Source organism: Microtus pennsylvanicus, chromosome 17 (genome assembly GCF_037038515.1).
Source record: "Microtus pennsylvanicus isolate mMicPen1 chromosome 17, mMicPen1.hap1, whole genome shotgun sequence".
NCBI lineage: Eukaryota > Metazoa > Chordata > Mammalia > Rodentia > Cricetidae > Microtus > Microtus pennsylvanicus.
The window spans coordinates 20,950,311-21,022,399 of NC_134595.1; positions in this window are offsets into that span (position 1 = coordinate 20,950,311).

The following is a 72,089-nucleotide window of genomic DNA, read 5'->3' on the forward strand; positions in this document are numbered from 1 at the left end:
AAGGATTTAGAAATAAAACAGCTTAATATTAATTAAAATAACAGATGATACTCAACCTAACACACTGCCTTCTGATGGCACTAAACATTGTCAAGTATAGATGTGAAATAGGCTATTTCATGTTACATGATACCAAAATCAGGTCTCATAGTACAGAAATTAGGTCACCTGATACAGAAATCAAGTCACATGGTACAGAAATATAAGGCTTAAAGATATTTCATGTAAGTACATCTTTATATATTTATTTTATTTTAAATTTTTAATATTGTTGCTTATTAAGTAGGAATTACATCACTACAATCCCCCACAGAGCGGATGTCAAGGCGCTTGCAAAGGCACCATTCCCATACAAGGTGACATTTACAGGTTCAAGGCTTAGGCCCTAACATTTCTGAGAACTGTTATACAATCTACTTCATTGCAGTTATGTTAATCAGTGTCAAATAAAGGACACCAAACTCTGTCTAAAATGCTTCAGCACACACACACACACACACACACACACACACACACACACACACACTACTCTAGTTTCTCTGTTATCTGACACTGGAATTTGTGCTGTGACATTTTCCAGATTATTCCAAATTGTAAAAATCCTAAGGCTGCTTTCCTTTACACTCATACAATATAGCTCTGTGATTATTACTAAGAAATGGAAGTACAGAAATGACAAGAAGAGACATTGCTTTTTATCTTCAAGGAAAACCAAGCTCTTAAACATGAAGATACACACCAATTGTAACAAACTTACCATTGTAAGGCAGGAGGTGGGTGAGGTTGATGGGTTGTTCATGTGTGGGGACAGAATGTTTGCAAATTCTATCCTCTTCTCACTTGTGCTATAAGCTAAGAGCTTTAAAAAGTAGTACAACACATGAACCTGAAAAGAGAATATGTGGAGATGCAGGGCTGGTTCAACATACACAAATCTATCAATGTAATCCACCATATAAATAAACTGAAAGAAAAAAAACCATATGATCATTTCATTAGATGCTGAAAAAGCATTTGACAAAATTCAACACCCCTTTTTGATAAAGGTCTTGGAGAGATTAGGGATAGAAGGGTCATACCTATATATAATAAAAGCTATTTACAGCAAGCCAACAGCTAACATTAAAATAAACAGAGAAAAAATTAAAGCCATCCCACTAAAATCAGGAAAACGACAAGGATGTCCACTCTCTCCATACCTCTTCAATATAGTGCTTGAAGTTCTAGCAATAACAATAAGACAACATAAGGGGATCAAGGGGATTCGTACTGGAAAAAAAAGAAGTTAAGCTCTCGTTATTTTCAGATGATATGATCGTATACATAAGTGACCCCAAAAACTCTACCAAAGAACTCCTACATCTGATAAACACCTTTAGTAATGTGGCAGGATACAAGATCAACTCCAAAAAATCAGTTGCCTTCCTTTACACTAAGGACAAGGAAGCAAAGAGGGAAATCAGAGAATCATCACCTTTCACGATAGCCACAAATAGCATGAAATATCTTGGGGTAACTCTGACCAAGGAAGTGAAAGAACTATTTGACAAGAACTTTAAGTCTTTGAAGAAAGAAATTGAGGAGGATACCATAAAATGGAAGGATCTCCCTTGCTCTTGAATTGGGAGGATTAACATAGTAAAAATGGCAATTCTACCAAGGGCAATTTATAGATTCAATGCAATCCCCATTAAAATCCCATTGAAATTTTTCACAGATCTTGAGAGGACATTAATCAACTTTATATGGAAAAACAAATAACCCAGGATAGCCAAAACAATCTTATACAATAAAGGATTGTCTGGAGGCATTACCATCCCTGACTTTAAACTCTATTATAGAGCTACAGTACTGAAAACAGCTTGGTATTGGCATAAAAACACAGAAGTCGACCAATGGAATTGAATAGAAGATCTGGACTTTAACCCCCAAACCTATGAACACCTGATTTTCAATAAAGGAGCTAAAAATATACAATGGAAAAAAGAGAACATCTTCAACAAATTGTGCTTGCAAAACTGGATGTCAACCTGTAGAAGAATGAAAATAGATCCATATCTATCACCATGCACAAAACTCAAGTCCAAATGGATTAAAGATCTCAATATCAGTCCAAACACACTGAACCTGATAGAAGAGAAAGTAGGAAGTACTCTACAACACATGGGCACAGGAGATCACTTCCTACATATAACCCCACCAGCACAGACATTAAGGGCAACATTGAATAAATGTGACCTCCTGAAACTGAGAACCTTCTGTAAAGCAAAGGATACTGTCACTAAGACAAAAAGGCAACCTACTGATTGGGAGAAGATCTTCACCAATCCTGCAACTGACAAAGGTCTGATTTCCAAAGTATATAAAGAACTCAAGAAACTAGACTGTAAAACACTAATCAACCCAATTATAAAAGGGGGCACTGTACTGAACAGAGAATTCTCAACAGAAGAAGTTCAAATGGCCAAAAGACACTTAAGGTCATGCTCAACTTCCTTAGTGATCAGGGAAATGCAAATCAAGACAACTTTAAGATACGATCTTACACCTGCCAGAATGGCTAAAATCAAAAACAACAATGATAGCCTTTGCTGGAGAGGTTGTGGAGTAAGCACACTCATCCATTGCTGGTGGGAATGCAAACTTGTGCAACCATTCTGGAAAGCAGTGTGGTGGTTTCTCAGGAAATTCGGGATCAACCTATCCCTGGACCCAGCAATACCACTCTTGGGAATATACCCAAGAGATGCCCTATCATACAACAAAAGTATATGCTCAACTATGTTCATAGCAGCATTGTTTGTAATAGCCAGAACCTGGAAACAACCTAGATGCCCTTCAACGGAAGAATGGATGAAGAAAGTATGGAATATATACATATTAGAGTACTACTCAGCAGTAAAAAACAATGACTTCTTGAATTTTGCATGCAAATGGTCGGAAATAGAAAACACTATCCTTAGTGAGGTAAGCCAGACCCAAAAAGAGGAACATGGGATGTACTCACTCATATTTGGTTTCTAGCCATAAATAAAGGACATTGAGCCTATAACTCGCGATCCTAGAGAAGCTAAGTAAGAAGGTGAACCCAAAGAAAGACATAGAGTCATCCTCCTGGAGATTAACTTTCATTGGGCGATGCAAGGAGACAGAGACAGAGACCCAAATCGGAACACCGGACTGAAATCTCAAGGTCTAAATTAGGAGCAGAAGGAGAGAGAACACGAGCAAGAAACTCAGGACCGCGAGGGGTGCACCCACATACTGAGACATTGGGGATGATCTATCGGGAACTCAACAAGGCCAGCTGGAGTAGGTCTGAATAAGCATGGGATAAAACCGGACTCGCTGAACATAGCGGACAATAAGGACTACTGAGAAGTCAAGAACTTCTGGGTTTTGATCCTACTGCACGTACTGGCTTTGTGGGAACCTAGGCAGTTTTGATGCTCACCTTACTAGACCTGGAAGACCACAAGGCAGGGAACCCGGACTGCTCTTTGGGCTGATGAGAGAGGGGGACTTGGTTTGGGGGAGGGAAAGTTATGGGAGGCAGTGGAGGAGAGGAGGCAGAAATCTTTAATAAATAAAAAAAATAAAAAATAAAATAAGAAAAAGAGAATATGTGGTCAATAATCTGCAGTCCTTTGAATAAAACTTGTAAAAGATTGTTGTATTAATGAGGAAAGGTCAGTAGAAGAAGGCATTTTAGAAACTGCAATTAATATGGATTTTTAAGAAAGAACTTACAACAGAATGAATGTATACCCAGAATGCAATGACTAGAAAGCAATTAGGAATCTCATGAATATTAAAAGAAACACATTTATACTCTATAAAAATCTTAGGTTAGAAGATAGTCTGCAACACAATTTTCATGACCTAGACAGTGACTGACTACAGAACAAACAGTCATGTAAGGTATGGCTTGTCTGTAGGATGTTTCCAGGGCAGAGGTTAGGAAAACAGACACAGCCAAAGAAATATTCATAGAGGAAACATCCCCATAAAGGATGGGGGAATGCTGTGGCTGGGAGGGGCATCTCCAAAGTCCTTCAGAAAGAGTAGAATTTTATTTTCTTTTAAACCCTATTTCTTATTGTTGATGAAAAAGAAAGCAAGAGTTTTAAATTGAGATCAACTGAAGTCAGAAGAGGGGTCTTTAATTGGGTCTAAAAGTTTCTGAAGGACTATTTTATTTTTTGAAGTATATTTTGTTCATTGACCTTTGCCCAACACTCTTGGAAAAAAATTAACTCCTAGTATTCATGGTGTAAAGGGTGAAGTAGCCTCTTATCCCATTGGGTAGGTCACATTCTCTATCCCATTAGGTAAACCTCATTCTCTGAAAAAAACGAGACAAATACAGAGTCACTTGAACAGAATGATGATGAAGGCCCTGTGAGACACCTGAGGCCAAAGAAGCTTCTTAGGTACTTAGCCTTGCTTTGTTTAAAAGGTCTGTGGAGAGGATACCACCCAGGCTCAGAAATGAACTCCAATTTCAGAATTTTACTGAAACCTCCAGCTTGTTCCTGCAATGGTCTGAGAAGACTCTTCTCTCTCTCTCTCTCTCTCTCTCTCTCTCTCTCTCTCTCTCTCTCTCTCTCTCTTTCTCTCTCTCTCCAAAACCTGCCCTCTCACAGAATCTCCAATAAAGAATGGTGCAAAGAAGACCAGTTCTGTATTCCTAGCAGCTGTGGCAGCTCCTTCCCTGAAGTTTCCAACAGTCCAAGTCCCCACCTAACGTGTTCCGGTTTTGACCATACTTGGGTACAAAGTACAAACCCAGCTTGATGAGGAGAGGTCTTCACTCCTCATCTGCACACTATAAAACCTCCTTGCTTTAGTTTGGGCATGTGACTTTTCCAGCCTTCGTCTCTGGGACAAAAAAAAAAAAATTCACCTGGGTTTGTTTTGCTCAAATAAACCTATTCTTTTACTTTTTCAATTCAACTTGATCTGGAGTATTGCATTGGTGGAGAAACCTATTATCGGGCTACAGAAAACCTATTCCTGGGTTTTTGCTAAGAAGTTCTTCCAAAGCCCTTCATTTCCTGGGAGGCCTTGGATTATTCTGAAATTGTTTATGAGAATAGCTGTATATTTACTGACTGGAAATTGATAAATATTTACAAAATCCAGCTGTTTCCTTTTGAATGCAGACTTTTGCATTTCTTCTAGTTAAAGGGGTGGGAGAGCAAGAAATAGTTAACGACACTATTAATTCCACCAGTAAAGAGTAAGACCAGTACCAAAATTTAAAGTCATATTCGAAGCAAGCTTTAATAAAAAACCATATTCATCTCTGGTTTCCAGAAAGTATCCACAAGTCATATTTTGCAAAGGGCTTAAAATTGCAAAACCCATAGTTCACTGCATTTCCCATGGGGTCCAATCAGGGGCAAGCTTACATCCTGAGGTACTTCCTGCCTGCATGCCTCCTGCCTCCATCCAACCAGGGACAAGTGTACATCCTGACATAATTCCTGCCAAGTACCTCCTGCCCACATATGATCAAGCACATAGGGTGCAGATGTGTCAGGCAAACTTATTCAGGGGAATGGAAACACAGGTGCTTGTTATCTCCCATAAACAATAGCCTCCAGCATTTCAGGAACTATCTGTCCTTGAGCAAAGGGCTTGCGGATCAGAGGCATCTTTGTTTCAGGAATCTCTTAGGCATAGTAATTAAAACTTGAAATGTAACTTTGGCTCTCACACGCTACAAAAATTGCAGGATAGTTATGAGAATTTATGATTCAGGGAGTGCTCAAAAGTAGAGATAAAAGATAAAATTTTAAATTCTGTGGGAAGAAATATTTTTAAAGTCACCATGCAATTAACAAGTTTGTTCAATTAATATATGGTGTTAATTAGCAATATCAACTATTTTTAGTGAGTTACTCTAATAAGGAGATATAATCAGATGTCATCTCATTTATTTATGACAAATCTGTACCAGTCTTGATGACTTAAGAGTCCTTGGGCCAAATATTGTGCATTGCTGAACTTCCAAAAACTTCATAAGATTAAAAGTTACAAACACTGCTATGTCTCTTTTAAACCCCTAAGACTGATTCTAATGATCAATGATTTGCTGTTAGAAGAAAATGAAAGTAGAAGAGACAGGAACTCTATCAAGCACCAGAAAACTTAAAAAAGGTCCAAAGAAGAGATGTGGATACAGCTAAGGAAGGAGACTGACACAATCTGAGGGTGAATCGGGACAGCGGCCTGTGCATTGACTAAAAGCTTCACCTTTTATAGTCTGTAATTGCTCAAAAGATTAAATGGAGGTAGAGGGTGTGTGAGCTGGGGTGGGGCTGGTGACAAGGGATTAAGAAAGCTAGCACTGACCTTGATAAGTAAATAGGCACCACAGTCCTACCTTAATAAAAGGAGGACAAAGTTTTCTTTCCAGAGATAAGGAGAATGACTTCCTTTGTAGTAAGCAGGAACTTTCTTCAAGCCACTGGGGAAATGGGGGCTTTTTTGTTTAAATGCCTGACTTTGGGAAAATGACTTTCGTGGGGAAGCAGACCCTACCATTACAGAACTTTGTAGCTTTGGTGTGGCTTAGTTTACTCAAGTAGCTAAAGCTTAAAGTGGGCAAAGTCAAGCCTAGACAAATATTACTGTGAACCTTCGACCTTAGGAATTTATAATTCTTGATGATCAAATATACCTTGTTTATCAAGTATATGTTACTTATATAAATTTTCTATCAATTTGGTGCTAAATTGTATGGGAGTAAGAAGAATTATCCCACTATAAGGTTCGATGGTGTTGAGGATCTTTCCCAAAGAATTACTGCATTTAGAATGTCTGCCATTTTGTACAGCCTCATCTTCCACTGAAGTCTACACAGAGTTTCCCAAAGGAAAAGCCATAAGGGAACTGCCATAACACATAATGAGAAACATTAAAAATAAAAGGAAAAGAGTGCTGGAGAATTGCAACCCTCAAAGTTGAAATGCTGGAATTTTGTCAAGCAGAAATGGTTGCCAAGTGGTACACACCACTTATGTTTCAATAAGGACTTTATGTAACTAATGATGAACTTTTAGTTTGACACTAAAAATGAAGTATCATCCAAACAAAGTTATTGTTCTAAAGTAGAGTTACAAAAAAGGTCAGTGAGCAACCCATCCCTTAAATGTCCATCAAAAATTCTTACAAAGAAATTTCAAACATAAGGGGAAGAATCTGAGTTTGACACTAATTTGAAAAAAAAAAGATAAACAATTAGAAAAAAAACAATTGGAACAGGTGTTAGGTGGAAATTCTGCTTATCCCCCCCCCCAAATAAACCCCTGCCACTCAGAAAGCTTGCCAGGTGGCCTCTTCCTCTGAGATGCTCAAAACCAAGCCTACAGGGTATTTAAGAACCAGACCCTAGACCTGCCATGTGATTTCTTTCCTGTCCTTTCAAGAGTCCGGGGGAATTACTTGGCTCTTTTTATTAAAACCTGGTCTTATTAATTCTACTGAATTTGGCTTCCTGCATCAGCAGAGAAACCCTCATCCAACTGGGGATTCAAAAATACTTATCAACATGTATAATAACTTAAAATTAATACTATAGATACAAATTTTCTTCCTAATACTTAATAGTTGATTATGTTGCTATTTGCTTGCTAGATTTTGAAAATTTACCTTTTCTTACAATTTCATATTTCTTGTTATTTTATACAAATCAGGAATGAGTGTGAGAAAGCAACATAAATCTCCCATTTTATAAATAATAAAACACAAAGAGTTCAAGGCCACTCTAGGCAACAGGAAACCAAGCAAAATCCAGTCTCAAAACACCACCATCTGTCATAGAGGTCCTAGGAATCAAGTAAGTATGTATAGAAAAAAAGTACAAAACAAGACAGTAGAGACCCATTTTATTAAATATCTATCTATCTATCTATCTATCTATCTATCTATCTATCTATATGACTGACATATGGGGAAATTTATATTTTAATATTAATAGCATATATGATGGTGTATGTCTACAGTCCCAGATACTTGGAGGCTTGGAGAGGTTAATATGACTAACAAGACTCTGAATCAAATAAATAAATAAATAAATAAATAAATAAATAAATAAATAATTAAATGATTTCAACGACATATATATCTTTTGCCTTTACCACTTCCCTTTCAACAAGCTTATGTGTGAAAAATATAAATTGCATAGGATATTTTTGAGATTTAATTTTTTTTCCTGCTTCACACAAAATAATGCTTTTATGCTCAGCTTTTTGAGGAAAAAATAAATCAAAACTGAGCAAAATCTGTCAACCCAAATCACACCTCACTCTAGAAGGAATAAACGTCTGAGGCAGGAAATTGAGACTGTGGTCCATCGGCGAACAAGGGCCCAGGATTCCTGAAGTGACTTGCAGCATCCTGGATTGGTTATATGGACTTTGGTCATTGCAGAACATAAGACAGTAATAAATTAATGAGCGCCCAAAGACATTGGTGAGGACATTGGGTAGGTGGTTTACAAAATGGAGCCAATTTTAACTTCCAGGCTAGCGTAAATTGTGCTCTGTTGTGAGCTCCTTAGCTATCCCTTCAAGAGGTTTTACGTCATAGTCATAAGAATATTAACCAAGATACAGAAGCTACTGATTAATAATAGCTCAGATTTACTTTCTGAATTTGTAATATGCAAATTCATCATCAGGAAATTGTTTTTAATTCCCCTGTCTTTAGAAACTTGAACACAAATGTGCCACCCTTCCACAAAAAAAAAAAAAAAATTAAGTGCAAACACATGAACACACACCTAATCCTTTGAAAAAAAGGCCTTGACGCACTTTTCTTTTGCGTTAATACTAAGTACATGGTAAGGGCAGTCCGGTAGGGAAAATAATCTGTTATGAGTCTCAGCATGAGGAGTCCCTCGCAATATGAGGCTAAATAGGACTGCATTCCAAAATATTGGTGAGGCCCAAGGAAGGAATCCCATCTGTTCACAGTGGCCACTCGAGTCTTTGGTAACAGATTATGTAAGAGTGCTACTAAATCCCCTGTTAATTAGAACAACAAAAGACAGATTAACAAAAACTTAGTTCATTGACATGCCTGACATGTATAGATGGGAAAAATTCAATGTCACAAAGAAATGGTGAAACATGGTCTAATACAGCACATTTTTTTTAAAAAAAGATATACATTTGTAGAGCCAAGTGAAAAAATTTACTTCTGATATATATATATATATATATGAATGAAGAATTAATAGAGTGAGTACAGTTTTCTCTTCTGTTTCTCAGCTCATCATCCATCCTCCTTTTGGTCACATTGTATCATGGTTACAGGAAAGGAGACACTCTATAAGACACTGGTGTCCCTCATTTTGGCTTTCAGATAATTGAAAATGTAAACCACAAAAAATTTGCAATCTTCCAGGAAAACTTATGCAAGGAGAAGAAAGAGGCTAAAACTTGGGCCAGCAAGAGGCACGACTTGTCTTTGAAAGAGATTTTCTACTTCTCAGAAGTTCTTTCTAAGCAACTGGACCTGAGATAATGATGTATCAATAACAGTCAGGGCTACACCTTTACCTGGACTACTTAGTCGTGCATAACTCTTACCCTCTGCTTAAATATATAAACCCTATACTACATCTAAGAAGGTGGGTTTGAGCAAGGAGAGGTCTCAAATGTGACTAAATCTCTTTTTTCTCAGTGTTTTGTTCTTACGTTCTCTTTTCATTGGACACTTGAGAATTTAAAAGGCTGGTAGGCCAGCCTAGCTTATTAGGACTACTAGAACATAAGCTCCAAGTCTGATAACTGGGTAATTTCTTTGAAAGAGAAATTATGATAGTCCCCATGTCTCAGAGGTTTCTCCTCTAGTCTGATGAGCTCCATGCATCATCTGTTGGATCACAAACATTTCAGCTGAGAATTATCCTTCTGCCTAAGCATCATAGCTGGGTCACATGACTTAATGTCTGAGAGATGAAAAGGAGTGGTGTGACGAAAATTTAAAATAGTTCTAGATGAGCTTGAAGAAGCATAGGGGCAGAGATGAGCACTACTTGCAGAGATGAGCATTTCTCAATATTGCCTAATATTACCTCTGCCCACGCAATGGCTGCTGTGATTAACTACTATTGGTATCCATATCTATCTCTATAATATCAGCTTTACATGCTGGAAACACGATGTACAATTAATGTTGTAATCAATTCTAGTCTTCCTTAAAAAAACTTTTCTCCCTATCCTTTTAGTATAATAGTACTTAACAGCAAGTTTGGTTTTCTATTTTTGTATATTAGTAAAAATATACCTATGGCTGTTGTAAAATAATAGCAGACTTGAGTCACTTTTTGTTGCTATGGTCAAATGACATGACCAGAGAATTCATAGAACAGAGTTTGTTTGGACTTACAGTCAAGAGGGGATTCCATACTGGCAGGGGAAACATGGCAGCGCAACAAACCAAACAAATCATACCTTCTTCTACAAATACGAAGTAAAGAGAGTAAATTGTGAGGAGTGGCTTTGAATTCTCAAAACCAGTCCTTAGTGATGAAATTCCTCTAGCAAGGTTGCCCTGCCCCCTTCAAGAGAACCAACAGCTAGGATTAAGTGATAAAATACTTAAGACAGTGAGGGATATTTCTCAGTTAAACCATCACAGGAAGATTATGTTTTCTGTTATTGCTTTTATTTGAACTGACAAGTTTATCTTTTATAGAGTATTGTTAGGTTTGGTTTTGCCTGCAGGGTGAGGTATATAGCAGCCTGGCTCCTATTCCCTTTGTATTTCAGGTTCTCCTAAAGTTGCTACCTTACCAGTGGAAACATTACAAATAGAAGCTGTGATTCCTGGCTGTGACCCATTTCTGAAGTCTTGAAATTCAATGGTAACTATATTTGTAGAAAACTGGGCTAAATTATGATTATGGAATTCCATAAAATATTAATATCTATTAGCATAAAATGGAGTTCTTAGGAATATATTATGAAAAGAAGAGGGTGTAAAGTTTAATTTTCATGAGCTTCATCATAAAAATAACTCTATTTGCTGATTACTTTGTACCTTGGACAAAATGCATGTGTGTGGAATACATTTTATGATATCATTCATAACTCAGCACTTTTTACTGAACTGCAACACTCTTTTTTAAGATCGTAGATGAGAAAGGTGAGTTCTCAGTAGTCCTCATTGTCCCCTGTGTTCAGCCAGTCCGGTTTTATCCCAGGCTTTTTCAGACCCAGGCCAGCTGGCCTTGGTGAGTTCCAGATAGAACATCCCCATTGTCTCAGTGTGTGGGTGCACCCCTCACGGTCCTGAGTTCCTTGCTCGTGCTCTCTCTCCTTCTGCTCCTGATTTGGACCTTGAGATTTCGTGGGTGGTCCTTGGACTTCTCACAGGTCAGGGAACCCTGATTGCTCTTGGAGCTGATGAGGGAGGGGGAGTTGATGGGGGAGGGAAAGGGAAATGGGAGGCGGTGGAGGAGAGGAGGCAGAAATCTTTAATAAATAAAATTAAAAAAAAATTAAAAATAAATAAAATCCCAGGGAAATGGAAGCTTGAAAAAAAAACAGATCGTAGATGAGATTTGTGACTCAATAATTATTCTTTTAATAATCCCCAGTGATGTATCATGGGATCCATATTATCAGTGGTTCTCAACACCCCTTTGGATTCAATTGACCCTTTCACAGGGGTCACATATCAGATATCCTGCATGTTAGATATTGCAATATGATTCATGACAGTAACAAAATTTTAGTTATGAAGTAGCAATGGTTGAGGGTCACGACAGCATGAGAAATTGTGTTAACGGGTTGCAGCATTGAGAAGGTGGACAACTACTGGTCTAAATAAGTATAGGCATAATTACCATTTTTAGAAAATACTTAAAGTTGCAATTAATTGAAACAAACAAGCAAAAGCAAATTATTCTAATGGATGAGATTTGAGCTTTCACAAAGTACATATAATAAATCTAATAATTTTCTAATACATATTTCTGAACAAATTTTATAATAAGTAAGAATGTACAAATTCTCATATCTTATTACATGTGAAGACTTATCTCACAATTTTAAGCTGAGCAAAATTAAACATTTTGTGTGCATTTAAAATAAAACAGAATATATTATGCATTCATACTTCAGTTCAAAATAAATATTAACTTTTTCAAGATTACTAAAATGTAATACATACCAAAATAGATGAAAATTACTAATTAATTACCTTGAAATGCTGATTGTAAGTAACAAATTATTGTTCAGTCATAAGTATCATCTATATTACTTCAATAAGTTATCCTTCTAAAAAGGCATGGAAATTAAGCACTAGTATAGTAGGATTTCAATCACTTTAGCCAATGACTTTTGGGACAGAAGGCCTAAGAAATGGTCTTGTCTGTATATGTGACTGCTTAAAAACTGAGGGAGAGGGTAGTTCTCTCTCTGTCTCTCTATCTGTTTCTCTCTCTCTCTCTCTCTCTCTCTGTTAATCTCTCTCTCTCTCTCTCTCTCTCTCTCTCTCTCTCTCTCTCTCTCTCTCTCTCTCTGTCAGAGCCAGAGAACGAGCAGTTGTCCCTGGGCAGAATGGCAGGACACAATAACTGGATCGTGGAATTGTCTAACCTATTCTGTATCAGTGAGTGTTTATCCGTATCTTATACCTAAATAATTTTTGAGACTCCATTACAGATTCATGCTGGTTCACATAACATACTATGGGAAGATAAGTCTTATCTTGTACTAATAGAGATGTAGTTTAAAGTAATGACATCCTCTTATAATCAGGGTTGGCCACAAGTAACTCCATAATCTATCAGTGATTTTTATTAGATTGAATTGGGATTGTAAGGGCACATCAATATATCAAAATCATATCAGGAAAAACTAGGCCCAAGAACATATTGGACATAGCAGAACAAAGAAAGAGTGTAAAATCTTTATCTGAACCCCATACATAAATAACTAACATATTTCATGGTGATGACTCAGTTGATCATCTCTCTTACCACTAGGCTTTATTGACAAGAATAGTTTGGTAAGAAACTCTGAGTTCCCAAGAGCCTTCATTTTGACTGCATTCAATATAGAGGACGCCAGATCTCATTACAGATGGTTGTGAGCCACGACATGGTTGCTGGGAATTGAACTCAGGTACTCTGGAAGAACAGTCAATGCTTTTAACCACTGAGCCATCTCTCCAGCCCCTTGTCATGGTGTTTTATCACAGCAATCACAACCTTAACAAAGTTTCTGTCAAGTCCCCAGATGTATATCCATACCCACTACTTAGACTATTTTTAAATTATTATCATTTGTAGATTTAAGCACATTAAAATCTTTTCCAGGCAGTGAAAAGATATACATGTAATACCAGCTACTCAAAGTTAATTCTGAAGACTACCCCTTCCCCAAACATCCCTAATACAGAAAGGTGATTAAGTTAGTATTATTGTCTCAGTCAAGTTAGTGGCATTATTCCTGGACAAAGAACTCAGAGATGATGGTGGACACAGGCTGCTTTGTTTTAATGATTATATTGAGCAACTTAATTTAATGGAAAGATAAGCCTAAATATGATTTGGATAAACCATGCACTTATGAGGGTCATAATTAAACACAAAGATATCTTTTAGGATTTTCTTCTTATAAACTATCTGGTCATCTTCAAAGTTACTTGCAAACAATTCATCTCACAGAATTCAAACAGAAACGTTTATTTTCATCCACATATTATTAACCTTACATAGGCTCTGTCTCCCACAGCTCTCTCAGCATTCCTAGAGTAAATGTAGATCAAAGATAAAAGTGACTGAAGGTTATTCAATCACAAATATGCATAGAACTACAGCAGGGAGGGGTCAGGACCTCCAGGTTGGTCTGTGTATCGGGGCTCATGAGCGAGGACAGTGCTGAATACTTTTGACAGTTTTACCCTGGTGTGTTCTGTCCTATCCCAGACCTCAGACACCATTTCTTGGCTAGAGTGACTGCTTCCAGAAAGTAATTTTGGATTGAATTAGAGCTTTCTGAAAGAGACAAAACATACTTTACAGTAGGCAAATTGAATTTCTCTGGTTCAGTGCCTTGCTGTGCCACAGCACCTCTCAAGGAGATTTTCACATTATTGAGAGCTGGTAGATTTCCTTGTAAAATAGCCGCAGGCAGCACAGACACACTCTGTGCCCGATTCTTTGTCTGCCATTTCTCCAAGAAGTATTTGTATCTCTCTTTAACATACGCACAAAGCTATTTAAATGAAGAATACAAAGAGACGATGCCAATTATTGTCACCTTTAGCTGTGGATTCATAAGAGGTATCAGGGCAAAGGCTCACCTTTCATACACAGTATTGTAGAAATTCAAGGTGTGTCTGATGGAGTGTACTGAAAGACTATTTACTTGTCTCCCACACAACTTTTAGTGGCGGTCTACTAAAACTTCTTTTGATTAGCAATCCTGTGTGATACCAGGTACATTTGCAAAGAAATGATCCCTTCTTCAGTTTCCTTTGTGGAACACGATTAAGATGCATGATTTTAGTGATACATAAGTATAGCACATTCTAAATACTTTTTCTCAAATAGCCAGACAATTGTGCTTTGTGTTCATCACAGACAACTCTACCGAATAGCTTGCTGGCAGAATGAGAGGAACTTCAGTGATTACCACAATCAACAACACATATTCCAGTCTCACAGTTTATTCAATAATACGGTTATATTTAAAAAGGTTTCAAGAGTAGTGGGAAAAAGTAGTTTTGTTTAATTTACTAACAAAACCAGTGCCTTAAACATCTGTTCATTTTGGTATTATTTTCTTTTCTTTTTTATGTTATATTGATTTTCCTTTCTTTAATGCTCCATCTTGCTAGTAATTCTACAGTCATGCTAGACCAGAAGAAGCATGCTCACGTCTTTCTATTTCTTTTACATGTGAAAAAAGTTCCCTGCATTAGTTTATACCATTTTTTTTAAAACAAAGTTGGACTTTTTTTTTTAATAAAACATCACAGGTAAAAATTCATTCTAGGAGAGAAATAGTCAGGGTCATTAGGTACTAAAGAACATTCATTTTGACATATGGCAGACGATGGCATTTAACAGGAAATATGGAGTTCTCTGTGTGAGTCTTCGCTCCAAAGCTTCCTCAGGCTTGGAGCCTCAGGAACAGATGTGATCTCAAGCTCATCCTGAAAAGAACAGAGCCATAAATGTAAGTTCCCACTTCCATGAGTGGAGGAACTTCTGCCAGAAGCAGCTTTCTCACCATGAAGACCCCACAACCACTGCCAAATTAGAAGCTGCCTAGTGAGAAGTCAGTGGGCATGAAATCTCTAGTGATTTTGTTCTTGTTCACTGAGCAACCAGGAAGCATATGTGACATGCCCACGGAAGAAGCCATGTGGCTGTGCCATGGACCCATGGGGGTGTCCTGTTGGCCTCCCTGTTCAAATCAGTCTCGGAAGAAGCCATGTGGCTGTGCCATGGACCCATGGGGGTGTCCTGTTGGCCTCCCTGTTCAAATCAGTCTCTGGGGTTTTGACTTATTATCTGAAGTCAAATCTAGTGTATTTGGAATATGTGGAATAAGAAAATGGTTATGTTGTATTTCTGTTTTATTTGTTTTGTTTCAATAGCTTAGTTTAATTAGGTTTTACGGAGCAGGACAGCAATTGAACTATTTGGTTTTTATTTCCCTCTCGTTTCTTATCTGTAAACAGGGGCTTAACACAAAATGTTAGATAAACTAAATCAAATATATACTGTAAAATATCTTTATACATAGAAACTTCAAATAAAATTAGTATAGAAATGATTTTCTTCACATTCAGTTTAGAGACAATAGAAGCTTAAAGGGTTTGCCTTAAGTTCTAACAAACATTGTTTTCCAGGCATGCTCACCAGGCATGTTCGACAGTGACAGCTTCCATGACTGATTATGCATATTGCAATCGGTGAGCTTGCATTTCAGGTAATACTGCTCAAAAGAAAAGCCTGAGATTTGTTTTGCTTTGTTCAGCAGCCTGGAGATCTTAGGCCCAGGCCAAGTGAACAATACAAGTTTCTGTTTTACTGCTTTGAATATTCATCAGTTATTTGGAACACTCCTGCTGAGAATTATCATCATAACAACAACAGCACTATAATAGGGCAGTGCAAAGACACCCCTGAGAATCAATTACAGCAAAGGTCTAGGAGAAGCCAGTTTGCTTTTCCTTTCTTTTCCCTGGTTACAGGGACAGCTGATGAGCTAATGAGACCCAAAACATTTGCTAGGATTTTAAGAGAAAATAAAATAAAGTTCTGTTGGACTATAATATTACTAAAGAGATATTGCAAAGTTGGAGGCCTTGGTCTTGGTGTCTCTGAGACTGAGACATGGTCAGTGCAGTCTTGTGCCTTATTAAAGTGAAATACAGTTCAGTGAGTTTGCTTCCACCAAAAGAATTAGTAAGTAAAGTCGTGGGTAATGTCCTAGTGAAACTTTATTGGGAGTGGTCTCAATAGTATTGGCAGATATTAAGTAATTATTTTTTTCCTTTTGTTATAAGGAGAGAGGGGCCCTTTGTTTGTCCCGGCTGCCCAGCTAGCTTACACTCAAAATAATCACACAGAAACTTTATTTATTAAAACACTACTTGGCCCATTAGCTCTAGTTACTTATTTGCTAGTTCTTACATCTTAATTTAACCCATTTATATTAATCTGTGTATTGCCATGTGACTGTGGCTTACCTGCAAGATTCTAACCAGTGTCTGTCTCAGGCAGAAGATCTATGGCTTCTCCCATTATGCCCTTCTTCCCAGCATTCAGTTCTATCTTCTCCCCCTACCTAAGTTCTGCCCTATCAGGCCCAAAGCAGTTTCTTTATTCATTAGCCAATGAAAGCAACACATTAGCAGAAGAACCTCCTACACCATTCTTTTGTATTTTTTTTTGTTTACATGTTTTTATTTTTTTATTGATTTTATGGACCTATACAGTTTTCTCTGATATTCTCTGGCTTGCCCCATCCCTTCAACCCTCTCCCATGGCCCCCATGCTCCCAATTCACTCAGAATATCAGTATGGCTATTTCTCAGAAAATTAGGAAACAACCTGCCTCAAGACCCAGTAATACCTCTTTGGGGTATATACCCAAAGAATACTCAATCATGCCACAAAGACATGTTCTCAACTATGTCCATAGCAGCATTGTTTGTCATAGCCAGAAACTGGAAAAAACCTAAATGCTCCTCGACTGAAGAATGGATAAGGAAAACGTGGTACATTTACACAATGGAGCACTACACAGCAGAAAAAAAATAGTGACATCTTGAAATTTACAGGCAAATGGATGGAGCTAGAAAATATCATATTGAGTGAGATAACCCAGACCCAGAAATACAATTATAATATGGTTTTTATAAAGTGGTTTTATAAAGTGGTTTTTAAAAATAAAACAAAGTAAACCAGCCTACAAATTGCAACCCCAGAGAATCTACACAACAATGAGGACCCTAAGAGACACATACATGGATGGATCTAATCTACATGGGAAGTAAAACAAGATACTATATACTTTTAAAGTGATTTGTAGAACTAGAAGACACTAATCTCAGAAAAATATTCTAAATCTATAGGTACAAATCTTGCTTTCATATTCTATTGTTCTTTTTTTTTAAAGAAAACAAGCTAAATTTTTTTTTTATTTTACGTACCAATCCTAGTTCCTACTCCCTCCCCTCTGCCCATTCCCTCCACCTCCCCCCCCCCCCGTCCATCCCCCATCCACCCTTCAGAGACCAGTAAGGCACATTGCTTTGAGGAAGGTCCAAGACCCTCCCTACTATATCTAGGTTGAGCAGTAGGGATAAATTCTGGTGTCGCTGCCAGTGTTCCCTCAGTCTGCCCCAGCGATAAAACTTTTACCCACATTCAGAGGGTCTAGCTTAGTCCTATGCTGGTTCTTTCCCTGTCCAGCTAGAGTTGGTGGACTCCCATTAGCTCAGGTAAACTGTTTCAGTGGGTGTCCCCATCATGGTCTTGACCACTTTGCTCATATTCCCACTCCTCTAGCTCTTCAACTAGACTTTGGCAGCTCAGTCCAGTACTCCAGTGCAAGTCTCTGTTTCTATCAATTGCCGGATAAAGGTTCTATGGTGACTTTTAAGATAGCCATTAATTTGATTACAGGACAAGGCCAGTTCTGGCACCCTCTCTTCTGTTGTTTAGGGTCTTACTTGGGGTCATCCTTGTGGATTCCTGGGAATTTCTCTAGGGGCAGGTTTCTTGCTAGCCCCATAATGGCTCCCTCAATCAAAATATATTTTTCCTCACTTTACTTCTGTTCTTCCTACATTTGAACAGTCTCATTCCCTCAAGTTCCCTTCCTCCCTCCCCTTTTCTTATCATTCTCCCCTTCCACCTTCCTTTCTTCCCCTACTCCCAGGCTCCCAATTTTGTCAGGAGATCTTGTCTCTTTCCCCTTCTCAGCGGGATCTATATACGTTTTTCTTAGGGTTCACCTTGTTAATTATCTTATCTAGGGTCATGGAATAGGCTCAGTATCCTTTGCATTACAGATAATATTCACTTATGAGTGAGTACATACTATGTTTATCTTGCTGGGTCTTTGTTACCTCACTCAGGATGCTTTTTCTAGTTTCATCCATTTGCATGCAAATGTCAATATGTCATTTTTCTTTTACTGACTATTATTCCACTGTATAAATGTCCCACATTTTTTTTTATCTGATATGCAGTTGAGGAGCATCTAGGTTGTTTCCAGGTTCTGGCTATTACAAATAATGCTGTTATGAACATAGCTGAACAAATATTCTTGTAGTGTGATTGAGCATCCTTTGGGTATATGCCCAAGAGTGCTATTGCTGGGTCCTGAGGTAGGCTGATTCCAAGTTTTCTGAGAAAGTACTATACTGATTTCCTTGTTTTCATATACTTTAAAGATTAAATACTCAGTAGATATTTAGGAAAATGAAACACCAAAGAAAACAATAATTTGACTTTAGTTTGTTTTTCTACACAGGAACAGTTTATTTAGGTAACATAAAACAAGGGGATATTAAGATATTCTCACTTTTAAAGCATTTATGTAGTAGCTTTCACTACTGTTTTCTGAGGGTGTTTTTGTTCAACTTAGCAGAAACTGCCATACCTCTTACTCACTAAGCAGGTATGAATAATTTGTGCTTCTAATGCAAGTGTTTGATTTCTCTTGACTTGATTATTTTTCATTATCTAAAAATACATATGTACCTTTGTTTTCTTTTTAGATGCTGTGAGCCACTCAGCTTTTAAATTTAATCACACCTTTCTCTTAAACCATCCTCTAGTTCCCCCTACTTAAAATTATTGGCACAACAAATAGGTATGTTGTATTACCAATTTGTACAGTTCTCAAGATACTGACAAAATTTTGCTGATGTTATAGATTTGATCACCTCTTCCCAATTCCACTATACATTTATCTCTGGGAAGAGAATAAATACCATACTCTATGACTCATTTTATGAATAAGATCTTTTTATACTTACAAGATACTCGATGTATTAATTAACAAGTTAATGATGCATTGAAAATTTTATTAAATAAGTTTATTCACCTTGTACTTTTTAAGTATTTCTTCAGAAAATTCAGTGACTATAAAGAAACATTTTTTGTAGCTAAACAACTGTGGAAAATGATTAAATTACCAAAATAGTCTTACAAAATATACCTATTAGTTCCATACAAGTATATAACTATAATATATCAAATAACACATGCAATTTCCTTTGGCAAATAGAATTGACACATCATTATTATCATATTAATTGAATCACAAAGATTCTTTGCCATACTTTCAAGAAATTAAAGAAAAATTACATAGATTAAAAACAATCCCTAATTCAGAGATTTGAGAAGTCAAATTTGAGACCAAGTGATACATTCTCAAAAGAGTTATGTATCAGTCTTTGAAAAATGACTGACAGGTTCAGTAGTCAAAGGGGTGAAAGAAGAGAATATGCTTTTAGGCTTAAGGTAGTATAAAAGTGACAGTATAAAAGACAACAGAACAATGATTAGATTTTCTGTTATTTGCTTGATTTGCAGAATTCTGAGTGACATCATTGTTGTAGAAATTGCATGACATTTATTATACATTATTGAATTTGACATTTGGTTTGTGCATGAACATACCTCAGGAGGGTATGTTAGATGCTAGGCCTCTAAGAACTAAATATACAGAAACATTAATCCTGAGAGACTGATCCTCATTTTACTCTTCTGTCATCACTTAAGAATCTGTTTGCTACTGTAGGACTCACTTGAGCAACATAGGAATATACAAAAGCTTCAGAATATTCTAATGTCTATGAAGCAGTTCCCTACAACAAATCTGGCCTTCAAGTGGTGCAGGATTTATCAAATAATCTGAGTGGTGGTATCATGTACAATGGGCCATCTGTGTGACAACTTAATGGATAAGAGTCAATCTCTTCCATAAAGGACATTTGAGTATTTTGCCTCTTCATTTTATGAAATATATATAATTTTATTTTATGTTTACTTACACACATAAAGATGTATATGTGTGTATTACATGTGTACATACCAAAAATTTGCATTTGTATTAATATTTACCCACTGCATTTCTTTATGTTTTATACTTATTGTACTGTCATATCTTCCTAAATTTGAGTAAGAAAGAAATCAGATATACGTGGGTGTAGGCACAATCATGCATTGTTTTTGTTCTTTGCCCCATGACTTCAATACAATTACAATGCATGTGATTCTTTTTTTTCCTAATGTAGTTTGGAAATTCTCAATGTAATTGTAGATTTGTGTTTTCTTCTTCCTAACCCTTGTGGGTTTGTATTTTCCTCCCTTATTTGACTATGCCACAAACTTTTCAAGAATATTTTCAACACATCAGCTATGCATTTTCTGGGATACAGCCCAGAGTTCATTGGTAGGGTTTTCTGGCACAGTCCTAAAAATATGTCAGAAGAAATTATTGTTCATCTTTTACAGAGATGACCTCAGGAATGTTCTTGGACCAGTCAATTTAACCCAAGAATCTGAAGCTGGTGGATTAGAACATTGTTTGATCATGAATGGACTCTTCCTTCAAGTTCTGTTTTGTGATGTCTACACGCTGGTTGATAAACTGTGCTTGATTCATAGAAGTTGACCTTCATCACATAACCAGACAATATGAGGTTCAGGACTTCCCCAAACTTGTTTTTACAAGGGAGCCTCAGGGGAGGACATCAGGTCACAGAAAGAGTACTTGAAAACTGCAACCTTAGGGATTGTATGAGTTTAGTGAATATAAATTCAAGGTTGGTTATCATTTATAAATTCAGATTCTCATTGTCTCTAATAAAACAATCATTAAATTTGCATTAATTATTTCTTCATTTTCATCTTATTAGCATTCTTTTCTAGAATTACTCTAATGGATACCTTTATGTTTCTGATATTGCTTGTTCAAAGAAGTATGTTATTATAAATTTTACTCAGTGTAATTACAATTTGCCTAGTTGTGTAATTCTTTAATATTTGGTTCCTATTATTGTCATTTGCTATACTATTCAACTATCATTTGCTTTCTTCCTTGACCCAGGTAGCTGAGTGGGAGGTCATCAAATATTTCCTTTTATTTTATTAATACTTAACCTTTTCATTATTACAAATTTCTGAGTCCAGGTGCTTTTCACTAGGAAGGCATTTATTTAGTTAACATTATGGTTAATCTTGAATTTGAGTGTTTTTAAGACCTGGACTCAAAAATGACACATTTTTCTGGGTGTGTTTCTCAGAACATTTGCAAAAAAAAAAAAAAAATTACCTGAAGAGAGAAGCTCATCCTCTTTGTTGAGTAGCATCTTTCAATACATCATGCAATAAAGAGGTCCATGGATATAATAGATCCAGTGTCACTAAGATGTCCCTAAAGAGCTTTCTTTTGTGGCGCGTGAGTGCATTTGTCCTGTTGTGGCTGCTATAGCTGCTGCTGTCCTTTTCTGACATTCATGCACCAACATGAATGAAAGACCACTGACTTTCAGGTAACCTCCCCCCCAGTTCTTCAGAGCTAGATTGGTAGTAGTGGGGTATTACATTATTCATTAAATCAACTCTGTTTCCTTAGAGAACCCTGACTACCACATAAGAACTTGGCATCAGCACCAGCTTGCACCTGCATTTCACAGAAAGTGAAAACAGAGCACATGACTGGGACTAATCACACCACCAAACTGCAATCTGGACAAATAGGAGGGATTCATGAACTCATTTTAAAATAAGAAATCACCTTGAGCAAACACTTAGAGATTTTATAAACATGTTAATGCTTCTGAGGGCACACATCTATGATCTAATAGCCTCACAGTTTATTGCTTCTCAATATCATAATGCTACCAGACTTTTACTATAAGATCACAAGGAGAGTAACCACACCTAATCCATTACATGCAATAACTGTCCAATATGATCACATTGTGAATAAATAATGTTTATTTACATAATTTTGCTTCATGTGTTGAAGTTTCTTGCATTCATGATCAGTTACCTTAGCATTCAACGGACATTTTAAAATAAGAGAAATTTCTCTTTTCACTGTATGGAATAGAATTTATAGAAGTTGACTGTCTTAGTTAGGATTTCTAATGTTATGAAGAAAACCATGAACAATTGAAACTTTGGAGAAAAGGGTTTGTTTGGCTTACACTTCCATATCACTCTTCATCATCAAAAGATGCCAGGACAGGAATACAAACTGGGCAGGAACCTGGAGGCAGGAGATGAGGCAAAGGTCATGAAGAGGAGCTCTTTACTGGCTTGTTCATCATAACTTGTTCAGTCTGCTTTCTTTTCTTTTTTTAATTGATTTTTATTGAGCTCTACATTTTCTCTGCTCCCCTCCTTGCCTCTCTTCTCCCCTTCAACCTTCTTTCAAGGTCGCCATGCTCTCAATTTACTCAGGAGATCTTGTCTTTTCCTATTTTTCATGTAGATTAGATCCATGTATGTCTCTTTTACGGTCCTCATTGTTGTCTAGGTTCGCTGGGATTGTGATTTGTGGGATGATTCTCTTTGCTTTATGTTTAAAAACAACTTATGAGCGAGTACCTGTGATAATCGTCTTTCTGGGTCTGTGTTACCTCACTCAAAATGGTATTTTCTAGCTCTATCCATTTGACTGCAAAATTCAAGATGTCATTTTTTTCTGCTGTGTAGTACTCCATTGAATGGCTCATTCTGCTTTCTTATAATATTCAGGATCATCAGCCTATGGGGCAGCACCATCCACAATGGACTGAGCCCTCCCACACTGATCATTAATTAAAAACATTCAAGTTGTCCTCTATGGGGGCATTTTTTTTTTCATTGGCGCTCCTTCAACTCTGATTACTTTAGTTTGTGTAAAGCTGACATATAACTAGCCAGCTCATCCACAGGTTGGAATTCTGAACTCTGGTGTGTTGATTGTTAGCTTTAACTGACATCCTTCAAACATCCAGAAGCGAGCACTGCTGTGGTTATGCATACTAGAGAGAAGAGCCTAGGCTGGTCCTAGTTGTCTGCTCTTATTTGCACTTCCCAGTTGTTTCTTTAAGATTCAGAATTTAACAATACGCAGAGCAGCTACAGTGGATAGAAGTGGGAAACATGTCTCAGTGAAGTTAGTTACAATGCTGTGTGAAAGAAACTTAAGCCAAGCACACCAGCACAGTAGCTGTATGTCATGGAAGTGCCAGGAAGAGAAAGAAACCAGAGGTCCTCTGAAAGATTAAGGTTATAAGAGAAAGGGAAGTCAGGAAATTACATGGATTTTAATATGGACCCAAATTCTTTGTGTTTGGAGTAACTGTGATAGAAAAAAAGGCCAGAAATCCAGGGGGAAAATGGACAGACATATCAAGGATAGCCAGGCTATCTTTCATAATGATCTAAATATCTTTCCTTTATAGAGCCAAAAATACTTATCAGACAGCAACAATTTGCATATCCATTGCTGATCCTATGCAACAGAACCTGACTGCTCAGAGAATGTTGTTTATGTGCTTGCTATTCCAGAAACATATAAGAGCACATGTGTATCTTTTATGATATCATATTTTATAGAATAACAATAAATGTTCAGGGTACACTGTTTTGATTAGCAGAGAATCCCACTTACTGTAATAATCTAGTGATGGCCGATGTAAATACAGTCTCTTTTAGTCTAAACTTGTTTACTCATAACTCCCATACCACATAGTAACTATATACATAATTCTGCTTATGTGTGGCTTACAGAATGAATATAAATTTAGGAGCAAATAAGAGGGTGTAGGATGTATTGATGTGGTGGCCATACTTAATTTTCAACCTAACAATATCTGGAGTGAACTACAGTCCAGAAATGAAGGGCACGCTTGTGAACCTGATCTTGAGGCAGGAAGACAACATGCTTTTGATCTGGATCTTGAGGCTGAAAGACCCAGGCTTTTGTTTCAGATCTTGAGACAGGATGACAAAGACATTTAATCCAGATCTTGAGGTGAGAAGGCACACCTCTAATCTGGGACACACCTTCTGATGGAAGCCAATATAAGGACAAGGGAAGAAGGCAGGGTTCATTCTTCACCTGCTTGGCCTGGCCTTCTCAGCACAACGATCCCCTCATTGGTATCAGAGTCTACTTCTTCAGGATTACAGAATATAGAGAACACAGCTGAGACACCCAGCCTCTTGAGACTAAGCAACTATTAGATTCTTGGATTTTCATTCAGAGATAACAATTGCTGGACTACAGTCTGTAAGTCATCCCAATAAATTCACACACACACACACACACACACACACACACACACACACACACACACACCATAAATCTTGTGATTCCAGTGAACCCTTACTAATAAAGGGACACAAACAGATTCTTTTTTGATGAGGTCAGTAATACAAACAATCCTAGAAAAGAGATGTAGTCAACTGCAGAAATGAACTGTCAGGACTGGTTTGCACAAGAACAATAAAATGGATCAAGTGGAGAAAGAAAACAGACAGACATACAGTTGTCCAGTTGACTGCATCCATACTAGATATTAAGCCAAACTCAATCCCATGGACAGTTGGGAATTATCTGCTAATGTGTTCTTGATGTATCAGGTATAAGATGATATATTTGTGGGGCTGTCCTAAGTACCCACTACTTTTTAGATTTCAGAAGGAGGAGTTACATCCTTTACTAGGCCTGGAGGGTTTAATAAGTACTTGGACCAGGTTTCCTAATAAGATATCTGTACATCCATATGTTCCTACCATCTCAATTTCAATAAATGTGTGGGGTGACACTCTTTCTACTCTCCTAAAGAAGTCATTTATCAACTTGTGCAGCATTGGTGGTACCAGATTTCTTTTTGTGGTTTGACTGAGGCCTACAATCACCTCTGTTCTCAAATAGAAAATAGTATCAAAAACTGATTGTAAAATGGAGTTTATCAAGACAAGGCACAGCATGGAAAAAAAAACAAAGCCTTCTCAAATACAGAGTTATGTAGAGCAGGGCATAGCCTAATAACCATAGCAATTCACTGAACAAATAGAGTCTTTATATTTATTTCATATTTATTTATTTAACCAGTACTCATGTAGTTGTCTGAAATTCTGTATCAGCTAAACCACCTTCAAGTGAAAACCATTGTAAATGAGATATATAGTCTTCTGATCCCTATAAATCGCTGACTTTCAAAAATAGACTTCATTAATAATAACCACCTGTAATGGTAAATTCTGACTTGACATCAATATGCATCATGCTACCATTCTGAAATAATAAGGGAATCATATTCTTGCCATCCTGTATTTTGCTATGTGTGAATCGAGAAAGATAGTTTGAGGCTTAGAAGTGAAATGATAGTGTAGCTTTGTTAGATTTCGACTGTAATGGGGTATTAGCTCCTAGATTGCTGCTTTCCTCATACTACAGGAGCTCAGGCAATAGATGCATATACTACAAAAATCCCTAGAGCCATGTGTATTCTTCTGGTATGATAATGCTACCATTAGTTTTGATTGCTTTTGACTATAGTTTCTGGTTATAAGAATTGCCCCAAGCAAGAAGTTTAGTTTTGTTCACATTTCTCCCCTTAATTTAAGAGAGTGTTTTTATTTCACTTTTATTTGAAATGAGTTCCTGTGCTGTTATTATGGCATTTTATGTGGCTTGTCATTGTAGTAATCAATTTTATATTTTCTTCACGCCAGTTCAACATTCTGCTCATGACGAACACTTTGTCATATTTACTAGGGTTCTTGTCATACATAGGAAAACACTTCCTCTATTTGTTTCTGAAATTTTCTTTTTCCCTTGTTAGTAATTTTGCTATCTCTGTATCAATGTTCTGGCTGGCTGCAATTACAAGTTTTCCCAGCTGGGAGCTTGTAGCATTTTCTCAGTCCCTTCATCACACTGATCTATTTTGATATGCATTTCTCTTGTCTCACCTCTGCGTTCTGCATTTTTGCCATGCTTTGCCAAAAAATTACTATCTAAATTTGAGAGGATAGACATTTCTTTATTTTGCATTTCACCAGATATAAACTTTTAGGCTAAAATCTTATAGCTGCTGCCTAATGATTCTGACATAATGTTATGTGCAAAAATGTCAAAGGCAAAAATCACTTAAACATAAGTACTGAATGATAAACTAATGGTTCCAAATGATGTCAACTAATATTAAAACATATTGTTGCTTTTTTGCACACAATTCGGAGGATGTGGGGAATATAGAAGTATATTCATTTAAGTGGCCCTGCTTCTCCATCAGGACCAGTTTTCACAATCTTCACCAGTTTGTTCTATTTTCTTATGTCTTATTGACAAAAAAAAAAAATATTCTGTTGTCAGTGGAAGAACTGTGGAAATAGTGTTTCTAAATTTTGAGTCAATTTTAACTGGGAACTACTTAAGCAACAATTTTGAGTAAGTATACTTATAACAAGAATTATAAAATTGCACTGAAAGCAGAGAAGTCCCTCTTCCCACAGGGCCAAAGCCAAAACCAAGGCCTACTAAGCCCAGAAGGCAGAACTGAAAGGCATCCACAGCCAAAAAAAAGATGTGCACATCATCCACTTTCCAGAATCCCAATACCATGAGGCTTCAAAAAAGCACAAATACCTTCTAAGTGAACCCAAGAGAAACAAGTTTGATCACTATGCCATCATTAAGGTTTCTCTGAATACTGTGTCAGCCGTGAATAAGACAGAAAACAACAATATACTTGTGTTTGCGAATGTCAAGATCAACAAGCACCAGAACAAAGATTGTGAAGAAAATGTAAGACATTGATATGGCCAAATACCCTATTAAGACCTGAAAAACAAAAGAAGGAATATGTTTGGTTACCTCATGATTAGGATGACATGGACATTGCCAACAACACTGGGGTCATTTAAGAAGAGTCCAGCTGATTAATTCTAAATACACATTTCTTATCACCATAAAAATATAAAGCTTCATTTCTCTTAGCCACTTTTGTTTATGTGTATGAGTATTTTGCCTTCACCTGCGTACATGTTTGTGCCTCACTCCAAGGAAATCTAGAACTGAATATCTACTAGAACCAGATGGTTTCTAACTGCCTTGTGGATTCTGGGAATTGAAATCAAGTCTTTCAGAAGAAGAGCAAGTATTTTTAAGCTCATATCATGCTAAAGTTACTGGTAAGGGAGCCTTGCACTTCTACACAACAAGGCATTTTAAAGTAAAGACACCCTAGTTTTTAAATCGGTAAAGCTATTAGAGTCGCAGCATCTGGAAGGTTGGTTGATACCACTGTTTTAGAGCATAACTGAGTACACATTTAGATTTCTTCTCAGCCATAAAAAGGATAATGTATAATATCAAACTATGAGATTCTAAGATTATAATTTTTTGAGGTTGGATATTTATTTAGTGGATTATAGAGGGCAGAAGAACACACACAGAGAGAAACAGAGAGGGGGTAGGGGAGAACGGAGGGATAGAAGCTGCCTCTGAGAGAGAGAGAGAGAGAGAGAGAGAGAGAGAGAGAGAGAGACCCTAAGATTATAAATTAATATTTTAAATGTACCTTAATCTCTTCCAAGAGTGATGTTCATGCCATTGTTGGCTTAAATTTGGTTAATTGTCAACTTAAGGCAACCTAGAATCCTATGAAAGAAAGTCTTAGTAAGGGATTGCGTACATTGGATTGTTCTGTGAGGTATTGTATTAATAAAGTTAATTGATGTGGAGATCAAGGCTATTGTGTGTGGTATACCCATTCCTAGCCAGAGTGGTCTGAACTATTCACGAAGCAGGAAGAATGCTTAGCCCAGAAAAAAATTTTATCTTTTTATAATGCTGTGTGTTTTGTTTTGGACAATTCTTGATGGTGTTCATCTTCAGGTAGGTTGCTTTGTTCAGAAAATTATTTTGAGCATCCTTTTACATTCATATGACAGTGTTAGCATTCTAATTGATATAGAATTGGAAGGAGGAAATGAGATCTCTCCCCCACCCCAAGAAATGAGGTTTTAAATAGAAAACAAAAGCAGGAGTGAGAGAAATGGTTCAGTAGTTAAAATTGCTTACTGCTATTCAATTCCCAGAACACTGTCATCAGACTCTCAACTGCTTGTCACTACAGAGGGTACCAATGCATATGCCCTCCATGGGAACTAATATGTAAGTGCATACACAGTATATCGCATCGTTTGCATTCTGTAAATCAAACTTTCTAATGCTTTGATAATATTTCTGTATTTCCTAAAACAAAAATCCAAACAAAAATAACTGCAATGTTCCTGTGTACAGTGAAACAACTTACCAAACCTTTGTTGATACAAAGCCAGTGCACCGGTAAATCTCTGTAACATATTTGCTGAGATCTATGCCTCCTTTCCCAGTAACAATCCAAGCCTTATGTGTTGTACTATTAGGAACAGGAGTCGCATAAAACAGCATGTTTGATTTGAGACTCTCATGCACATCTTAAAGCTGAAAAGCAGGACAGCATTAAAACAAATGACAAAAGCATAGCACCGTCTCTTCCCACTTCATCGTGGAGTCCCCTTGTAACATTTCTCAATATGATCAGATAAGTGAGGAAATTATATGAGATTCAGTTCCCTGAAAGACCATCTACAGTACATACAGCTGTGGATTTCAATTTAAATTAGCATTGATTGTATGCTTATTGGTTCTTCTAAGTATTAGAACTGGAAAATTAAAAATTCACAGGTAGCAATTTAAATTTGCTTCAGAGAGAAGATTCTTGATTTAGACACCCAGCAGGCTATCAATAAGTAAATATAATACTGTAGAAAATACAAATGTACTTTATTTCAGAGGTTATTGAAATTGCAAGGATAATATATAAAGATTAAATTATGGGTTTTTGAAACATATAGATACTAAAGTAATAGCTGCCTGGCCAAAACACAATGTTGGGATTAACACACTTTCCAGTTTTCCTGATATAACTCCACTCATAATTATGGACACAGTATATTCCTCTCAATCTCCAAATTATTCAGGATGGATTGTAATTTAGCAGTCTCATTTCATAAATTATGATACTCCAGTAACTGCACAGAGGTTGTGAGGCTGAACTGTTAATCTTTTGGCAAAAGGTACACTTTCCCAACAGTATAAATATTAGACAACATCCCATGTAACTTATTTAGATTTAACTCAGAAATTCATAACCATAGAAAGTTATGCTAGTGTAGATTATATTTTTATTTCAGAACAAAGAGGAAAATAAATTAATTGCATATGTCCTCAAGAAAATATTCATCCCCTTTCCTCCTTCTTCTCTTTGAAACTAAGTTTTAGAAGATTTGTCTACTGAAAATGATGTGTAAAGTGTGAGAGGAAACAGTCATCCTCAGTGTATTTTGCAAATAAGTGGTAGCAAAATATTAAAGTACAGAATGAATTTTGCATGATGTAGGTTCTGCTCTTACTGGCAGTAACAAAAGAAAAACAGCAAAATTGAATATTATAATAAGAATTTAAGCACCACAGTGAATGCATAGAAAGGAATTCAGTTGAACTGTATCAAAATAATTTATTTTGAATTTAATTATAAAGGCTAATACTTATTCAAGTGCTTATGACTAATTTAAGATTACCCAAAAGAAATATATGTCAGATACTATATTCATTTTCATGAGCAGATGACATAATTTATGTAATTACTGGTTGCATTCCTTAAGAAATGTAATGTCACGAGGAAATAGTGGTACAAGAAATTGATTTCATGTTCTCTCAAACAAACAAACAAACAAACAAACAAAGCACAACAACTCAAAGACCAAAACTAAAAGGCAAAACACACAGACTAAAGCAGATGCTGAAGGAGTTTGGATAGAGGGGAAGAATATGATTAAAACATATCATCAGAAAATTTTTCAATAAAATAATAAATTTTTAAAGAAAAAACAAAAAAAAGAATTTGAGTTCAGTCTGAGTTTTGAGACTATACTTTAATCTCCACTCTAATAATAAGAACACATTTAAAATATAATTTATAGACTCAGTAACACAGAAACATACTGATATGGGTAATTACATATTTTAAAATAACAGTTATAAAACTCCATAAGGCATACATATTTCCATACCAAATTATTTGCCATTTATGGCGGCATCTGATATTGGCATATATCATATTAGCATATGTTTATTCTCTAAAACAACAAAGTAAACCCACATTCCAGCTCATGTTTCATTTAATCTTCCAGATGCCTCAGAAGTTAGAAAGAACAATGCATCAATAAGAACAATGAATTAGCACTTAACATGTTTTCAGTAAGTTTAAAGTGTTCTATATGCATTAGATCATACACATTCGCTGAAATCTTAAGGCATATGTAGCATAATTATCCAAATTTCTTCGGTTAATTAACTTCTGATTGCTAGTCCTTCTGGCAGAATTCTAGGTTGTCTCTTGTTACAGAAGCTAACACAGATGGACATTCTGCTTTCAAAACTGTATACATACAGGAGAGACACATGAATGGACCAATACTGATTAATTTTAGAGTGCACTAGCTTTTGTGTACTAAAGCAAAGCAATGTCCAATGTGATCAAGTGGTGCAGAATTCACTCCTAAACTTAAACTCTGCTGAATGTTGTATTTCTTTTCAGAGTTCTACAATCAAGGCTCTAAATACTCTACCTTTGCAAGTGTCTGATACATAATAATAGAAGTTGAATTATCTCATTTTTTGAGTTTTTTTTTAATTTGTATATTTACTTATTCATTGATTGGTTTAGATGGAGTCTCATTTTATAGGATTGTGGTTTTGATCTTTCTATGCAGCCAAGGATGCCAGTGTCTTCCTGATCTGCTGGTCTCTGTTTCTCAACTCAGAGAGTACAGACATTTGTCACTTCTCTCAGCAGAACATTTCTTTGCATAATGTTCTAACATTAATCTGAAGCATGAGGTTAACGTACCTCTGCTCCTTCTCAGTTATTTCTTAGTTTTCAAATTAAAGATCCTAATTTCCTCTCAACATTAATGGCCCCACATGACTAACTGAACAATAGGCAATCTTTGGTTGTGTTAATCTTGCAGCTGGAATAATATTATACTTCTCTGTTAGTTCATGTAATATAAAAGAAACAATGAGGATATCAAATTATTGGCACCAACTGTACAGAAGTGAATCAAAATATTTCATTTTTAGTTTTAGAAAGATCAGCATGCACTTCCTCTAGCCATGTATTTGGTAGTATTTAACTAATCATCATAACATCCTTATATCCTAATATAATGATTATTAGTGATACACCTCATTAAAGGAAATGGATAATTGAGTGGCAGGTGGCTTGCACAAGCCACAGAATTGTGAGGGCTCAAGATGAAGCTCAGCTTTTATGGTGTCTAGACAAGATCCCACTGGCCTGGCTTCCTTTTGCTGCCTTCCTTCAGCTTTGTCCAATGTACCTCACATCGTTGCTCTACTGTCTCACTGTCACTCTGGATTAGAGAAATATAAATGTGCATCCACATCATTTCGAACAGATGCAGATTGATTTCCATTCAAAATATTGGTATGAAAAGTAACTAAAAATATATAATTGTATAATGTTGAACATTTTTTGATGCTTATTTTATATATAGAAAAAAAATAAAATATAAATAGGAAGGGTCTGGAGGCACTCATTCTTTGGGAAGTTAGAGTAGAAAATCTAATTCTCTGGAATTTTATAAGAACACCACCTTTTTAAAAGGTTTGGGATGCTGTGTGAGGCAGAGTCTCAAGACTTAGGCTGCTGCCCAGTTATCATTATATAAAAGTCAATTACTGGAGAAGTTGTTTTCATTTCAGTTAGTTGGAGTCATTCAGTGAAAAATCATTTCAGTGCTGGCATGTTCTTTCTTGAGTGTTTCCCCAGTTCTTCCTACTCTGTCCTGAAACAAATGACACAAACACCTCAATTTCCCTACTTCGTTTTGAGAAACACCATTGCAGTGCAGTACTATACACACCTTAATTACTATTTTACTTCTTCCTTTTCACTGACAGTTGTGTCTCCTGATTTGAGATGCTCTCAATTGTAAGGACAGATTTATACATTACATTATCATTCAAAAATCTACTCTTAAGTAAGATACAATTTTGCTTTCAAAATATATTTAACTGGTGTCCTAAGTAACTTTTTTTTACTAAAAATATTTATTTCTATTTCTTGTATATGTGGGAGTACCTGCATGTATGTATATGCACTACATATATTCCTGGTGTCAGTTTGGATGAAAACACAGCATCAGATCCCTTGGAACTCAAGTTATAGGCAATTGTGAGCTACCATGTCCATGCTGGGATGCAAACTTGGGTCCTCAGCAAAAACACCAAGTGATAACATAACTGCCGAATCATTTCCCCAGCCCCACATGAAGGATATTTTAATGAAAATTTATTTACTTATTATTTATTTATTTATTTATTTATTTATTATTTATTTAAGATTTCTGTTTCTTCCCCGCCACCGCCTCCCATATCCCTCCCCCTCCCCCAATCATGTCCCCCTCCCTCATCAGCCCAAAGAGCAATCAGGGTTCCCTGCCCTGTGGGAATTCCAAGGACCACCCACCTCCATCCAGGTCTAGTAAGGTGAGCATCCAAACTGCCTAGGCTCCCACAAAGCCAGTATGTGCAGTAGGATCAAAAACCCATTGCCATTGTTCTTGAGTTTTCAGCAGTCTTCATTGTCCACTATATTCAGCGAGTCCGGTTTTATCCCAGGCTTTTCCGGACTCAGGCCAGCTGGCCTTGGTGAGTTCCAGATAGAACATCCCCATTGTCTCAATGTGTGGGTGCACCCCTCGTGGTCCTGAGTTTCTTGCTTGTGCTCTTTCTCCTTCTGGTCCTGATTTGGACCTTGAGATTTCTGTCCAGTGCTCCAATGTGGGTCTCTGTCTCTGTCTCCTTTCCTCGCCTGATGAAGGTTAATATTCAGGAGGATGCCTATATGTTTTGAAAATTCATTTTTATTTAAATATTTAGCTTCCAAATATCTAACCTATTACTTCCACTGATTCAGTTTTGTTGCCATGAAAATTACCATTTCTCCTATTTCTAATTAGTCATACACATCCAGTTCTCTCTTGAATTTAACAAATATCATCAGTAAAGTTTCTTGGAGTATCTATATTCATGTAGGATCCTATTTAGTGCTCAAGTTCCTAGGACAGTAATTAGAAATAAAGTCTCATGTCTATATTTATTAGACTGAGTTATATATTTAATCTCCAAACTGGTGATCCTAGTTTTATACTCCAAAGTCAGTATATGAATATTTCAGTTTTTTTATAGCTATACTTGAAAACTTTGCATATGTCATTTGTTAAATATTAGTAAAACACAGAAACTTTAAAATTTTATCAGCTACTTCCATTTATTATAGTATTAAATATATATTTTAAAAAAATGTACCTGAATTTTATTATTTTTATTTTAAATGTATTTTTTTATTTTAATTTATGACTCAACTATTTGTACCATAGAAGCTAACCCTTTTTTGATTTGGTGTTCAGTTGTAATCTTTCAAAGTAGGGTTTGGGTTTTTTTGTTTGTTTGTTTTGCTTTTGAGGTTAGTGTTTTAGATAAACTGAAACTATTCATTTTTTGGTAATCACTGGAGTTGGATATAAATGTGACTGCAAATCACTCAAGAAGGTTATTGGGAATAGGACACCAGTCTTCTGCCAAAGCAATATATAATTTTAATGTTGAGCCATTCTCCAAACACCAGTATTTTCAAGAACTTAAGGATTCTATATTTCGTATTAGGAATCCTTTACATTTAAGATGTGTGCTGTGGGCCTGCTTTACATCCCGCCTGGCTCCCAGCTGCCTGGCTAGCTTATGCCCCGAAATAACAACACACAAACTGTATTCATATAAACACTGCCTGGCCCATTATATCTAGCCTCTTCTTGGCTAACTCTCATATCTTGCTTAACCCATTTCTAATAATCTGTGTTGCACCTCGAGGTGGTGTCTTACCAAGAAAGATTCAGTATGTCTGAGCTGGCTGCTGGCTCCATCAAGTCTGACCAGAGAGGAGAGGCATGGCAATTGCCTCACTTCCTCCCAGCATTCTGTTCTGTTTACTCCGCCTACCTAATTTTCTGTCCTATCAAAGGGACAAGGCAGTTATTTTATTAACCAATGAAATCAACACAAAACAGAAGACCCTCCGATATCAATATGTATTCCATGAATTTGTTTTTTAAAAAATGTATCCTTTATTTTATTAAACATGTCAATCAATTTCATTAATAATATCAGAAAATTAAGATGCTATACAAAACTCATTTGTCTATATATTAAGTTATCAATCATAACATTTATTACTGTGATAATTATTAGGCATATCGCCGGGCGGTGGTGGCACATGCCTTTAATCCCAGTACTCGGGAGGCAGAGGCAGGCTGATCTCTGTGAGTTCGAGGCCAGCCTGGTCTACAAGAGCTAGTTCCAGGACAGGCACCAAAAACTACAGAGAAACCCTGTCTCAAAAATCAAAAAAAAAAAAATATTAGGCATATTGAATGAATTTATGATATTAAAAATCTTACCTTCATGTTTTGTTAGCTAAAAAAATTAAGTTAATTTTATATTATTTGAGAGAAATATTTTGTCAAGTTGGACCAGGAAATTTGACTTAGTTAGAAGTCAAGAGCATTTGTTGCTGTTACACAGGACCTGATTTCAACTCTCGACATAAAGATGGCAGCTCACAAAACGACCAGTAACTTCAGCCGTAGTGGATCTGATGCCCTCTTTTTACCTGTGCAGACAATAGGCACTCACATGATATACATAAATACATGCAGAAAACTCACTCATTTACATAAAAACAAATAGATAAATCTATTAAAAAAAAGGAAATATTTCCTCTTATCATTTGTATCCAACCTTGATTTTTTTTTTTTTTTTTTTTTTTTTTTTGGTTTTTCGAGACAGGGTTTCTCTGTGGCTTTGGAGCCTGTCCTGGAACTAGCTCTGTAGACCAGGCTGGTCTCGAACTCACAGAGATCCGCCTACCTCTGCCTCCCGAGTACTGGGATTAAAGGCATGTGCCACCATCGCCCGGCGGGATGGCTCAGCCGTTAAAGGCTAGGCTCACAACCAACCTTGATTTTGATTTAATTTACAGAGGATATGTTTTGTGAAATGACTCAGTGGATAGAGGCACTTCTTGCTAATCCTTACAATTGAAGTCCAATCCCCAAAATTTATATGTTGGAAAAAAAATGGAATCCCACAAGTTGTTCTTTTTTGTATGCTATAGCATCTGTGTGCAGAAGTGCATGTTTCCATAACAAATAGACAAATGAACAATAAACAAAATTGGATACTTCTTCTTTAATTATTGCAAAAAAAGACAGAAAAAATTATATGTCATGGTTATAAATGGATCAAAACATCATATTATTTGACTTAAAGATAGAAAGTACAGTAAAGTTTGCCAAAAACCTCCCTACACAGGTTGATCCTTTGGACTCCATTCAAGGAAAGTTTATGGTTAGGGATAGTTAATATAAATAGACAACTTTAAAAGGTCAAGCAAGGCATACTTTATCTGCAAAAGCCAAATAAGTTAAAGATGAAAGTCAGGCTAAAATAGATAACAGAGAAGATCAAGGTTTAAATAGATAAGAGTGAAATCTGTTCTTGATTATTTAAAGGGTTGAGCATAGCAAATCTTTCTACGTCATCCAAAATCCTCTTGTCAACAATCAAGTCTCTAAATACTTTTATTCCTGTAACAGGGATAAAAATGTTCAGACATATGTCTGAACCTAGGATTCTGACCTATCATACTGAGGACATACCCAGTGTTATCAATCTGGACATTCTGGACATTGCTATGCAATGTCAGTACCAGTGAGGGGGATGGGAGCAACTACATGCATTTAACAGCAATCCATTATAAGTCTGCACATTGCTGAGGTATTTTGTCCTTGCTTATTTGACATTAATTTAGTAATATTTCATGTCTTCCTACACAGTCTTCTTTTAACCAAGGTTCATTTTCTCTATCACCCTGAGATTTCTCATTGCTTTTATCAAACTATCAGAATAGACATAGATGTGTTCATTATAACATATATGTCTGACTAACATTTTTCTATTTGTGGCTTCTTATAGTCAGGAAGGTGAACTAAGAACAGTAGAGCCCTCAGATGAGAAGTTCATGTAGCCTCAGTCTAAATTTAACGTACTTATCCAAAGAGTACATTGAAGTGGTCTCACCTACAGGTACTTGTGTTTCCTTTCACTATTGCAAATCTCCCAAATTCATCATCTAAATTTAAGGTGATTGAATGCCTGGATCCAAAGGAACTGGAAAAGTTTGAGTTTCTCATCTTCTCAAACTTCCTAAGTTTATTGGGATAAATATGTGGGGTTTGGTTTCCTTGGAGAGGATTAGTGGAAGAAGTATCTCTGGTTCTAATTCAACTTCTAAGTACAGAAGTCAGGTGGAGTGAGGAAAATCAGCCACGAAAGAAGAAAAGAATGCAGCAAGCACTTCTATTTGATTTTGTCTTTATATATAATGAGTTTACAGTTCACCCACTGCTGTATGAATTAAACCAAGCACTTTTTTTGCTTTATTTCACAAGTAATAATATGGAAATTTCATATGTTTTTATCCTCAGAAATCAGGGTGGTTTCCATACTCAATGATAACAGCAACAAAAATTTACCTGTAATTATATGGGACAGTCTATCATTCTTCTAAAAGAAAGAAAATTATCCTACTCAATTTGATGCTGAAAAAAAATTCTGGGTTACAAATTCTATAGATTTTGTTTTTCTAAAATTTTCTAGAAAATTTTATTGAATTATTATTAATTATTATTACTAACCTTTTTAGGAGACTATAATATAATTAAACATGTCTGCCTTCCCCTTTATCCTCCAAACCCTTTCTTATAATTTTCAATACTACAGATATTTTAAAATTTAGGATACCTGGCCTCTTTCTACATGAATAGCTATTGCATTCACATATGTATAAGTATATATATATATATATATATATATATATATATATATGATATAGATATATAGATATAGATAGATATAGATGTAGATGTAGATATAGATATAGATAGATATATCATGCTCAGTCTGTATGCTTGTTTTCAGGACTGACTCCGTGGCATACTCTTCTTTGGGGAAGACTATTTCTCCCACTTTCAACATCCCTCAGTTTTCTATAGTTTTTCAGTATAGGATAGAACCACTTTTTAAACTTATATGATGAATAACTCTGAAGTGTTGATTGTCAATTTAGATTTATTAGTGTAGTTTTGATTTATTTGCCATTTGTATTTTATTTAAATTTTCTTTGGATTTAATTTCTTTTTTATTGATTCTATTGAGCTCTACATTTTTCTCTGCTCCCTTCCTTGCCTCTCCCTCTCTGTCAACCCTCTCTCAAGGTCCTGATGTTCCCAATTAACTGAAGAGATCTTGTATTTTTCTACTTCCCATGTAGATTAGATTTATGGATTTTTTTAAACTACTCAGTTTTTTTTTATTCTAGTATTGGAATATTAGTATTCAGTCAGTCTCCAAGCTACACATTTTTATATTGTCATTATGTAAATAAGAATACGATAAATAGGTAAATTCTACTAGTGACTAAAGATATTTTGCAATATTTTGTTTGTTAAATTTTTAACATTACCTAAGACTCAATTCTTTGTGTGCTTGTGTGTGTTTGTGTGCTGCATATAGGTGTGCGTACATGGATGTGGTGGTCCTCTCATCTCTGCATGCACATGCAGAGTCTGGAGATCTATATGGGAGTTCTTTATTGTGCTCCACTTTAGTATCTGAACAAAGTTTTCCCTTAACCTAGAGTGCACCAATTGGTTACTCGGGTCATCCAGTGATTCCGGGCTGCCTGTCTGTCCAACACTCCAAAAGGGGTTATTGTCATATGACATCACATTCCTTATGTGGATGCTGGGAATCCAAACTTAGGTGTTCAGGATTTTACAGCAATCACCACAGCCCTGAAACTTTGTTCATTTTTTTGTCTACAGCACCAACTTGCAGGAAGCTCAGGTAAATGCCAAAGCCATCAGCCAGACCACTAGGCATAAAATGCAGATGTCTTCACAAACCTCCTATGGGAATGCCTGCAAAGCTAATAACTGTCTCTGCAGGTGGGGCAAATTGAGTTGTTTTGCTTTTGCAAATAGCATGTTACAGTTAGAGCAATGTTCATATTAAAGTCACCCAAATAATGAGCTGTAGTTTCTCAAAAGGCTTTATTTTATCTTCAATTGCTTAGTTATTATACACCAATATGTGTGCACGTATATTTGTATAAGTATTCCATATGCATGCATGCACATACACACACACACATACACATTGTACAAAGTTTCAAATTTTGTTTAAGCATTATCAGGCCTTACACTATCCTCCCAGTTTCAGACTGATGTAGTTAAACCTATGAATAATACTTATTTTCTCCAGCTTTTCCAAATTGTTATCTTGTCATAATATTATTTCCATGGATTTTTAAACAGATATTTAAGCCTCTTTAGATTTTAAAGCACACATTATAAAACTTTCACTTTAATATTATCATTTTAACTGAACATACTACAAAACTAGTATTTGTTAAACTGTTGGATTTGCTGAGATTAGAAATATTGTCATAGAAGGATCCAATTCAGGATCATTAGAAATTGAATGGGAAGTAAGGATATAACTGCAGACCACACACTTCCCTGATTTTGTGTAAAAAGAATAATTGTTGTTTCTGTATAATCACCAATGTGCTGAACTCTCCTTAACCCCACCCTGTTCCAGTATATGTAACAATGATTTATCTTTGTGACACTGTTTGTGTGTGTTTAATAACTTTTCCATAAATATTGACAAATAAATATGAAAATTGAATAAATACACCTTAATAGTTAATTTTATTTGAACTTTGATTCTGAATTTACCTAGCTGACAGAAAGATAATCATGATGGAGGAACATTTTACAAGAAAGATCAATGGTAGATTCCATTGCCACAAACTATCAACCGTTCAAATAAGGTCTACCAAAATCCATTAATCTACACGTAACAATCACACATGTATTCCAAATGCTGACCACATATTTAATGAATACATAAAGACTAAAAAGGCAGCAATATGTGTTTGGGAGTGATCTCCTTTATTTCTCCCTGATGATCCTTGGTTTAAGTAAACATATAAAGTATATTTCTGCATATTCTGACATATCTATGCTATGATTAACAAGGTAACAAAAGCACATATCATGTTTACCAGATTTCCAGCTTCTACTTTATCCTCTTAGCTGTGACCATATATTTTTAAAGATAAGGGATACATTATTTTTCAGATAGGGTTTATATTCCTTAAATAGATTATAAATTTCCTAACGTCTTCAAAGTTTTTTTTGCTTTTATCTCAATTCCCCTTCACATGTGTACTTTACATCAGGCATGTTCTAATTCACTGGTAGGATAGGAAAACTATTTCAGCCCTGGTGTGCCTGGGTGATCACTTGTACTTGAAAGAAATATAGGTGAATCTGTTAATCAGATACTCCAGGCAGAATGACACTTTTAAACTTTCCAGATATATTGATATCCCTGAATATGTAGTATCATATGATACATTACTATCACAGGTCAATAAAAAGTACCAAAATTGTTTCTAATACTCAGTATGTAGTCAAACATCCCTTATACATAACCGAGAGCCGCATACTAACCACCCACCAATTGCATATTTATCCTCAGTAACACAAGTTTCTTGCATTCTGGCTTCTTGGATAAACTTCCAAAACACGATGAGCTTTGGATATTCAATAATTTTATCTTTGTCATAAGGCAATGACCTTATTTCATTAATTGTATTTTATGTCTGTATTACCCATTCCCTCAGATTCTCTGAACCTAATAGCCTTCCAAAAATATATTCATATGAAAGGAAAAGAAAAACAAAATAAAATATTATTACTCAAATCTATATTATTGATTATACAGCGAATCATATGTGTTTTAGACAAATGTGGAAAGAGAAAAAATATGTCCAACACCTAATTTTTATTTTTAAATATTAAAGATAGTAGAATACAGCTTATTGCTACTGCATTTGGTTGCCTTCTAAAGATGAAAGACCATGTCCTTCAGGAAAAGGACCCAGAGACCTCATAGCAGGAACTAACCAAAATGCTTCTCACTGAAGACTAGCTTTCTTGGAGCCAGAAGGCACTAATTAAGCTTTCATAGGACAGAGGCAACAAATAGTCCTACCCAGTTATGATGCCTGTGAACTAAATCAATGACTAGAACGATACAGTAAATAACCCTAGAGGTCCATTGTTGACATGGAAATTGTCCAAGGCATTCAGAACTTGGTGGTAAGAATGGGTCTTTAGTGGCACTTAAGACATTCTGAACCAGGGCAAAACCACGCCTGCAGATTCTCATTCTGAACATTTGCCCTTATACACACAGATAAGTGTGTTTTTCACCTCTCATCAAGAAAATGTCTCTTAGCAAATGTAGACCACTACAGAAAACCATAACCAATCAAAACGCAGAGATATGGAGCCCAGTCCCACTGGACGCATCTACAAAACAATCCTATGTCTAAGGCACAGGAATGGGGACGGAAAGACTGTAAGACCCACAAGATCTTATACTTTGCTTTAAGATTGTATCTCCTACTATTGTAAGGAGGTATACCTACAGAATTTCAACAGCATGAAAGCCTAAAAGTAGTTGAACAACATGACACCAGTAGACATGTCACCAGCAATCAGAAACCTTACACTAAGAATTACAAACAACTGAGGAATGTTAGGAACTAAAATAATGATGATGATGATGATGATGATGATGATGATGATGATGATGATGATAAAAATAATAGTGTCTCCTCAGTGCAGAGCACAATAATTGATTAACCAAATCGACAGCCCTGAAAATACACATACAAATAACATTATATAGACTGAGAAAGTTATTTTTAGGAACATATATGCATATACATGTACACTTATGGATGCTAAAACAATTAATTTAAAAAGATACCATGAAAGAGAGCAGGAAGGCTCTAAGAGAGGGCTTAGAGGAGGAAAGAGAAGGGATAAATGTAACTATATTATACTCTTTAAAAAATGTAAAACAAACATTAATAGAGTATTTGGATACAAAAACTCATTCCCTTCTAATAATATTGTAGAAGAGTGTTAAGATGTTAAATTTAAACCCTGAATATACATCCCCACTGTCATGGGGATCTTTTTAAAGATGTATTTCTTCTCTTAGCAAATATTTGTGGGAAGAGGATTTTGAGGCAAATCAATAAGTAACTGTAACTAGTTCAAAGATATATTTTCGTAGAGCATATACTTTTGTTGTATGATAAGGCCTCTCTTGGGTATATTCCCAAGAGTGGTATTGCTGGGTCCAGGGGTAAGTTGATCCCGAATTTCCTGAGAAACCGCCATACTGCTTTCCAAAGTGGTTGCACAAGTTTGCATTCCCACCAGCAATAGATGAGTGTATCCCTTTCTCCACAACCTCTCCAACAAAGGCTATCATTGGTGTTTTTTATTTTAGCCATTCTGACAGGTGTAAGATGGTATCTTAAAGTTGTCTTGATTTGCATTTCCCTGATCGCTAAGGAAGTTGAGCATGACCTTAAGTGTCTTTTGGCCATTTGAAGTTCTTCTGTTGAGAATTCTCTGTTCAGCTCAATGCCCCATTTTATAATTGGGTTGATTAGCCTTTTACGGTCTAGTTTCTTGAGTTCTTTATATATTTTGGAGATCAGACCTTTGTCAGTTGCGGGGTTGGTGAAGATCTTCTCCCAGTTAGTGGGTTGCCTTTGTGTCTTAGCGACAGTGTCCTTTGCTTTACAGAAGCTTCCCAGTCTCAGGAGGTCCCATTTATTCAATGAGGTCCTTAATGTCTGTGCTGCTGCGGTTATATGTAAGAAGTGGTCTCCTGTGCCCATGTGTTGTAGAGTACTTCCCACTTTCTCTTCTATCAGGTTCAGTGTGTTCAGACTGATATTGAGGTCTTTAATCCATTTGGACTTGAGTTTTGTGCATGGTGATAGATATGGATCTATTTTCATTCTTCTACAGGTTGACATCCAGTTTTGCCATATATTTTCTTACTGGATTTGTGCCACACAATTATACAAGAAATGAAGAATCAGTGTCACATAATTGACATAAATGTCATTGTGGGGACAATGAACAAAGAAATGATGATTTACTTTCATTAATTGTCCTAGAAAGCAGGGAGAAAATTTTACATTTCCCCAAATTAATGAAAAGTTCACATTGATGAAAAACCGAAGAGAATGTTTTCAGAACCCAAGGTAATCTGTTTGGCTCTAAGAAGATGGCAAAGGAGAAACAGTGCTGCTAGTAGGAACCAGCTGAGGCTCTAGGGATCTCATAGCTCCATCATCATTTTGTAGTATGGCACAGAGTCTGAGGACCATATAATCTGAGATCCAATGCAAGGACATGTTCTACTAACATCACTTTTTGCAGAACATTGAATGGGCAAGGTTTTATGCTGTCTCAACATTCTTTTTTAATATTGTAATACTTTCATTGGTTTTTTAAGAACATCATGAACTGCATCCTTAAGCATATTCCCTTGTCACTTCTCACCACCCCCACCGTTTTTAGATACATGCTTTGAAGAGAGGATGCTTGGAACCACATGTACAAAATAGAGTTCTGAGGCAATACATACCTCTTAGATTGAAAAGTTGAGAGAATAATTTTACTAATATTTGAGGATAAAACTTAGATGTGAGCTAAAATAGAATAGTTTAAACAGTGTGGTTTTGGTCATTTATCTAAAGCAACATGTCTTTATCAATAAAATCCATCAATCATTTTATATAATTCAGGAGAATTACTACAATGTATAAAACTGGCCAAGTACATGCAGTCCTTCAGTAATCCAATAGATCTGTTTCTGAAAAAAATAATGAATTTAATTATACATTTACTGTGTATTTTAACTTTTACTATCACTGTATTGATAAAACATCAGATGTGCTAAAATATTTATTTTTAAAAACATTCTGTCTTTTACAAAAATAACAAGTAAAAGAAAAACCTTTCATAACAGATCTTATTATGGTTATTTTAAAGTACCACACCAACCATGAGACTTTCATAAATTATGTACTTAATGGCTTAATCAATGGGAAAATCCATAGTAGTACATGTAAACACTACACACAGTCAAGAAAACAAGTTGATATTTTAATTAACAGTTGTGGTAAAAAAAATATGAATCCACAATTATTTACTTTCTTGGACATGCAATACATAATTAGTAATCTGTACATTATTTGTGAATGAAGATTGTATAGTGTAAGCTACCTAAAAAAGGAAGTCACCAATAGTCTTAATCAGTTGTGATGTCAGGAGTCACAACAATAGTCATCAAGACAAAATATACCTTATAATACAATAGTGGTACTCCTAATTGGTGATATCCAATAGTTATCAAATTAAACTCATGGCCAGTTTAACAGGAAGGAAATCATATCACTAACTGCCCATGACTGTGAGACCATGAGACAACCTGCAAAGACCATTTTATAAAATTAGTATTCAGCTTTAGTCCATTGTAAATCTGACGCTTATAGCTATAGATAGGCACAGTTCTTATTCCTCCTCCTCAAAAAAAAATTCTCTTTGAAGCTAACATAAATGACAGAAAAACATACCTAATCAAAATAAAGAGATTATTTGATCAGGGGCTATCTAGCCTCATGTGCACATGTACATCGAGGTAACAGAATATATGGCTTGAGGTCAAACACATTCAAGAGAATTCAGGGAAATTACATTGCTAAGGCAGTTGTTAAGCAAATGAGGACTAAGGAAATGCTAAATACTCTAAAATAAAGAGAATAATAGACATTCATACATTTAACCTTACATGAATGTCCTCAATTCCATAATCGAAGGACTTCTAGATTGGATCAGTAAGCAGATATCAATTTTTTGCTAACTCCAAGAAAGAACAAAGATGACACCACCCTCATGTGAAAGGATGGGTTCAAATAAGCAGAATCAGCATACAACAAGGAGCCTCACATTTTACCAGACTCTCTGTGATCTGATCCATGAATAACAGTGGCATCATTATGTCAGATTCCCAGACAACCTCAGACAGCATCAGACACCTGTCATAGCTGCATCACAATGTCAGATTCCCAGACAATCTCAGACAGCATCAGACACCTGTCATTTACCCTGTTCTTCCCTTGATTATCCCTTCTATGCTTCCTGTTCTTTAAGTCTATTAGAAATATCTTTTTATGAACTCCACCTCTACTTTAGAGTAAGTCATCCAGAGTTTATTGATTTATTTTGCCAATGTTCAACATCTGAATTTGTATGACAACTCAAAACTGTTTTAGTATATAGAGATAAATGAAATTAAATATGAATCATGGGGAAGTAATTTGCTCTGATTAGAATAAAATGTCACAAAGATAATTTTGACACACACACACCATAAAACAGGTTTAAAAAATCTCACAATATGCTGTACACAGGGATCAGTTTATTGCAAAGGTGTATAAACTGTAGCGTAATATGTTTTAATTTGATATTTGATTTTTCAATGCATACTGCAAATATGGCTAAAACTTTTTGTCTGTATTGTATGGTATTTTCATGAAAGATTACAATATGTTTAAGAATTGAAAGAAAGGGTCATTGTAGTAGACATGACCTGTTATCAAAACATGCAAAAATATTTTTGTGAGGTCAGGGGCTAGAGGTCATCTAACCATGCAGTTGTAGAGTGTGAAATTTAAAGATGCAGAAAAGACAGCTCATTTAGGCAATACTTGTCTTGGTCGTGAAATCAGCTTACATTCTGGAGTGGACATGTAGTTCTGTTTCTAATTTCTAATGACAGTTCTTTAAGTGGAAATCGATAGCTTAAAATCAGCACATTTTTAAATACATAAATACTGATACATATATTTTAAACCAATTTAAACATAAATGTAATAAATAAAAAAGAAGCTAAAATTCTAAGACATCCTGTGCATTAAAGAAAACGGCAAATTTTATGTAAAATACGGGTAGTTCTATATGTAAAATACTCAATATATACATATTTATATATAAATATATATTTATAAAAATGCATATTTTTTCTATCAGTGTAACGATGATTTCCTTAACACACACTACCAAAAGAACATCCACTTACGGAAAAAGTGTATCAGTCCACCCTCTCATGTTGATTATCCATAAGTATATTTTGCTGATGTTTCAAAAGAAGTAGACATTATTGAAGGCAACAGATGTAACACACCGTGATCTCTCAGATGCTAATCTATTTCATTGGAGTTAGTTTTACATTTGTTTCAATTCGGCTTCAAAGTTGCTCTCAATCTTATTAATCTACTTTTTATTATTATTCTGTAAATTTGTTCATTTTCTATTCTTCAGGGATAGTAACAAAGCTTTGCTACTTAATAGGAAGGACTATTTTACATATTACTTGTTAAGAAATCAATTTAAGTTTTATGATATATTCTTCACTGAAAATTGAGAGACAAAATCATATTTTGACTATATTAAGTGATGTTTAGAGTATTTCTTTGGGGATTATAAAGAATGTGAAAGCAATGTATTGAAACATTGTACATTTATGCAAATATAGATTCATAGTTACAACTGCTCTGCTTAAATTAGCATGCAATAATTGCATTGTCTCTTGAAAATCACAGTTCTTTCTATAGTTGGTGATGAAATTGCAGTGGAATGAGTTCATTGAGACATCAATCATCTCACTTTACATGTTTTTACATCATATAGTTTGTACTCTCATATTTCCATAAAAACTCGCAATTTTTCAGACAATTATAATAACAAAATTAAGAATACACATAAGAATGGATTATTATTCACAGTAAAATGTAATACTGCTTAGTTGCTTGATTTCTAAAGTGATACCATATGTGTGTAAATGAAGTAGCGTGTTAGCTTAGGAATGCCTGTGTAAGAAAGAATTTCACTTTGAGCAGAAGTACCATTTGTCTTTTTCAATGACTAATACAAAAAACAGGACCTGGGAAGACAACTGTCCCGTGAGTGAGCTGTATCCACAGCTGGGCAAGAGGACCACCGTAGCTTTATAGGACTCATCATTACGTATTATTTTTGTCTCGATTACAGTGATAAAAAGAACCTGTCTTTGAAAGAATATATTGATTTGGGGAGGAGGAATGAATGGGAGAGATGTGCTGGTGTTTGCTAGTTATAGCTCTGCTTTGAATAATAGCTGTCCTGAGCTGGTTTCAGCTGATAGCTGTTTTCCATGTCCTATAGGCATTTTGATTGATTTTTACGATTCATGGTTTCTTTAAACTTGCCTGAACACAATTCTTTCTCTGCACACATCAAAGAACACAGACTGTATTTCATTATCTCAATTGATTGTTTTAACTTCTAATCTTAATGGAAGCAGTCCAATCACTTTCTGGACCCCTTCTTTCTTTCACTTTCTTAGTTCAAACCCCTTGCTCTTTTTCGTTTCCTAAACTAAAAAGCTACAAGTGCTAAATTTAAAGATTGGGGAATGTACATGCATAGATTTTTTTTTCTTTATCTGTTTTGCCTCTAGGCTTCTCTGATATCTCTCCCTGAATAAGGCTAGCTTGATACAATAGAAATGGTATGCTTTCACTTCCTGAAGGCAATTTCTGACACACAGCAAGCAGGCAATATCCATAATGCTTTTGAAATACCCATCAGAGAACCCAATTTTAGGAGCCGATTTCGAATCTCTTTGTACCATGTATGGTCTTATAGGTGAAGGAGAAAGTAAAATTGTGCTGTCCTAAAATTAAAAATAAGGACATTTTGTGGTAAAGATTAATTTTACATAGCATCAGTAATCCAGTAAACAAAAACAAAGTTAAAATTAATTGATAACTCTTTTGCCAAAATTAACCAAAGGTAAACATTTTACAAAGTGATATTTGCTGAATCACTCTCTAGATAAATATGCTCTCTCTCTCTCTCTCTCTCTCTCTCTCTCTCTCTCTCTCTCTCTCTCTCTATATATATATATATATATATATATATGTATGTTCTGAATATTTAAGAGTAGTGTTCTGAAATGATACTGTTAACTGAAATATCATTAAATGATTTAATGTTTTAATGTTAGGTATTTTAATGTTAGGTAAATTTTCAAAATTAAACTTAAACACATAATCTACCTTTTATTTAGTTATCAACATATGCATACATATATATGTACGTGTAATATTTATATTCATAAATATTTAGCTTATGCATTCTTTTTTAATAATATAGGAAAATTTATCTAAAGCATAATACAAAAATGATTTACCAATGAAATTTTAGTTTATAAGATTCAATATTTTAATAATTTTAATATAATTTATAATTGATTAATATTTATAAGGTGCCTTTTATTTTGTTATATTGTGATTTTTTTCACTTTAAAAATAAGCTTCTCTTTTGTTCAATAAAATATTTAAAATAAATAAATATAAAAACAGTTTTTTACAAATTTTAAGATGTTTGTGGTAGATTTTAATATTTTCCAATTCATAATAGTACATGTAATTTTACAGTTTACTTGTTGTTACAAAATAGAGACAGTTTTGCCACATAGTTTTATTTTCTATTTGTTCAAACTTGCAAATGACCAAAAATGATCATTTCTTCCTTCTTAGAATAACATTAATTTCCTACGTTTCTGAACAATTTTGAACAGTATTTCTCAGATAAGAAAGATGTTTGAATCTTTTTGAATATCCTAAAATGACCCAAATGAAAAGAAGAACATTGCTCACAAATTTCTCATATATTTTCAGGAAATACAAAAAGTGATTTTTAAATATATAAGTTTCACTAATATTGTATATTGAGCTTCACATTATATTAATGACTTTATTAATTGGGCCACAGTAATAAAAGTTCATTTAAGTTCTGTTTTCCATAAAAGTCATGGTTTCACAGCAAATAACTAATATTGAATTAATTAAAATTATTCAATGGTTTTAAACATAATGAAAGAACACTTTTAAAAAGTATCTACTCATTAATGTTTTCTTTTACTTGCATGATCAATAACACTACCCAGTCACTCACTGCATATGATAAAATTTTCATTAACCACCAAGGGAAAAACAACAGTGGTCATGGACCATAAATCTCTGCACTCCAATAGCAAAACTTTTAAAGGAGAAACATGATTGTGTGTGTGTGTGTGTGTGTGTGTGTGTGTGTAGAAATAGGTACATATTTGAAATACTATTTCTGCAGGTAATCCTTGAGTTTCTATACTGGTTGGATCTTCTGAACAGAATCACTGTTTGCATATCAAAGAGCTTTGGATTAATTATAGTGCTTCCCTGGGGAAGGATTTACAGATATCTTCCCAGAATTGTGTGTGGTCATAAAAATGTAGATTCTCCTGCTTTATCTCTGAGATATATTTCTTTATAGCCCAGATTTGCTTCTACTTTCCCTCAAGAAGTTTAACAGGCTGAATCATAATAAATGAATGATATCTCAAGAGAGGGATGGTAGATTTGATGGTAGAATCATAAAATTTGAGAGTTCTTCTCTTTGGAGCTCATTTGTGGAACATCCCACAGATAATGCAAATAAATATCTGATCCTCATCATATTGTCCCTAAAAGCAAAGAGCAGTGAATTTATATAAAAATTGCATGACTACTATCTCTAATATGTCCTCTACTCTAATTTTATATGTGAAAAATCTGGATAGATGTCTGCATATAAAAATTAAGTATGTAAGGTAAAAATAAAAGAAATTCTAGTAGTATCCAAGTAAGCAAGTCATGTTTTAGTAAAAGCTGTCATTAAAGGTAAGACTTGATGGTACTAAGAATGTGGCATTAATTCACATTGTTTTAACACTTGAGACAGAATGTGAAGAATTCCAAGAGCAAGAGTAAAGACAAAAGTGTGGTTATTAGATGGAAACCAATAGAGGGTAGCTCAACCGATGTCAAAAATGGTATATTAATCAAATATATAAAGGAGTATGGCTAGGATGGCAGAATAATAACTGAGAAGTAAATATTGGGATGAGAATTTAAAAAAAAAGTGCTGTGAAATTTTCCCATTGGTTTTCCACAGGTATTTGTACTAAAGACTGCTACGCTTGATAATTATCCTCTCTAGTGCATAAAATTTGTAAGTCCACTTGTTGGACATGGCCAGATACAGTCAATTGTTGTTGGGAGAAGAGAATCCACAAATTCTTAGTGTATCAGTTTGTTATTTTTCTCAGATAAAAATTGTAAAAACTGAAAAAGATGCATGTATATCTGTTGAAGTGAATTTTTTTAGTTATAATTTTGTATTTTCAAGGTAGAATTATGAAACAGAGGAAAGATTTGTAGTCTGTCAGTGACTCGGTTGATTATTACAGGATATGTGGCTCTATATGGTGAAAACATCAGTGGACTGATCAAGATATATATGTGGATGTAATAGGAATTAATGAAGTGAAACTGTGAATTTAAAAAAGTCCCACACCACAAGAGTTAACATAAAACAAAAGGAAACAAAAATACTTGATGTGATAATAATTCATTGAAAAAACAGTATGCCTGGTCTAATATGCTGAATTTAGACTTTTACAAGGGTGCATGATTTTGTTTTAATATGGATTGGTATAAAGTTCATACAAGACTAAGGGGCAAATTATGAGTTAATAGATACTCTTCTGTAAATTTTTATGCTGGTAGGAATCACAGAAATCAGTGGAAATGCTAGATTAACTGCTGCAGTATGTTTTGAATGCAAAATAGCAAATATGTAGAATATTAAAATAGAATTAGAAAGTGTACTAAATTGAACATTAGTCTTAAAACATAAGTATTCATACTTACACTTTTCTTTAAAATATTTATTTTATTTTTGATGTTGTCTCAGATGCCCATGAATGCAGGTGAACACTGAAGTAAGCAAAGAGAAAGCAGCAGTAAGCAATTTTCGGATCCATACAATGTTTTCTCTAGTTTAGGAAAGTGCCTTGTTCTTCCTGGACTATAAGTCATCAAATTATCTTCAGTTTCTTTAGTATCACATCTAGGAATTGTGCTAGGTGTCATGCATTTGATTACATGGTCTTTGACAAAAGGTATAATTTTGAGAGGCAAGAATAAGGAAGACACGTTTGCCACATCCTGGCCACTTTCCCTTTGTGCACACAAATTGTTGATATTTATTTAAGGAAGAGACCTCGTCTATAATTCTCTATCCTTGTATATCCTGGCACAAGGATTTCAGACAGAACATGACCTTCCAATCATTGGATTTTTTTTTGAGACATTAGTCACTGGATAAGAGAAACCCTGTCTCACCCCCCCCCCAAAGAACTTGTACATCTATGAGTATATACTTACAAAATAGAGATATTTTTATATTCCTCAAACTATCTAACGGAATTTCATCAAACATTCCTTGAAAATCATCTTTTTTTTTTTCCTCAGAGAAAGGTGCATGCTCTTGATACTAGAAGAAGAGATCAGGTAAACTGAGAAAAATGGAAAAGAAAATTCCAGATGATCAGTTTACATTTGATCATAGGACAGCAGCTTTGTTTGTGTACTAGAGGAGTGTGTTTCTTATGTAATAGTGTACATTTTATTACAAAATGTTTTGTCTCTGAAATTCAGATTCAAATAACAGCTAGAAGTCATCTGGCAAATATGATCTGGGAATTTGTTGGCATGTATCAGTATTTAACCTTTCTTATCTTCTGTGCCTTTGTCTATTAATCACTTGCATTTTCAGAACATTAGGACCATGGTATTGTGTAATATGCTTTCTTCATATCTGTTCTGATAATCTGATGTCATGGATTAGCTCAGCAAATGTGTTCATAGACAAAATACACAATACATAAACATAGTGAGTGTCCTAATAGACAGCATTTATAGAATTCATCATTACTAAAAAATATCTGACAAAAACCTATCACCAACGTGAGAATTCTTTAGAGTTGTTAGTTAAAGTTGTCCAAGAGACTGCTGGTACATTATAGGTTATGGATATTATTTTTGGTTGTCCCAAGAGGTTGGAATGAAGTTACTGTTGCTAGAGACCCCATACACATCCAGCTAAGTTCTCAGAGTCCTCTGAGCTGGAAATGCCCTGAAAGCATCCTCTATGAAGACGAGCTTTGGTGGTACCCTAAGTCATATTGTAAGCTTCCTAATGATAGAAACAAATAACATTTCTATCTTACCTAGATAGAATGCCAATCAACTGCAAGAATGTCCAGCATGGCATGATAACACTAAAGGTGCAGTAGCAGCACACACATGTATTGGTGTTAAATGGCAGTACTCTAGTTGAACTTAAGATGTACTCAACAAGAAGAAAATGATGCCTGTACTGGAAACCTAGTCAAATCCTCAGTGCTATTAAATCATTGATCTTGGAGGATAAACTACAACTTTAACTTTAATACAGCAGTATAATTCATAATTTTATTCTAAACATTTGTTCTTATATTCAAATGTAAGTATATTATTCCTCACCTCACAGGAATTCTTTTTCTTTGCAACAGGTCTAGACAATCAAAGAAAAATTACAGCCAATAAAAGTGCAGCATTGAGGAGCCCAGTCCCAATGGATACATCTGCAATAATGTTTTCACACCTAAGACTCAGGTTTCGTGGCAGAAATCGGGGAAGACAGATTATAAAAGCCACAAGATAAGGAAGTTTTCTGTGAGAAGGTGTCTCCTAGGAATAATAGAAGCAATACCCAAAATGTCTGAGAACATGACTGCTTAAACACATGTTGAATAAGAACAACAATGGTAGACATGAAAACGTGGATGGGACGTCCCATAATGCTGCAACCTCACACAAAGAACTACAAGCAATTAAGGAAATATGAGAGTGGAAAAAGTAGTATTAACTGAGGAAAAGAGCACCAAATGTTTAAGCAGCAAGAAACAGTCCTCAAAACAGACATCCAAGGAACACTGTACAGACCAAGTAAGTTTTATTTAGCAATATGATGCATCTACATAAATATTTGCATAAATGCATGCATATACATATGTAAATCTAATGACAGTTAATAAAAAAATAGGCCAAAGGACCATGATTAAGTTTTCTTTCTTGTACTGTGAGGCCATGAGACATAACAAATATTCTGATTTTTTGTTCCTGACAATACTGTTTTTCATTTATAAGTTTTAACAATTTTAGCTGAAATTTACAGGCATTTCTGTATATATGACTCCAGAATCTGAAAAGATAGACTATGTTTTTTCCTTTCCACCTAATAAAACAAGTTTTGTTTCTTCCATAATTATACTAAGTAGGATTTCCAATAGGCTACAAGTTCTAGTGTCAGCAATCCTTGCCGGGTCCCTGATCTTAAAACAACTCCCAGATTCCATGACTGAATATGATTTGGCTATAAATCATATAATAATAGTCATTTACAATGTTACATATCTCTGTTCTTTCTATACCTAATTATTTGGGCTGAAAAATCATAAGTCAATTTTGAAATCTGTCATTCTTTAAGTTTATTCACTATCTAATGTTTTTATCTTTCATTCCATAAATATGATACATGATATTTGCCAAAATGGTGCAATGATTCATTTTCATCAATAATGGAAAATTCTTTTCAGTCACTTGCATTTTTGGTGTGGATAACAATTTGCTGAAGAATCTTGACTCTATTAGGAAAACCAGCAACACTGACACTATAAAATGAATATCTAACTCCTCTCCTCATTCTTTTGATGGGGAAGTTTAAAGGGATTGGCATTTATTCCCGTTTAGTTGCTCACTATAAGTTGGCAATGAAGCTATATGAGCCATAGATTTCATTGTTAGTGATTTTCTTTATTGCATTCAATCTCTATCCATTATTGTTCAGCCAAGGTTTTCTATTACTTTGTGAGTCAATAGGTTTAGGTGCACGTTAAAAGAAATACATCAATTTCACCTTGCTTGTTCATTTTGTTTGTGTTCAATTGTTTATGGTGACCTTTTGGGCTCTTTTGTTTCCTTGATGTTTTGTAACGTATATTTCATTTGCTTTCTACAATGCATATATTTTATGTTTGCATTCCATAACTCACTACTTTTTCCTTCGTTTTCTTTGATGTTTTCTGAACTCTGATTGGATATTTTCAGTGACCCATCTTTGAATTTACAGATTCTTTCTTCTGCTTGATCAGTTCTGCTTTTGAAGGACTTCAGCACATACTGAAATGTTTCTTAGTGGATTTTTTTCTCTCTAAAATTTATTTGGGTTTGTTTTTTTCACCAATTTTATACGTTCTGTTCACAAATTATTTTTCTCACTTTGTTGAGTTCACTATTCTTTTTCTTATTTTGCTTGGTGATCTTCCTGAATGCAATCTTTCCGAATTCCTTATCAAATAAAACAGAGACTTTAGTTTTTATCGTCGAAGTGGAGGAAAGGTTTGTATTTATCTTTTTTTGCCTTGTTATTTGAGATAGGGTTGTCTGTTGTGAAATTCACTCTGTAGATCAAGCTGGTCTTGAACTCACATTGTGAGCCTGTAGACTAACCTGTGGACTCTGAAGCTAAACTAACCTCATTCAGTATCACGGTGGTGAGCTCCTTGATGAAGTATGCAGAGCACTACATAGAATGTATATCCTTTAGTGGGACCTGTATCCTGTTTGTTTGCTGTCTGCAGCACACTTCTGTATTCCCATCCACCTGTTCATGCTAATATCTGGATTATTGTCGTGTGAGAACAATGTAAGATTCTTAGTCACCATCCTATGCATCCAAACCAAATGCTCACTAAATTTCCATTAGACAGGGTTCAGACCTGGAGAGGGAGCTGTGTCTTCTTGGAAAGCAATCATATTAGTACTAAGGCATTTTTTACTCTGCTTCCAATTCTGTATTAAAAATTAATCTTCTGCATACTTAGAGACAAATATATGCCTGTGCATGGTGTCAGTATTAAAAGATTATAATTATATGGCAGTAACAACAAAAAGCAAACAAAAAATTCAAAACAAAAACAAAACCAAAATCTTGCATATATATGTTTATAATGCATTGTTCAGTATAAAAATTCAAGTGTTATATGTCTTCCCAAAAGTATATTTGTTTTTCTATTTATACTTTAGCAGCACTTGAATATTTAAAGTATGTTAATGATCTTTTATCACATAATTCTTCCCATATATAGATAAATTATATATATATACATATATATGTAAATTATTATTTTTCTATATAATGGCAACAAACTTTTAATCTAACATTAACATCTCATACCAACAGAAATCATATACATTCATTTTTCTTATGTTTAGTATTTCAACAGATAAAACTTTGGCATATTTTTTTTCTTTAATGATGTGCTAACAAAATGTCATGGATGCATGTGAAAATGAAAGTTTGACATAGCTAATCTTGAAAAGCATATAATTATTTGGGCCTTCGAAAAGCTAAACTGAATACATACATTTACATACATATAACGTGATTTCTTTATATGTTTCTAATAGACAAGATGTTTCTGAATACTGACTATATTTATATTTTCAAATTTCTGTGCTGTATCTATCCAATCAAACCGAGCCTTCCTTATACAACACAGTACATGATAGATTGATCTTCAAATACAGTTTTTACACCATATAAATTTATTCTTGAGTAAATTAAACTGATAATGTGACTGGGAGGCAATAGAAATGTTTACTTTAAGGTCACTATTGACATTGTATCATGCTAGATAACATGTTCTACAAATCATTTCAAATTAGCGGAAGCAGGAGTATATAACATAGTGAAACAGCTCAACCTTAGCATATGGTAGGACCTTGATTGAAGCCCAAGGACTGGAATAAGTAAAAGAAAAGAAATACAAGTAATTTATTTTTATAAGGTATTTGTCATATTTAATCATCATTTTTATTTGTTTATAATCACATAAATTAATACAACATATGTAATTAACCTGTAAATATTTACACACAAGTATAAAGCTTTTGAATGGAGTAAAAAGTTTAAAGCTTTTGAGCGGAATGTTAACGTTGGAAGACGATGCAATAAGATCCTGTCTTCATGCAGGGAAATATCTTAAAATACACAAAACTGAATTACACTAAGCAGGCTAGTTTTCACTCTGTCAAGTTCCTCTTTTGATGATAGTCTACATTTGCAGTGGATTCACAGATACAGCCATGCTGCCCTCAAAGAGGGAGATTGGGAAACTCTTTGTGAAGGTTGAGAGGATAATCAGGACTTTTGCCTGAAAGAACTTCTCACACTGCTTTGTGCTAAGGTTATGGGCATACAGTGTTTTCTCTTAGAAAGCTATCTCCAGATGTCCCTTCCAGACTGACAACTGGATAAAAAGGGAGAAGGAAGTCAACCTAAATATGCAATGTGCACTAATATTTCAAAACCCACTCTAACTCCATGTCTCTGATTTTAGAGTTTTAAAATGTACTGTTATATATTATCATTAATACAATTTTATTTAAAGTAATAATTATTATTATCTTATTTGTCATTAGAGACATGGAAAGTATTGAAACAATAACTATACTCAGTAAACATTGACTATTCTTATAAATACTTCAAAAATAAAATGATTTTCAAATGGAATTCTTTCAACATTCTCTAACTGTCCAATTCTCATCAAGAATGTAAATGTGCTTAACTTTACAGCTATTTAATATCTCATTAAAAAGAAACTCCTTCACATACGTGTTTTTATTGCTAACACTGAATGTCTAATATTAAACCCTATGGTAAATTTGATGAAATTATAGATTGATCAACTTTCCCTATTGCCCCATCAGCTTGTAAGAGCCAAAAGGTAAGCCACTGGTAATTTGCAACTTTTAAGAACAAATAAATATTTAAATTTACAAGGTCACAGTTTTTGCAATGGACTTTTTTTATGGAGTTTTTGTTTTATTAATATCAAGAAAGTACATATAAGTAAACTTGAGAAGATAATAATATTTAATTACTAAAAGTTTTCAGCTGCTAGTCTTAGTAAATGAAACTTTTTGTGTCCAAAATATGATATTCTTTAAACATGTGGCTAATAAGAAATTTCTAATATTACTAAATTATATGGGAATATTTTACAATATCTTTAATAGCAAGCATCATTTTATTTCTTAAAAGAATATTTAGTTTTCTTAAAATTACCCCCAAAAGTTAAGAGGCTTATTAAATTAACTCTATAATTCATTAAAGATTATTTGCATAAATGTTACAATTCAGCTTTTCTCCTTGAGCTAAATTCATCTGAAGATAATTGTAGAATAAAATCCTAGAGTCTTATAAGCAATGAATCCCACAGAGATAATTGTTGTCTTGCTATGTACATAATGAAGTTGAAGTCAAAGACATTATGTCACATATTCAAGGTTACAGGACTATTTAGCTAGCAGAACTCACAGATCCTGACACTCTGTCCATAATACTGTGTTATGATCTGTTTAATAGCTTCCAGTGCAGGAGCAGTGGATGGATTAATCACTTGATCACATGGGTACATTGATTCAACAAGTCAAATATGACACAGATTAAAAGGTCTATTTTCTGAAAGATGTTTACTTTATCCTTGTTTAAATAGGAACATTGAGGAGTTAATTTGCAACCAGTAAGCTGTAAGATTCAACTATAATGAAAAGCAAATATAGAAAATAAAAACAAACCCTACATTTACTAAGTAGATAAAATTAATAACTATGTTAGAAATCAGCTATGCCATGTTTGCAGCTGAATAAAAAAGAAACTTAAATCAGATTCCCTAATATCTTTTCAATGTATATAGAATCTACAATGTAAAAGAAATAAAAGAGGTAATGGAAAGTCTATGAAGATAATTGTAAGTAAAATAATTATTTTCATTTATTTCTTTTTTGTCCATTGCTTCAAGGTAAGAATTTTAGTATATGCATTCACAACCTGAATTGTTTTGTGGAAATTAAATATCACAGAGGAAGATTATATACAACCAGAAACTATTGATATTTGTAAAAGTTTATTAACTAGTATGTGAATATATTTTTTAAAATGTTATTTTGACTTTCTTGAATTTTAAAAATAATGACAAAATCATTGTGAAGATTTTGTTTTTACAATCAGAAAGCCTTTAGACTCAAAATATCATGAAAATTGCATAAGATAATCTTTACATATTTATAATAAGACACTGTCTCAAAAATGATAAAGAAATAAAAAAGAAATGGAATGGAGAAAAATCTTCAGGGAATTGAGATGTGCAAATATTCTCATTTAATACAATAGAGTCCAGCAGACTAAGTGTAGAACATATTAAAGGAAATAAAAGTAAACCTCATGCCAGTTACAAACTTGTCCGATAAACAAAAGAGAGTAGAACAAATGTATAAATGAGACACAGGGCAAGTGTGCAGTTTGTAAATTTTCTTTTACTAGCATAAACTAGGTGAAAGATTCACAAAATACAGCATACTGTCTACAAAAATAAAATTCATCATTAAGAAAATCTATACAAGTGTATCTTTTGTAAATTTTGTTTTTCAGAGAATATATTTTGATCACGTTTTCCCCACCTCAACTTCTCCAAAATCTTACTCACCAATCTTCCCACACAAATTCATGTTCTCTATTGACGGGGAGGAGAGAAGGGGAGGGTAAGAAAAAGAAGAAGAAGAAGAAGAAGAAGAAGAAGAAGAAGAAGAAGAAGAAGAAGAAGAAGAAGAAGAAGAAGAAGAAGAAGAAGAAGAAGAAGGAGACCGGGTCTTATTGTGTATTGTGTAGCTCTGGTTTTCCTGGAGCTCACTGTGCTGACCAGTCTGGCCCCAAACTCACAGAGATCCCCATTCTTCTACTCCCGTGTGCTGAGATTAAAGATGTGTGCCATCTTGTAAGGATGAAGAGGTGCCATGGAGATCCATAAACAACTCAGAAGAGAGAAGGTAACATTCTGAAAACTGACAGTGGGACTCAATACAGAGTTTAACCTCCACACAGCTGCTTGAATTTGAGAGGTCAGGTTGGTGAGGGCTTGTAGCCTTCACCCCTACATTCTAGTGTCTTTGGCATAAAATGTTAGTCTGAAGGCTATGGAAAGAGAATCCTGGAAAGCTAGATATGCAGCCATAAAACTTTCCACCTAAAACCTGTCCTGCCTGCAGGATATACTGGGATAATGCTAACTCAGAACTTGTGGGAGTGAACAACCATTGTTTGGTTTAACTGAAGGCCCACAGCATGGGGGGGGGGCATGTTCCTACACTGCCTGTGACCTGGAACCATAGTCTAGTTAGTCCAGGGACATAGGGCAGAACCAAACATGAACGCAAAAGAAAAGAAAAAGAATAAATTAAAAGATTCCTAATGATATTCTGCTATGCTCACAGAATGGTGCTTGCTCCAGCCATCATCAGAAAGGCTTCCTCCTGTACTAGGTAGGACTGGATGCTGAGATCCACAGCCAGACAATATGTGGAGAGAGTCTGAATTGGAAATCTCTGTTCAATCCATCAACTCAGAGATCAACGGAGGAAGAGGAGGAGGGAAGGCTGTAGGAGCCAAAGGGGATAGGGGACACAGGAGAAGATGGTTCACTGATTCAAATTAGCAGGGCTTACATGGGTTTGCCTAGACTGAAGAGGCAACTATAGCACCTTCTTGGGTTTCACCAGGTCCTCTGTATGTGTTATGGCTATTAGCTTCGTGTTTTTGTGAGACCCATTACTATGTGTGCTGATATACTTCTGACTCTTTTGCTTGTTCTTGAGACTCTTTTTCTCCTGTTGGGTGGTTTCCTTGTCCCACATTCTTATGAGGGATTTTGCCCTGTTTTATTGTTCCTTGTTTTGTCCTGCTTTGTTGTTACCACTTGGAAGCATGCTTTTTTTTCTGAGTGAAGGGTGGGTGGATCTGGGAGAGGGTAGAGGTGATGGAGAGATAAAAGGAATGGAAATGGTGGAGAGATAAAAGATGTGGAGGGAGAAAGGGAAAACTGTGGTCGAGATATATTGTATAAGAGAAGAATCTATTTGCTTTTTTGTTTAATTTATTTTTCATTGAATTTTTTGAGCTCTACATTTTTCTCTACTTCCCCCTCTGCCTCTCCTCTCCCCTTCAACTCTCTCTCAAGGTCCCCGTGCTCCCAGGTTACTCAGGAGATCTTGTCTTTTTCTACTTCCCATGTAGATTAGATCTATATAAGTCTCTTTTAGGGTCCTCATTGTTGTCTATGCTCTTGGGGATTGTGATTTGTGGGGGAAAAAAAACACTGAAGCAGAAAAAAAAATACCCAAACAAAATAAAATAAACAAACGCCCCCTAACACACACAGAGACAGAGAGAAAGAATAAAATAATTCATTCTAATTAATGATAAAAATATAAAGAACAGATAGCATGAGCTGGAGAGATGTACAGCGTTTGAGAGACGTTGCTCCACAATCGCAGAAAATTGATTTAAGGTCCCAGCCCTGCAAATGACAAGCCGAACATGTATACATATATCCATGTAACCTCAGCTCTGAGGGTGATGGAGACTGAAGATAAAAGGATGGCAGGGACTTCCTGACTCCAGGCATAGATGACACAGAACTGCTGTTCCAGAGAAAGACCCTTTGCCAAAGAAGAGTAATATAGGAGTAAACCCAGTGCCGTTTTCTTGCCTCCAATTGTGCACTGTCAAATGCCTCTGAATACCTACATGTTTATTGCATACCCACACATGCATACACACACACACACACACACACACACACACACACACACACACACACACACCTAAAACCAAAGAAATCAAACAAACAAAAAAAAATGACAAATTTTATTTCTGATTTGGTCATCAGGCTGATGCTGTTTTGGCTCTTATAACTTCAATTTTGTTCACACTACAAAACTAAATATTTCCTGGAAGATCCTCCTTGGTGGATTTAATGGAGAATTTGCAGGTGTTCAGCTCAAGGCCCTCATACAGTTAGTGAAGCAGAGGATTCTATTGCTCTTTTGTTGTTGCTTTGATTGGCCTGTTCAGACAGGAATCCTGTATAACCCAAGGTACATTCAAAAGTTCATCTCATGACTCATCCGAAGCTAGGTCACCCTGTGGGACTGTTGCAAAGCCTTCAATCCCACTGTGTTATACATTTCCTTCTGACTGCATTCTGGCCGCTCAAACCTGGAGAGTTGCTATGCCAACTTTCAACTCTGTAATTATTCATTAAAAGGAAAACTACTCCCCAATCATTTGTTTTACTTTGGTAACTTAGTTACTTATTTGCAAGGATGTTCCCTGAAAGAAAATTGTAGAATGGGTTTTAAAACTGGAGAACAATCTAAGGCCCATGAATTACAATTATATTTGATTTATAAAGTAATTTCAATAATCGCACTCAGCACTTGATGCGAATCTATAACTCAGCAAAGTTGCTGACCTAATCGAAGAATGACACGTCACTAACAGAAAGACATACTGACAAGGAAGTCCGAGAGCTGCCAAGCTTCATAGTTACCACATGCAAGTGCATAAACAACAAAATCACTATATGTAAATAACTATATTAATACTATAGTCCTTATAGAAGAAAAAAAATCCACATGAATTGCTTCAAATTCTTAAATAATCTTGAGACACTTTTATAAAACAATTTCAAATTTCATTATGTTAATATATATCCAATTATTTTATACCTTATTAAAATAATTTATCAAAACTAAAACATATTTCCCCTCAAAAATATATTAAAGTGTTCATATTGAATATAAATGCTGACTACAACATAGTGACCTATTATTAGACTGCTAATAACATTATACTTATATGTGGTTAATTTTAATTGCACAGAATATATGATTCTCATTTGTTCTAACTAATTTGAAAACATTAGTCCTGTTACTAAATATTCCCAAAGAGTAGATATTAAAATTATAAAATAATCATCATTAAAGTACATAAAACAATCTTTATAAGATATCTAATATACATTGCGCTTTAGATACAAGTAATAATCTTTAGATTTAAAATACGTTGTTTTAAATTATCTTTTAATCATGAAAGACTTCTTAGCAAAATTCAAATAGTATGATTTAATTTGGTGCTAGAATCTACATATTCTACATTTAAATTTATTGACTCCTTTTAATTGCAAGGAACTGTGAATTATCTTTTCTTAGTTTGAAATTTTACTTACACCCTATGAACCTACCAATAAATGTCATTTGTCATGGGACAAACACCTTTATTCCCTGAGCCATTTATAGCTAAAAAAAAATTGTTTAAATACAAACAATGCATACCTCTGAAAAAGGTATTTCAGCATCCAAATTACAATGCTTAAATTATTTTTAATCTTTTCATTCTAATATTTCTAATGGAAATATTTGTAAATAATTTAGTATGTACCTCACCTTATATTCAAAAACTGCTGAATTGAACTGTCTTCCAGATCAAATATATTAATTTTAAGCTGGATAAATTGTATTTATGAGCTTTCAGAATGATCAAAAATAATGAATTTTGTGAGGTCAAGAGAACAGGAAAACTATTTGTTTAACAGTGGCAGTACTGAGTTTCTAAAATAATTTCATCAAGCTTTTGAAATATGGTGATGTAGTACAATGGTACATGCCGACTTTCTTTTTTTTTTCCATGCCGAGTTTCTTACAATTCACTTTGAACATCTCTTAATGTAGGAAAGTACTAATTAATACAGGCAGTAATTTATAATGAAAAGTAGAAGCCATATTCTTTAATTTACTTCGTTATAAAATGTAAATGATTATAGCACCCCCACACAAACAAACTCACTGTCCATAGAATTTTAATAATATTACATCTAGAGGTTCAATGACTTTAACAATTTATTACTTGGAAACCTAGTTTAATTTCTGGATCTTTACACACATATGTAACGGGCATGAATCACACATAGACATATCCTATGATATACCCACTGCTGGGAGTATAGCCTAAGCTGTGGTTAATGCACAGTAAACATTTCTGGAATAAATAATAACTGTGGGAAGATGGTTTATGTTTGACAGGTGTGGTTTGGCTTCTTCAGTAACCACAGATGTAGACAAACAGAAATAAAAATATTGTTAGGAACTGCCATAGCAATAGCTGTTCTAGTAACTTAAGGACTTTGACGGTGTAAGGAGAGAAACGTCAAACTTACAGACCATGCTCTCAGAGGAATCTAAAAGTGAAGGGAGTATGCAATCTATATATATAAAGAGAGGTGAAACAAACAGGTCATGTGAATTACTGACACTAGAAAAATAAAGCAGCTCTTCCATCAGTGAACTTACTCTGTCTCTGTTCATTTTGAACTTAAGGATTGAAAGAGTACTGTGTTATTCGGGTTCAAACCCTTCACTGACCTCTCAACTTCTACAAGATGCCTTAACAACTTTAGACTTTTTAGTCAGTGGTTCAAAGATAAAATGTTATGGGTGTACACAGAGTTTGTCCTCTCAGTTGCAAATAGATCGAAGCAAAACTAAATTCAATTTAATCTTCCTCTGACATGGTGGGTGATCACTGAGACTGGTTATTTTCTGTTCAAAGAAAACTGATCCCTGTTGTGCTTTTTAGATAGCATTTTTTTTTCTAGCCATGTGTACTCCACATTACATTAATGTGTTATGCTTAAATGAAGGTTCTTGTTTGCCCTTGGGTAAAAATTATAAGAATGACATGGTGATGATCATTATAAACAAAAATAATTCCTCTTACCGAAACTTTTAAATAAGATTACAACCTAGTTTTATTCTGACAAAACTATGGTGTCTGCATTTCTACAAAAGTTTGTATTTCACTAAAATTGCTCTCTATTATCTGATGAACAAGTTTTGCTGTTACCAAAGACTAAATGTTGAATTTATCAGAAATGAGTTATTCAAAGATACTGAAAAAAAATTTTATTAATAAATAAATTTCAACTTCCAAAACAAGCAACTTTTCAGGGGAATGTTATAGTATAAAGTCTACTAATCTTGCCTCCAACATTCACGGTGGCCTGATCACTTCAGCTTTGGAGCTATCTCTCCAAATATAAGCTGCAGATCTGTTTATCAGCAATGAAAGTTAGGAACTAAATCAGGTGTAGACACAATGTGACTAGCTGACGTTATGAAGGACCTAAGTGAGGAAAGCCAATTCAGGAGGAGAAACAAGAAGGAACCAGCCCAACGCTCTGGGACCATAGCTCTCCTGTCCTCGCTGTGAAGCCAGGGACTTCCAGGTGAGCACCATCAGGAGGACAGTACATCCACCTTATGCCCTCCCCCCCACCACCCCCCCGCCAGCAGGGGGAGGAAATGGAGACAGGCAGCCTGGGCCAAGAAACCCAGTGGAAGATTTGTTCATAAAATCCTGACTTAGAACAAAGCCTACACTCCTCAGGGCCACAGATACTACCTTCATACCTCAGGGCAACACGTAAGACCTCCAGACCTGGGCCTGGCCACACCATCATCCCAAAAGTGACTCTACTACACTTCCTCCCAATGTGACTCCACCCATCCAGTTTTGTGTATGTATCTAATTTGATTCTTGATTATCCTGGCTGATAATCAGACCTGCCACTTAGAGTTAGGGAAGTAAGTTCAGAAAGGAGAAGTGACATACCAAGACTATCAGCAATAAGTACTGGAGATGAGACTGGAGGCAGCTGACATCGTGGACCAGCCTCTACCATGTCCTCAGGGATGAGACTGGAGATAGCTGACATCCTGGACCAGCCTCTACCACATCCTCAGGGATGAGACTGGAGATAGCTGACATCCTGGACCAGTCTCTACCACGTCCTCAGGGATGAGACTAGAGATGGCTTACATCCTGGACCAGCCTCACCATGTCCTCAGGGATGAGACTAGAGATGGCTGACATCCTGGACCAGGCTCTACCATGTCCTCAGGGATGAGACTAGAGATGGCTGACATCCTGGACCAGCCTCACCATGTCCTCGGGGATGAGACTAGAGATGGCTGACATCCTGGACCAGCCTCACCATGTCCTCAGGGATGAGACTAGAGATGGCTTACATCCTGGACCAGCCTCTACCACGTCCTCAGGGATGAGACTGGAGACAGCTGACATCCTGGACCAGGCTCTACCATGTCCTCAGGGATGAGACTAGAGATGGCTGACATCCTGGACCAGCTTCACCATGTCCTCAGGCTGTGGTAGAGACTTTTCCCAGCTTCCCACCACATTCACCCTCACACCACGACCTGACATTCCATTTCTCTCAGGACTCTGGTCTTTGGTGTGCGCTGTCTTCTAAATGACAAGTATTTAACCACTTTCTTTACGGAGCTGACCAGGGCCTCACACATGGCACCTGAGCAAGTGTTCTACCACGGAGCAGCACACCCAGCCCAAGCCCTTTTTGGGAGCAGGGTCTTAATTCTGTAGCTCAGGCTGGACATGAACATGCTATGTAGTCTAGGTTGGCAAGTACGTAGAAAAGCCACCACCTTGTCCCAGCTCAGTCTACTGCGTGACGGAATCCCTGGTGTGAGCCACACCATCCAGCTCACCCTACTGCGTGACAAAATCCTGGTGTGAGCCACACTGTCCAGCTCAGCCTATGGTGTGATAGAATCCCTGGTGTGAGCCACACCTTCCAGTTCAGCCTACTGCGTGACAGAATCCTGGTGTGAGCCACACTGTCCAGCTCAGCCTACGGTGTGACAAAATCCCTGGTGTGAGCCACACCTTCCAGTTCAGCCTACTGCGTGACAGAATCCTGGTGTGAGCCACACCGTCCAGTTCAGCCTCACTTCTGTTTCAAGTTCAGCTTTTGCTAAATGTAAGCTTCCAAAGATGCGGAGGTCCTTCTTTTTGTCAAACCAACTACCACAAAAACAGCTTCCTCACCACAAGGTGTGCCATGAGCGTGCGCTGAGTAAACACAAACAGCCATAAACAAATGTACTAAACACGTTAATTCTCATTCGATCTCTGATGGGGGAGTGTCATATATCAATTTGTTGATTTCATTGGTTAAGCAATAAAGAAACTGCTTGGCCCTGATAGGTTAAAACATAGGTGGGTGGAGTAAACAGAAGAGAATGCTGGGAGAAAAAAGCTGAGTCAAGGAGTCGCCATGATTCTCCCACTGGAGGCACACGCAGGTTAAGATCATTCCTGGTAAGCCAGCTCATGGGCTACACAGATTATAAGAAATGGGCTAGTCCAGGTGTGAGAGTCAGCCGAGAAAAGCCTAGATAGAAATGGGCCAAGTGGTGTTTAAAAGAAAAAAAAATCCATCTTTTTAAATTTTTTTCTGCTTTTTTCACATATAGGAAATTTTTATGCTGTTTATCACAATTATGTAACAGAAAAAAATAAAAGAACATATCCTATATATTAAAATACCTTTAGATTAGCAACACCATATATACCTTTTTGAAATGATTCACCATTGACATTCTTTGAATTGATTTTATGTCTGTTTCAAACCCCTGTGTCCTTCCGGTGATGTTTAGATGTAGGCCTCTACTATTAAGATCCTCATAGGGGTGACCTCTTAAACCTTAGCTGAAAACACGAAACAATGCCAGTCATTGTTAAAATTTAATATGGCAGTGATATTAAGTACCTGTGTCAATTTTACTGGATATTTTCAAGGGAAAAAAATGAAAGTGACTTGATACAGCCATAGGGCTGGTACTTTGAGCTATATAGCTCTAGACCAGTTAATTGAACACAGAAAAATGAAAAACACTGATGGATCAAACACTTAATTTTAAGATACTTTTCTCTACTTTTTAATTTTTTTTATTTCTAGAAGATTATGTGTATAGGTATTTTGCCTCATGTGTGCCTATGTATCGTGGAGGACAAAAGAGGCTACTGGATTTCAAAAAGAGAGAGAGAAAGAGAGAGAGAGAGAGAGAGAGAGAGAGAGAGAGAGAGAGAGGAGAAGAAGAAGAAGAAGAAGAAGAAGAAGAAGAAGAAGAAGAAGAAGAAGAAGAAGAAGAAGAAGAAGAAGAAGAAGAAGTTGCTACAGATGGTTATTGGATTATTGTTTGGGTGTGGGATGCTGAACCAGGGTCTTCTGGAAGAGCAGCCACTGTTCTTAACTGCTGAATCTCCAGGCCCTCATTCCTACTTTTTGTTTTATTTTTAGGCATGGTATTAGCATAACCTTGACCTTTATATAGTTCTGGGGATTGAACTCAGCTCCCAACCAAAGAACATCACTGACCTTCATTGTAAGACTATTGTAATAAATGGATTGATCTTAAATTGTTTAACTTTGATATTTATTCAATTAGTAAACAGTCAAGGTGTTAAGTCCTTTTTAAAAAATAACATTTATTTTGTAGATTATGTGTGTGTGTGTGTGCATGTGTGTGTGTATTGTGTGGGTGTAACACATGTTTGCTGATGATTGAAGTGTCAGGGAGAGGGAGTCAAATAATACCCTGGGAATGAGATTGGAAGTAGTTTTGAGTTGTCTGACTCAAATGCTAGGAAATGAACTAGGGTCCTATGGAAGAGCAGCAAGTGTTTTTAACGGCAGGGACATACCTCCACTTTGGTTACTCAGTTCTTAAATTTGCTATCTAGTTTATTTTTTCTTCTCCACACTCTCAATTTCCATGATACATATTTCCATACAGGCACATACTTCTAGTTAAACTGTTCTGGCACTGTGCCACGATCTTGGAGGAGGAATTCATCTTATCTGGATTCCTGTTGTGGATTCCAAGGCTCTGTTGCTAAAATATACTTCCCTGAATGATTTCTTTACTGAATGATTTACACAGACTGTTAGGTAAGTACATTGGAATATTTAATTTGGAGGGCATTCCATATTTCCATAAGGTTTTAATTCTTTAAGAGGTTTCTATAATATTCAAGTAGTGATTTAATTGATATAGGTTCTGTGTGGTTATTTTGGTTCTGGGCAGCTGGGACAAACAAGTGCCCTCATCCTCTTACAAATTGGCACCCACATGGCCAACTAAATCCATGTAAAACCTTCTTCTTTTGTTACCACAAAAGATGAGAACTTGTGGATTGCTTCCAGACAATATGATTTGATGGACCAAGATGCCTTAAAAGGTCAACATTAATACCCCCAAAATACCTTCAAAAAATTACTTTGCCCAATAAACAGCAAAAAGCAATTTGAAGATAAATAACTATGCCCATTTTCCCAAATATTGTCTATAAATGTATGTTTACACTTAAAGGAGATATGATATAGATATGAATAATTTGCATTTGTATGGTTCTTGGTTATTGATACAAATTTTAGGTCAATTTTGTTATATGTATATGTATTCCTAATATTGATTAGGGTATTGTGTTTGTGCAGCTTATTTAAAATGTAATGTATAATTAAGCAATACAGGTTAATAGCTAGTCATTTATAAAGTCAAGCTTGTAGTCATGTTAGTTAGATTTTCTAGGTGTATTGAGATATATTTCAGTTAGATAAGTATTCTTCAAATATTTCAGAGACCTCCAGAATATGGCATTTTAAATGTCTAAGAACATAAGACTTTTCATGACAGTGAGACAAATCTGCTCCTGGCAGCACCAAACTACTTCAGGAGGATGATGGACATTGAAGAGGCTCCTTATGGAGTTGGTTAGCCATTTGGGCAAGAAACTGCTCCTGCCTGGACTATGTAACTGGACATGCAGGACCCACAGAAAAATGATTGTGAAATTTACCTAAAGATGAGACAATCCTTTTGGGTTCCTGCTTCGTGAAAGAGTCTGCTAAACATCTGCAGGACAAAGAAAATAGTGACTGACAAACTGCCAATATAGGCAAAATTGTCTTTAAAATTTCCTGCTTCATGAAAATGTCTGCTGGATACTATGGGCCTGTAGACCAAAGATGGATGCCCCAATGATACAAAAGAACTTTGAGTGACTGTCCAGGTAGCAAGATGTTTCTGTCAATTCTAAAATTTTGGAAGTTGCTTACAATGCATTTCCTGTTTACTTAAGTGATATTATATCCTTCTGGGGTCTTTGATGGAGTTGAAATATTTATAGTTATAGTTTTCCTTAGTTGTGATAAAAGATAAAGTAGATATAAATATTGTAACTGTAATTCTTAATTGATGCCTGTTTTGTTTTATGTAATTTTACTATGTTAAAGTTAAAGTCTTCCTTTTTGTTTAAACAGAAAAGGGGAAGTGGTGTGGGAGGTCCTTCTGTCTATGTGTTGCTTGTATTGGTTAATAACTGAAGAAACTGCTTTGGATCTATAGCAGGGCAGAACTTAGATAGGTGGAGAAGATGGAGAATGCTGGGAGAAAGGAGTTGGAGTCAGAGGGATGCCATGGAGCTGCCAGAGTCAGACATGCCAAATCTTTGAAAGTAAGCCACTGTCACCTGGCAATATACAAATAAATAAAAAATGGGTTAAATTAATATAAGAGTTAGCCAATAAGAAGCTAGAGCTAATGAGCCATGCAGTGATTTAATTAATACAGTTATTTTGGTTCTGGATGGACAGGTTAAAAAAGTGGCCTCATCCTCCTACAGACTGATCATTCATGCTGGTAATTTTGTGGTGTGATCTGGCTGTGTGGACTACTTTTGTAAATTCTGTATCTGTCATGAACAGAAAAAGCTGGGGCAGAAAAGAGAATGTGGTGGGCAGAAAGGAGATAGGGTGTGCCTACCTGTTGGATATTGCTTTGGTCTAGTAAGGTCAGGTGAACACAGCAGTGACTGGGTTGTTGTGCAGGATATGTGTCTTGGTCAGAGTATGAATTAGTAACAGATCCATGAGTTGTGAAGTGTGATTGGAGTTCAGGATATGATGTATTCTCTCAGATACATCTTCAATGAGCTGTAATAAATGTTTGGGAGGTTCGGTGTGGCATGGGAAACCTCTATGTTCTCTGGGCTTGCAGAGCAAGTCTTGTCTGAAGCTGAAAGGTTGATTGTAGTCAGGTAAAGAATTGTCTGGGACAATGGATATGGGAGAATTTGGCATTCACCCACTTCGAACCTGGAGATAAAAGTTTTGAGTATTATTTCATTTCAGCAACTTCAAATATACCTATAAATTTATAGCAATCAGATTAGTGTAGAATTAAAAAAGTTGAAATGTGGGTCAGTATAATACAAGGAAAGAACATCACTTCATGCATGCAATCAAACGAATTTTAGTAAATGTTAAGGCTAGTCATTATTAAAAATCAGTTGGAGTCTTAACGAAAATGACTTTGGAGAAATTAAATAATACATTTAAATATAGCTAGCACATTTAAATAGGCATTTCATCAAAGAAGGCACAAATAACAAGTAATATAAAAAATGTGAACATCATCTGTTAGTGGGTAGTAGGAGACTTAGGCAGCTACATGACATCTCCTTGTCCTAACAAGCAAGAGGTAACAAACCATGAAATTGTAGTAAAATACAAAATAATATAAATGGGTTAATTTAAAGTGTAAGAGCTAACTAGAAATATGCTTGAGATATGGGCCAAATGTAATGTCTATGTTAGTATTCAGGTATGGGCAGCTGGGAAAGAAACAAGCAGTCTCTACTTACAAAATGATGCCTACCATCTGGGGCAAGGATACACATAAAATCTGAAATAGCTTAAGAAAAAAAAATGAGGGCTTCTAGGCCCATAAAAATGGGAGGCAAACACAGCTTCTTGGTAGTTGCATATTTTTTTTTGATAGGCTCTGTTTGCTGGCAGCAAGCAAATATCCAGCTCCTTTAAGAGAAGGCTTCCTGACTCAGTATGAGCAGCAAAAACTGCTCAGCTTCTTTAAGAGCTAGCTTCCTGGTTCATACTAACTGTATTGACTGATGACTCTGTTTTTTTCCAGCGGTAACAAATGGGGCTTATGAGCAGAGTGTGACAAATTACTTAATGGCAATGTAGACACACTGAGTCCCTGGAGCTGGGCCAGTGAGCATGGTCTTCACCATCTTATTTGGGGCAGAGCCAACAGGCAGGGCACTGGAATTGGTCCTAGTCATGCCCTCTTAATATTTAGAGAGAAAAAAATCACTCCTGGTCAGAAAATGGTTACAAATAGACAATAAGGCAGATTCAGATAAAAGAGACTTCTAAATGAGTAACAGTGTGCTTTAAAAAATGTACATAGGCTTGGAAAAGATAGGACAAAATGTATAGACAGCTATCAAAGGAGAACAAATAATTTTAAGCATAAAACAAAGTCTTTACGGACATAGTAAAAGCAAAAGACAGACATAGATAAAAGGAATAAAGATAATAAAATTAAAAAATAATAAAGAAAAGAAGTCATGTAAAGATGGACAATACACTGAGAGTCTGGATTATGTATACTATTGTGTTTTTGAATTTTTGACTATAAATAAACTAACTACAGAGATCCATTTCACTGTATAGGCTGGTAAGCTAAACCAACATACATATTTTAAAGGTATCTTGACTACAACATTTGAGTCTAAGGATTTGACACTTTAGAAAAGAGATTCTTTGGAAAAGAGATGAGAACCTGTGAATTCCTTCCAGACTAATGTGGTTTTATGGAACAAGGCCCCTGAAAGGTCTCCATGAACCCTAAATAGTGGCAAAATGTAAATTTAAAACAGAACTAGGTATCTTTAAACACCCACTAAATCTGAGTTTTTTATTAGTTTGTGAAGAAAGGAATACATGAAAATAAACCAATTAAAGTACAGGCAAGTATTAAGATCACAGCTTGTAAGAACAAGTAGTTCAACCCATATGTAAAATATCTTAGCGATGTCTTATCAACCAATAACATACTCTGAGACCCAGAAATACTACCTTTAGCTATTTGCTCAACAGGAAAGAAATGATATGTTCATGCAAAGGCGATTTTTGTTTGCTACGAGTAGCTCTATTTATGGTAACTCTAAACTGTGCCCAAATATTCATAAATTTATGATTGGATTAGAAATACTAGATTTTATGCTTGCTTATTACATTAGTCAAGGTTATTTAGAAAAACAGAACTATTTGTATACCCTCTTTCTGTCTCATTTCTGTCTTTATCTCTCTCTGTGTCACTGCTTCCCTGTCTCTACCTGTTTCTATCTGTATGTGTGTCTGTTTTTCTGTCTTCTCTCTCTCACACACACAAAGACACACAAATACATTGCATATACATGTACACACAGGAACTGCGTAGACTTGGCTTTCATGACAGGTATTTTAGAGACCAACAGGACTTTCTACACACCAAAGGGACAGAAAAAGCAGTCTAAAAGCTGCCTGGAATGGAAAGCCTGGATGCTCTCCCAGAATCACTGATAATCTAGTTTGAAAGATCAAGAAAATGGAGTCTGGTGGCAGTGAAGTATTGCAGCAGCCAGGATAGACAAACTTGCTCAGAGTAATGGAAAAAATTATATATTGCTTTTCTCAGACTTTTTAAAAATGTCTTTTTTTTTAAAAGATGCCCCCCATCCATACACCCACTGGAAGGAAGATTAATCTGGAATTACCCTGCAGATATACCCAGTA